A 72,089-nucleotide genomic window follows, 5' to 3' on the forward strand; every position below is an offset into this window, starting at 1 on the left:
GTAGCCCTTAGTCCTACAGCAATGGATGGTCCTTCTTCTCAGGCCCCCTGGCAGTCATATCAGAGATTGGGGGAGAGCAAGACAGCTAGATCCCCTGCAGCTCCTCCTTTATCAGCTGTTGTTAAAGGGCCAGTTTGGTCTCGGTCCCCTCTTCACTGATAAATGGGGTCATAATATGCTGTTCTTTGGCTCTCCAGGCCTTGGATGGCTAGTATTTGGAAATGTTAGAGCTTTCTGGCAGGGAAGGGCAAAGCAGCTTCTCAGCTGTTACTCTTCCTCTGACCACTGTAAGGGACATGCTGGCCTCTTCCTCACCAATGTCCTTTTCAGTGGAACCCAGGGTTGGAGCCATCCAATGGCTTCTGTCTGATAGAGGAAGGCAGAAGGTGGAGCTAAGAGTTACTTCAGGCACGGAGGATGAAAACAACCTTCTTGCAACTAGTTCTTCCCTGCCCAATGTATATGTGTGCATATGTGGGGGGGGAGTTGTGTCGTTTTGCCATGATATTCCAGGGACAGAGAGAATGCATTTCTCCTCTGTGGTCTTTGCATAGTGCCAGATGTGATCTTCTCCACTTCCTGCTGTCAGGAGTAGGTGACTTGCTGGTTGATTATTTATCTAAAGCAGGGATGGGCATCCTTGTAATGCCAAGAGTTGGACTTAATATTTTTGGAAGACGGGGGGGGGGTTGCAAAAAGGCAGGGCTAACTGTGAGGAGAGGTTTTGAGGGTCTCCTTGCTTTCTAGGAGCATATATTTCAGTTTTAATCTGTTTCCCAACTTAAAGTGGTAGAAAACATGGCATCAGTTTTCAGTGATAATAGTTCAAGGGGGATCCTGTATACCAGACAAAGTATGAAGCCATGGGCAGCTCTGAGCCTGCAGGTTACCTCCCTCTAATTTACAAGATTTTTAGCTACAAAGGATCTCCCTTGTTACCAGGCAGAATGACAAAAATGAGCAGGGATAATTTAGAAGGACCTGGGAGATTTCCTTTTAAGTTTATTCAACAGTGAAGACATAAATTAACCCTCTTCAGTTATTGTGGTAATACACATATAGCTCCAGCTCTACTTTCCTTTCAAACAATATCAGAGAAATGGCCTGCATTGTCCTGTTCAGCTCATCTATATATTTGTACATACTGTACTGTTCAAAGAGAAAAAAAAACTTTGTACACAACTTTTATGCTAATAATATAAAAGTGTCAGCAAGTAATCTGGTTTTATCCACCCTTCTGTACAATTACCTCCTTATGCAGCCATTTCTCTTGCCTTTCTCTGTTTTTTTTTTCTCTTGCCTTGTGAGTTAATTTCCTGCACTGCCTCAGTGAAGGTATTATTACCACCCACTTGGCCTATCTCTGCCTTTCCTTGTCCACAATGGGCAGCTTTCAGAACCATTTTTCTTGCTGTAGTATTACGAGGAAGAACACTTGTTTATTTGCACTACCCCAGTGAAGTACGAAGGATGTAATCCTTTAGGCTGTTATCCTTCTGTATTGCAATTTACAAAAGAGTTGCCAGATGTTCAACAGCTACACCAGGCTGTTGGATCCTAGATTGGCTGGCTCAAGTACTCTGATTTCCTGTGTCTAAAGCTGGAGATGGTTCTGGGCTCATTAATATTATAGATTCTAATCTATATGGCCAAACTGTAATCAGAAAATAATCTTGATGTTTTTCAAGGTGATGGGCTGGCTGTTAGGAACAGCAAAACTCACATTTTTTTCTCCATCATGGAACCCTTTTTCCATAGCTTCAAGTGGAGCTGGGCTGATCGGATCAGAGCTCTGGGATCAAACTACTTGTTCTTGCTGAATGATAGATGTCTAACTTGAGATACCTGTAAGCAATAGTGGAGGCCATGTTCCTTTTTTTCTAGCAAAGAACTTCATTTCTCAGAAGTGTGACTTTATTTCTTTCTGACTCAAATGTTGCCACCCTGGGGAAGATGCTTTTGCTGAATCTCCATCCATCCCCACCTTTTTCAGCCTTCTTTTTGGACTCCTTCCATTTTTTAATCCATCCTGTTCATTCCTGATATCCTCAATTTGCTGAAAGACTATTTTTAAGCACTCTTTGTGCTCCACTATTGATAATTCCAGACAAAAATAAACACAAATCTAAAACTTCAGACACTATTTAAATCCCAACCAGGTCATTCCACAGCAGCCAGACCTCATTTTCAAAAGCTGTGTTATGGAAACTTTTTTGTGTCTCTTTACTCAATATTTTATTTTTTATTTTTACATTTTCAATTGGACTACTAATCTGTAGCCACTGATTTTGTGGGCCTTACCTGTTTTGTCAATAAAATTCTTTAACTCAACGATATTGTTGTATGCATGAAGACTAGATTAATTTTTCAATACATTTGTGGCAACAATCCCTTAGTGCAGTGGTTCTCAACCACTGTAATACCACACTCCTGCAAAATGATAAGTAAATCTGTGTGAACTCTCCATGAATATAACTAATACTTCCTTTGGGGTTAGAGTTGGGCAAGAAATACATTACTACTTACCCTTAATATGTCAGTTTTAATCATTCTATCACATGGATTCTTGGGATGTGGAGGGTGTGGAATTGCTCACTGCGGCAAAATGAAGAGCAAGATCCAGAGCCAGTTTTGACTGTGCTCCCACTTTTCCTAGGCAAGCCTGCAGCCAGTGTCTTTGGGCAAGCGGGGAGAAAACCCCAGAGTCAGTTTTGACAGTGCACCTCTGTTGCTTGCACATGCCTGATTGGATTTAATAAAAATTAAACCCAAGTTGCTCACAAGAATCCCCCGCTGAGATCCTTTGTCTTAGAGAATATATATATTAGAAAGTGGTCTCGTGTTTAAATCACATTCTTGAGCACATCTGGTAACTGTGGTGGGGTGGGTCGTCTATTGAATCCACAGAGTTGCAGATCTGTACCAACAAAGATTCATCATTTTAATTTTCCCTGGCCCCAGTGACATTCAGTTCAAACCAAAGAATTTCCACATATGCACAGCCATCCTGCCAAATCTCTGAGCTTCATTATGAAGTGCTCAAGAGTGAGCTTTTGATGGCTGGCAAGGACCAAAGCCATTTACCCCAAAAACCTTGAGTGACTGAGGTCCCACTTTCCATTCCTCTTGAATTTGTTGTCTTGGCTCTTCCTGAGAGATGCCTGTGGGCTATAGCAGGGTGCTCAGTCCTTTTGGGCTGGTGGGCAGAGTTTCAGCTTTGTGAAAGGGTTGTGGGCACCATGACAGAATACCTGTCATCCCACTGATATGTTTACTATGAGGATATCAAGACACAACACACCTATTTCATAGAAGGCTGGTATTGCTAATGTATTGTGAGTTATACTAAAGGTCAATGCATGGGCTCAGTTCTAGCCCTAATCCTCAACATTACTCCTCTTGACCCACAGTGGTTCACCCCATTGTGACTTATCTCTTTCTCTTGTGCTGGACAAATACATTCATACACCTGCTCACCTAGACATGTGAAGGTTTTTGAAAGATTCCCAAAAGTTTTGAGAAGACTTATGAAACTCTGTGTAGGGAACTCATTTCTTGCCCCTACCTTTTACCTAAAGATAAACTGGAAGTAAGTGAGAGGGGACTTTGGAAGTGTGTGTGAAACATACAAGGACATTCAAGGGAAACAAGTTAAAGCAAAAGTAATTGGATATTTTATTGGCTATTTACTTATCCAAATTTTTAAACACTAAGATTATAGTAATATTATGTCAGTGTGAAAAAGGTGAAGGAAGGGGTGAAGAAAAAGGGAACAAGGAACCAAGGAAGAAGCTGGAATTCCTTTTTAAATTCACGCTAGGGTTTATTGGACTTGGATGATATCAACCAACTCCTAATATTTAAAGTTTTTAAAAGTAAGCTGTGAAATGGTGAGTTTGGAAAGAAGCACTGATAATCACTTCTGTATGTTAAGAAAAGTATTATTTCAGCACAGCTTTCCTTTAAGGAAAAGAAAAGTCTTAATAGAGTCTTATGCTCCTTAATTGCTGCCCTTCAATTTTAGAGCAGCATTTACCTCCTGTTTATCAAAGTAGGTTGAACTTATTTTTCAACCTAAGAGTTTGGAGCAATAGTTAGTTATGTGATGTTATTTCAAAGCAGTGTCTTTAAAAGAGGGAGAGAGCAAGAGATCATGCTGCCATATCTTTAAGGAAGAAATCTATACTGTCTTAAGGACTCTTCTACTTCTTCAGAGTAGTCTAAGTGGTTAGTCATTCCCACCCAGATCCAGCTAGTTAGATGGCTGAGTATGGAGGACATCTGGAGCTGGGAGACTCAGATTTATTTTATTTCTTAAAACATTTGCATATTACTTCCCATTTACAAAAAATATTGAAAGCAGTTTGCAATAAAAGATGGAAGTCTGGCCTTGGTCATAGAAGCTCATTGTGGTATCAGGGATAATTCCTCTCTCTCAGCCCAGCTTCTCTCAACACTGTTGCTGTGGAGAAAGAATTAGAAGTGGGAACACTGGGCTTCTACAAAGGCTCTGCCTGGAAAACTTAATACAGAGTTTTAACAAGCAATCTGAAGTCAGGGAAAGCCTTCAGCTGAAATGTAGCTCATCTTGCAAGTGCATGTTACCACTTAATCACCACTGTGTATACAACCATGCCATAAAAGAAAAATAAATAAGCAATTTGCTGCCAGTTGATTCTGTTCTTCTCTGACATATATATGCATAAATATAGTGCATTTTTGTACCTGATTTTTATGAATGTATGCGTCTGTGTCCAAACTTTTTTCAAATATATTTTTAAAAATACTGGTGAATTTCAGAGGGTAACTAAGTTTTGGTATGCTCAAAACTACTAAATTAGATGAACTCACATTTAAATGCCAACTAAATAAAATTATCTTTCATCCCTAATCTGTAGTAGATTCACTCTAATTCTAAATCGAGATGAGTTTCAACATGATTAAGTTGGCAATCATGTTCACTTGTATTTGGGTATAAACCTGACAAATAGCACACTCATTCACAGTATTAAAGAGGAAATGCTTGAAGATCTATGCCAGTTAAATGTCATCCTGCAAAGCAGTTCATTTTAAAATGGCAAAATATGAATTGTCTCTTGATTTATCTCCCAGACTTTTCTGTAGCTTCCTCAAAGCATTAAAATCCTTGCAAATCTTGTTGACGGATGCTGCTGACTTGGAGACATGGAGCCTTTATCAATGAGGATGTTATGTGACAGGGTCTAAAAAGCTGTTGGAATAATGTATCTCTGACTAATCTTAATCAGTGGCCAAGACAAGTACATAGCAGAGAGATAGCCAACTTAATGTCATACCATGATTCTTGGGTCATGACACATTGCAAAGTATCTTGGAATCAATTACAGCACATCTTCCAAATATAGTCTTCTTTGGAACTGAGGCAGTATCAGTACAAATGCAAACAATGGGGGATGCATACATCTAAGTCATTGCAAAACAAAAACAAAAACCCAACATCCTGGGTTTTAAGGTAGTCTACAGTATATCTGCTTAACAGCTGTTTAAAATAGCTGTTTTACCTCAGTATAGCAAAGCATTAAAAACAGACTGAAGATGGAAAAACTATTATACTGGGTGCCCGATGCAAAGCAAACAGGGAAATAAATTGCTGAAACAGATGTCTTATTGTGAATCTTTTTTTTTTTAAAGAAGACTCTTGAAGCAGTAGCCTTAAACCTCACTTATCTGAGTATGTGGCAATCAATCTCACCAGAGCTTATTTCTGAGTAGATACGCATAGGTTGGCATTGGTCAGATCAGATCTCCAGGTCTTTCAGAAAGTTACTGAATTAGCAGGGGAGGAAGAGGCTTTAAGACAGAGGCTGAATGATAGAGCTGCAGGGGTAACTTAGAGATTACATTTCAGAAATGGAGCAATCATAACAAATATTAAAATAATATTAGTAACAGTAAACAGTTGAGTTAATCATTATTTGATCTGATTAAAGTATATAATTGATCACACAAGTATAACATACAAAAATAGATACATGCTTTGATTTGCACACATATCCTAAATAAAGAGATACTGCCTCCTGTTTCACTCTGGTTTTCTTACCCCTCCTCTTAATTGTCATGAACTTGAATGAACCAATCTTCTTCCCATCCCATCACCCCATCTAAATCCATTAGCCAAAGGCAACTGTTGAAATTTATAATGGCTGCATTCACACAACATACCTAACCTGGTTACTGAATTAATATATTTTTCTGGGTTCACACAGTACATTGAACCATAACCTTCCAAATGGGTTGGGTTTGCATAACACACAACATCACAAAAAACTAGCCATGGTTAACACTGACCAAGCCTAGGATGTGTAGTGGAATCATGAAAGAAAGCCAAGGAGAAAGTGGAGGTCGCACCTATGTGCATTTTTTCCCCCTGTGATCAGTGCTTATAGGCTCTAAACCAGTAGTTGATGGATTAATATGGCTTTTACTTTTTTGGACATGAAATCAGCATAGCTGATGCGTTTATCTCGGACCCTCCATTTATGTTTTCAGCATAGCATGATCTCAGGCACTTGATCACAAGGTCAGCTGCTTGGTGTAGGGAGTTAGATTAGCATGATCAGGCCATGTATGATAGAATGTCTTTAGCAAGTATGCCAGTGCCTGTAGGGATATTTTCTCAAAACAACAGAAACGATTAATTAAAAAGGGAACATATTCTCTAAATCAACCCCAAGAAATGAGCCTTAGTGCAGTCCTGCCCAGGAAAAGTGCTATTTGCTAGCTGGGATAACGTGAGAAACATCCATAGCTGCTTTTGATGAGGAGGAGGGGTACCCATCTACCCAAAGGATGTGACATTCTGTCCTCTAATTTACACTCCTCTGCCGATTGTTTTAGTGCCTTGCCTGTGGGTATTTCCAGTCTATATTATGTATTGCAATTAAAATTACTCTTTTGCTATGCTTTGCTTATAAATCCTTTCAGCTTTTTATCTGGTGTGTTTTATTGCTTTTGAATCCAAAAACCTCCTGCCTACATTTTAATGAGGGAAAGCACCATGTTGAGCAAATGCATCAATTAGATCTTCAACAGACCTGGTCTTCCTCAAATAACTAAGCAGCTTTATTCTCTAATCCTGATTTTCCACTCTGTCTGGCATTGCTCAGGGAGGCTAGCACCCAGAGGACTTGCTGGCAGAAGCTACATCAACAGGTGCAAAGGAAAAGGAGAACAGGTAACGGCAAAGATACAGCCTTGTATCAAACTGAAAGGATTGCAAAAATGGGCCATCAAGAGAGAAGGGAATGCGAAAAGGCAAGAGATCGTGATGGCTAATGAGATTATTCCTAAACCCTATTCCCACAAAATGCCTGACTCAGGCAGCCATTCACCTAGTTAAGATTCTAAGAAACCTAAAAAACTCGTCAGAGTTCGAGTTAACGGAGCCTCCCGCGCGGCAGGAATGTCCTAGTATCCCATGAGCCCTTACAGCAGGAGACTACAATACAGGAAGGTTTCAGGGCGTGGCCGCTTATTTCACCTTGGCCGGGCGGGCGGGAATGGGAGGGGAACAGAAGGCGGAGGAGAGACAAAATGGACAGAAGGGGGAAAAAATAATGCCCCAGTGGCAGCAGAAATCCAAACGCTAATCACGGCCACGTTTAATCCTCTTCCGGGACTGTGCTGCAAAACTCGGAATGACCGCTAGATGGCGGCAAATACTCTCTTGAGGGGTGTAGCCTTCTAGCTCCTGTGTTGAGGAAGATTCTCAGTCATCCAGGTGGAACTGTCTTTTGGTTTGGAAAAGAAGTCCAGTTGCCATGACTCAGCCTCCAGACCTTCTAGCCTTTGCTCATTGCCCAATTTTTCAGACACCCTCCATTCAAGCAGCCAGACCCCCTGATCCCATTCACATCCCTCAACTTTGCCCAGCAGTACCCCTAACTCAGCTCTGATCAGGCCAGTGCACTAAAAATACTCTGAGAAAAAACAAATATAACCATGTGCCTTTCATGAAAAGCAAAGCCCGGGGGTGGGGGAGGAGCAGCAGATTAGATGAGAACAATTGGCAGCAAAGTATAAGGGAACCCAAGAGAATTTAAAAGTTGACTACAGTATAAGGAGTAGTGTTAAGTATCTTAGGGCACAGGGAACGAGGGAGAAGATATAAACCCACTCCCCCCACTCCACAATTACCTGACATACTCCTATACTCCTGAATCATCATCATCATCATCATCATCATCATCATCATCATCATCATCATCCTGAATGCATTCTGCCAGGCAGGGTGGATTTGCAGTCACCTCTTGGTGGCTGGTGCCATGACCTGGAGGATTCATGGGACACTCTCTCTTCCTTGTATTTGCAGTATCATTCAGTACAATGAAGTCCACATCCAGAGTTCATCCCACCTCAACTAGGATGTTTCTCAACCCAGTTCTGGGAGTTGAAGTCCACATTGCCAAGGCTGAGAAACACTGATGTACAGTGTAAAGAATGCGAAAGAACACAGTTGCCCTCAGATGGAGGAGAACCTCTTGCTCATTGGGGCATCATCTGGCATTTGTCCATAGCAGAAGGTTCCTGTCCTACTCTTCCTCCCTCTCAAATGTGGATTCCCCAGTGACAGTCCACTGCCTAGCTCAAGACGGCCATGGTTCATGGATAGCATAAGGGTAAGGGGGGCCATTAAGGTAGGATCCCACTGCCAGCCATATATTTCTGGATAACATCTCTCCACTCCAGAAAGATGGAATTTTTTTTTATTACAGAAGGTGATCTCTTTGAGCTGTTTCTTTATGGCTTTCTCCTTGTCTGTGCAATGTTGGAAGGTGCAGTAGAAGCGTCTCTCATCAGTTTTTTCTTCACCAATTTTTTTTATTTACCTCCTACAGTTGTTCACTGATCAGAAGATTGACAAAACAGGCAGTCTTTGTATTATTTATTCATTTATTTGTCAAATTTATATGGCCGCCCATCTCACATGAAGTGACTCTGGGTACAATAGAACTATCCTGATTCTTTCCCAGTTTCTTTTATACCATGGATAATAAGGAGTCCTTGGTGAACATTGGCTGTGAAGATTGGATACCCTGATCTGACATTCTGCACGTTGGGGCTGGAGGTCCTTTATAGCCAGTTGCTTGCTCCAGATACGTTTGGGTTGTGGGGGGAACTCCTAGAGGATTTGGTATGCAAACTGGAACAATTTAGGTTTGATGTTCCTACAACATGAATGGTTAGGTGGAATTAGTTTAAAACTCAGCATGACTGGGTTTGAATTGGGATAAATTTTAACCCCCTCCCTTTCCACGTTAGATCACTGGGTCAGTTAGCCAATTTTTGGTGTTCTCATGACACACTTAACCCCCCTTGACCCAGTTAAGTGTGTCATGGGAAAGGATCATACTCTTGTAACTAAGATGTGCTATTATTGGCAGAGCTTTGTGGGGCACAAAGATATTCTTGGATTTCTACAAGGAGAGAGAGTAGTTGTGTAGCTGCAAATAATTGTGCAATTAGAAGCAGCAATGAGATCTGATATATATTGACAGATTCTTTTAGAAAGCTGTTTCTACATACTTGACTACTGCATTCTGGAAGCAGAGTGATTCTTTGACAAGAGAATCTATGATTAGCTGTCAATCAGATTTTAGAAACAGCACCAGCTTCTGGGTATAAATCACAGCCCCTATAATTTAATTCACACAATGTACTAAAGCTTAATGTGGCTTGTTTTTTGCTCAGTGTGATGGCAAACCCAGCCAAGAATGGCTTATTTAACAACTTAAGTTTAGATAAATCATGGATTAGGAAGATGCTTAAATCTGGACTGTTTTCCAATTGCTTCTGCAGCTAGCACAGCAGATTAATGGGAAATGCATAATATTAAGTGCTTTGACTGGGGAAAAAAAGGCTATATATAATCAAGGAAAGTAGTTTGCATTATTTTCCTCAAAAAATAGGCTTTCTCCCCACTCCTTTAAACAGAGTGGGAATGCATCCTACGAAGAAAATTAAATAATAATGTATACATGAAAAAGAAATAGAAGAAAGAAGTCTTTTTGCCTCTTTCCTCAATTAAAACAACAACAACAAAAAACTATCTGAGTATTCCTGCTGCAACACTTAACAAAACCCGTCATTTTAACTGCACATGCCTATGGACCCGGAGATCATGTTCCCTGACATCAGTGGTGTCACAGACACTATTGAAGATGTTCTTGAAGCTGCAATCAGCTGTTGCAGTCAAGATGTGGCAGAGACATTGGTTTTCACTAGGAATGCAAACATACTCTTTAGATGCACATCAAGGGTACATAATTGAATGCAAGGATGTTTGTATGCTCCCCTACCACAACGTTGCCAATGTATTATAGTTGTTAAAAAAGACAGAAATGCTGATGTTCAGCTGCAGATCACACTTCCCATGCCCATCACAACTGAGCTTCAATGGAAGAATTGAATTCTGTTGTGAACTGAAGCAAGTAGCAAAAGGAGGTGGAAGCCAACCTCCACCAGAGGGTTTTAAAGAGAGTGCTCCATTTATATATATATGTGTGTGTGTGTGTATGTAAATGTATATATATAATTTTTATTGAAACTTAAACAAGAAGATAAAAACTAACACAAACTAATATAAAATAGGGAAGAAAAAGAAAAAGAAAGAAATCAGAGAAAAAAGCAAATAGTGCAAGAAAAGAAAAGAAAAGTTGAAGAAAAATAGAAAAGAAAGAAAAAAGATATAAAGATGTGGCTTCTGATATTCTTCACAGCAGTTCTGAGTACTAATTAATTAATTAATTAAATTTGCATGCCGCCCATCTCCCCCAGAGGGTGACTCTGGGCAGTTCACAATTAAAGTAAAACCTGAAAACAGTTAAAAATATAAATACCCACATTAATTAGTTAAAAAGTTAGACTATATATAAAAGATCCTATACATAAAAAGACTAAAAACATTCAAGATGACGGGGGGGGGGATAGAATCAATTACCCCACAAGCCAATTCCACTGGTGTGAGCCCCTATCCAGCCCTCAGGCCATCTGGCATTGCCAAGATTTTACATTCTTCCTGAAGGCCATGAGAGCGGGGGGCACACTGCACCTTGGGTGGTAAGTTGTTTCACAGAGTGGGGGCCATGGCAGAAAAGGCCCTCTTCCTAGACCCCACCAGTGGAAATTCCTTGACTGGTGGGGTCCACAACATGCCCCTTCTGCTGAACCGAGTGGGGTGGGCTGATGTAACAGGGGTGAGACAGATACCTTGGTCCTGTGCCATATTTTATATATTTATATTTATATATTTATATATATATATTTTAATAGATAATAGATAATGTCTTTTCTCTAATCAAAGAAGTCAATTTATCCATTTCTCCAAAATGTCAACTTCACCAACCATTCCTCCATAGAGAGTAATGTCAAATCTTTCCATCTCTGTGAATTTAGTAATCTTGCTGCCATAATCATATATTTAAATAATCTTCCATGGGTTCCCCCCCCCCCCAACTGTTTATCCATTAGTCCTAAAAGGAAAAGTTCTGGCTTCAACTGAATATTAATCTTTAAAATCCTCTGTATCAAAGTATTTGATATGTATTTGAATCCAAAATTGTTTAGCCTTTTTACATGTCCACCAAGCGTGATAAAATATCTCTTCATGTAGTTCACATTTCCAACATACATCTGAAGTACCTTTATACATTCTAGATAATTTCTCTGGCGTCGTCTACCAACAATACATCATTTTATAAAAATTCTCTTTGAGATCATAACAATTTCAACCCTTTTAACCACATATTTTCCCATTGATCCATCTGTATATTATAACCAAAATTCTTAGCCTACTTTATCATACATTCTTTAACATGTTCTTCCTCTGTTTCAGATTTCAACAAAAGTGTATACATTTTAGCAATTGCACATTCATTATCTGCCTTTTTGTCCTTTTTGAATCTTTCTGATAACCGTAAATGGGAAAACCATTGACAACTATATCCTTCTGCTATTGATTGCTCTCTTGATTTGATTTTAAATTCCCCTTGATGGTTTTCCAATAAATCCCGGTACGTAAACCATTTGACTTTGTCTGCTGTTTCTCTTCTATGATACGCTTTTTAAGCTGAGATCCATAAAGGTGTTTTCAGGCACAACCTGGGTTTATATCTATTCCATATTCTCAATATGGCACGTCTAATAAAATGATTTTTAAAGTCCACATTAATTTTAACTTTATTGTACCATAAATATCCATGTCATCCAAACCTCAGGTCATGATCTTCTAAGTGTAAAAGTCTCTTGTTTCTCAGCAACATCCATTCTTTCATCCAGACCAAACAACAAGCAGTGAAATACAATTTCAAATCTGGTAAACCCAGTCCTCCTATTTCCTTTGTGTCTTATAACACTTTATATTTAACTTGTGGTTTTTTCCCTTGCCATATAAATTTAGATGTATCTTTTTGCCATTGTTTAAATGGTACATCTGTTGTCAAAACAGGTATTATCTGAAACAAAAACATCATTCTTGGCAAAACATTCATTTTTATCACATAGATTCTCCCCAACAGTGACAATTTTAATTTCTCCCATTTTAACATGCCCTTCTTAATTTCGTTCCATGTCTTAACATAATTATTTTGAAATAACATACAATTCATATTTGTCATAGTAATACCCAAGTATTTCACTTTTTTCTCACTCTTAAAACCAGTTTTCTCCATCAGTTCTAGTTGAGCTAATTTCTTTGTCTTAATATCTTTGTCTTCTGATTATTAATCTGCAAACCTACTAACATACCAAAGTCCTTTAATTTTCCCATTAACGTTTCTACTCCCTCTAGTGGGTCTCCACACATGCCCTTAACTTGTAAGTTTCTTTTTAAATCTTAACTCCCATAATTCTCTTTATCTTCTTACATCTCTATTCAATACCACAAGAACCAAAATGAACAAAAGTGGAGACAGTGGACATCTTAGTCTTGTCCCTTTTTGAATCTCACAAGATTTTGTTAAGTCTCCATTAACAATTATTTGTGCTTTTTGAGAAGTACTGTATAAATCAATTTTACCCATTTAATAAAATTATCTCCAAGGTTTGTATGTTCCAGAACTCCAGCCATCTCCCTGGTTTATTTGCAAATTGAAAATTTCTTTGTTTTGCTTAGTTCATCTTTATTTCCATCTCTCTCACTGTTAACATAGATAATTGTCTCTGTAAAAGTTTAATTTGGTGAGTAATAGTTGTCAACCGTGGAGATTTTTTAAAATCTTCTTTCTTTTTTTTTTTATCTCATCCAAAATCATTTGTATTTTCTCTTGCCTTCTTTTTAAATTCACTATTGCGTTGTATAAAGTATCCTCTTATGAAAGCTTTACTTGCATCCCAAACCATCCTTACTTCTGTGCCTTTATTAAGATTATTCTCAAAAAACTCCTTTAACTTCTTTTTACAATCCTCCACCACCATTTCTCATTCAATCTCCACCTAAAAGATCCATTTTTCCTTTTAAAAGTTAAAGTCACTGGATTATGATCTGAAAATGTGCTTGATTTAAATGTCTCCACTTTATAGACATTATTAGCTAAAATCTTAGAAATCCAAATCATATCTATTCTTGAAAAAGATCTATGTCTTTCAGAAAAATAAGTATATTCTTTTGAATCACCATTTTATGTTTCCATGCATCAACAAGCTCCAAATTATCCATTAAATTAAAAAAACATATCTTTGGTAATTTACTCTGTGTTGTTTTAATGTTTTTCTCAGAAGTTCTGTCTTTTTGTGGAGAAACCATTCCATTCCAATCCCCCAGGAGACACCAATTTTCATAGGTAAAATCCAATAGCTTATCCCTAAGTCTTTTGTAAATTGCTGTTTTATCTTCATTTGGGGCATAAATTCCCAATTTCAAAGTCGTAGCCCCCTGTAGATTAACTTCCACCCCAACATGTCTACCATAATCATCAGTCAATATAAGTTTTGGATATAGTTGGGGATTTATATACAAAACAGCTCCATTTTTCTTTTTCAATCCTGCTGCAATAAATTCCTCTCCCAGATTTTTATGACTTAAATATTTTACATCTTTTTTCCTAATATGTGTTTCTTGTAGGCAAATCACATCTTGTTTTAACCTTTTCAAATAATGATTTTTTTTTCTCTTATGAGGGACATTTGCCCCATCTATATTCCATGTTAAGCATCTATAATCCCTATTTGGGCCAAGATTTTGGAAAAGTCAATACCAGTAGCGCCCAACATGGAATCCTCTTCCGTATCTTGTATCTGTTGTGGCATTTGTTTAATCTTATCTGTCATTGTCACTTCCCTTTGTGTCTTCTCCAATTTTTCTTTATTTTTTTTCAAAAAATCTCTTGCATTCTGTACAGAATTCAGCCTAAATCTTTGTTGTTTAAAAGTAAAAAATCACGCATTCCAACTTAGCCCATCTACCTGGAATTTTCTTCTGTTTATCTGTCAGGAAAAAAAAAAACCTCTTTTCTGTTGCATAATATTCTAATTGGAATTTCCTTAAGTACAATTACATCTGTATTATTAGGCCTCAGTCTAGTATTCAAATGTTGCTGTAGAACTTGGTCTCATGTCTTCTTCTTGACAAAGTGCACAAGGACCTCCCTTGGAACATTTCTTAATTTTGCAAATGTGTATTGATCCTATAGACCTTATCAAGCTCTGTATCCATGTCATCTTCCATCCAGGAAATCAGGCAGAGACTTAACAATCTTTTTTCTGATATCTTCTCCATGTTCTTCTGGAATTGCTCTAAATCTTAATCAGAATTCTTTTCTCTTAGTTCTAATAATGCCAAATTGTCCAAATCCTTCTCCATCTCTCTATTTAAAACTTCTGTCTTACTTTCCAAAACTTCCAATTTGTCAGTAATTTGTTTTATGTATGCAGCCAGTTTCCCTACAGATTCTTCAATTTTCTTAACTTTTTCTTTCAGATCTTTTTTTATTCCTGCAAATCCTTCTTCCATTTCCTTTTTAACTGTTGCAGGTATCTTTTTGCCAAATTCTTCAAATATTTTCTGCAATAAATCTTGTGAAATGCCCTTATCTATAATTTGTTCTAGTGAACCCCTGCATCCTTCTCCCAATTTGGCAGCTTTCCTTGTGGTTGCCATGGTGAGAAAGTGAAAGCGTGTCAATTACTATAGTGAGAATAAAAAGCAGGCTTCTTTTTTTTTCTATTTTGCTTCTCTCTGTTTTTAACACTTTAGTCCCAATTAGCTCTCCGTAGTTACAGTCTCACAGCTTAGCTCATATTATCCTTATCTTCCTATTTCGTAAAATCCACCAATTACTGCTGTCCTTAAAAATAAACATTCCCACAAATGTCCAGTCTGTTAGTTGTTAATTTTACTATTTTCAAAGGCACTTTCATCAGAAAGAATTATTTTGTCTGCTTTTTAAAGTCACTGTCTCCTTTTTCTGTTTAAAACTTTCTTAAATCACAATCTTGTTAAGCTATTTGCTTTTAAATTAAAATCCTTTAAAATAGCATTTCCCCCCTCTTCTTAATTTCAAAAAGAAGGCACTCACTGAGAGTTTTTAATCTTTACTGCCATTCAGAATATCTCTCTTAGGCTATAAAGTAATTACATCTTAAAGTGATGAAGAAGGTGAGTTTTTTGCTAGTCAAATGTCCATAAAGGCTGCACAGCAGTTTAGAACACGTTGTAAATCCCTTGACTCCCAAGCCTCTCAACCCATGATTGATCACAAGAAACCAAATTCCTGCGGCCTCTCATGAGGACCAGCTCTTCCAGAGCACAAGTAGGTAATTCCCCAATTTCTCCTTCCTCCAGAGAAAGGGTGAGATGTTATGGCTGGTGAGACGTCTCCACAAGTGGCTCTGCAAGCGGAGACGGCATAGTGGTGGAATCACCAGCCAGGAGAGAGTGCTCCTCTTTTTTGCCTCACTGAAAATTCACTGGGACATATAATTTCCAGAATGGGAAGAACAACTAACTTGTCTTTATCATTTTTACTTACTGCCAGGAAAGATAGAACATTCTTGCGTGAAGCTCCTGGAAAGATTTATTCCATAACCTGTGTGTCAAATTAAAGAGCTTTAATGTTTTAATGTAATAAACACAACTTGGTAGGGTTCTCTTTTCCTGCCCTCAGGATTACAGTCTAGATGTGACAATGATGGAAATTGATGAGGGGAGCTCTTCTTCAAATTGTCTTCTTCTGACAAACAGGTAAAACAAATATTTCAGGTAGCCTAATAAGGTGGCTATTCTCTCAGTACAGACAATGGTTATTAATTAACACACAAACCCACACTGCATTTCCTACTTATTTACATACCTACTTACTTGATGCATGTGTCACTTCAATCCAGAGGGACTTCTGAGTAGTTCACACTTCCTTCTTTCAGTAAGATTAAAGTAACAAAACAGTATGTCAAAAAGAAAACTAACAATAACAAAGAAAATTACAAAGAAAATTAAGGCCATCAAGGCCACACAGTAATATAGTATTTTTTGTTAGTTTCTTTCTCCAACTCTCAACCAACATTCCTTGGTTGTACCTTTGGCTTCACCTTCTTCAGCCTTAGGCTGTGATCCGAAAATCACTTACCTGGGCTGATTTCCATGGAACTCAGTGGGATTCACTTCTGAGCAGACATGGATATGATAGTCCTTTCAGCCTTTTAACTACTTGACTACAGTGGATTTTCCTTTTGTAAGGGAAAAATAAGAGAGTCTAATGGGGAATGAGTGCAGTAAGAATCCAGCAGACGAAAAGCCCAAATCTGAACTGAAATGGGCAATTCTGTCTTCACAGTTTCCATTTATGCACATGGCTTCTCTCTCATATATGCATCAAACTCTTAAAAAGCTACCTGTGCTAGCTGAGTATTTACAGAACAGTCTTACGAAAGCTATTTGCCATGGCAATAATAAGTTTTTGCCAGGCTGAGCCAACCCTATGTGCCATTGTTGCAGTGTCAGCTCTTCTCAGATGTGACAGTTCTGAATGTCAGGGAGAAAATCTATGCAGATCAGCTTGTGCTATTCCATTGAGACAGCAGCTTCAAAATCTATGCAATTATTAAAAGGTGGCAAACTCGCACGTAAGGATTCCTAGACTGCAATGCTTTCTAATTTTGATCTTTTGTTAATTTTGATTGTAATGCATAAAAACTCCAGTTTGGAGCAGTATGTAATGATCAGGGCTCTACATCTTCTATGGTTTTACTACTGCAACTGTGACAAACACTTCAGTTGGATGCAGTGAATGATCTAGCTCAGGGATGAGCAACCAATTTTTAGCTAGGGGGCATTTCGTCAAAGGAGAATTAACTAAGTGATCCACTACAGTAATTGTAAGAAAATCCACTAGTTGTTAGAATCTCAGTACCCCTTCTCACAGGCTGAAAATGAAATATATAATGGCAAACTTTAAAAAGAGAACTAGCTTAATTTGTAAAATTAGAGTGGTAACAACTTTTAACTTTAATTCGTTCAAAGGTTGGCTTATCATAGTATGATTTTCTTAGGCATGCTGCAGATAAAATCAAATTTTAATAAACCACTGAGTCATAAAATAATTTCCTCTATTCACCAAGCACTGTGCTGGATTCAACCAGAGAAACGTTCCTGTCTATAATGAGGAAGAAGTCTTTACAGGTACTTACTGACATTACAGATATAAGATAACTCTGTACAGGGAGCAACAAAATGTTTTGGCTGTGATAAAATACTTCCACCTAATGTACACAGAAGAGAAGTGCAAGAAAAAGCCACAATGCTTCTTAGACATAAGTGTTTATCCAAAGGTATTTTTTTCCATTCTGTCTGGAGAAAAGCAATTCCTTTCAATGTTCAACCCAGATGTTCCTAGCATTTATCAGCACAGAATAGGGTTCCCAACTAAGAGATAATTTTAATTACCTTTACTTACAGCATGGACTTCCTAGTTGTTTCCCCCCAACAATGTGTACAGGATTTCAGCATAAATCAGCTTTTCTTCAAGTTGCATGCAAATTCCAGTACTAGGGAGGTCCATGCTAGCCAATTCTTTCAGGCTTCTTACATCCCATCCTTATCCAATTCAGTTAATATTTTTCTTCCTGACATTTTCTGATCTACAGCTTTAGGCCCTGGTTTCCTAATAACAAATAATTGTATAGAATGTGAAGGATCAAAAGTATGACTGCATACTTTGAACTGTTTGAATTACCAGTGAAACTAATTCAGATGGATCGATTGATGGGAACAATCAATTGGTCAAGAAGAAAAAAATCAAATGGAAGGCTGAGACTGAACACCACTCTTCAGTTTTTTTAAAATAAAATTGAGGTTCTTTTGTACTACTTTCATATGTTCAAAGAAAATTGCTGTTGGAGAACATATATTAAATCCAAGTTACCAGTTTCAAGCCAAGATCAATCAACTCTCAAATGCATAGTTGAAGGCGTTAGAGTATAATTGCTGCTTGCCTCATGTTCTGCATGCTCTATCTCTTCAACAGCTGTTCTTATGTGTGTATATGTCTTTGTATGTATGCGAATACAGGTACACACACAGATAAAATACTCTTTTCTCAAGACTGTATTCCAGGCATCCGATAAAGTGGGTTCTGATCCACAAAAGCTTAGCAGTCGTACATTTGTTAGCTTTTCAAGTGCCACAAGTCTGTTGTTTCTGTTGCATGAGATAAACTGGTCCACCAGAAACTACCTTATACTAGTTTCCAAAAGTGATAGATGCATTAATACGATGCAGCAAAAATAAGGGGGGGAAATCTCATAGTGCCTTAAAGACAATTTCTAAGTCACTAAATTGTCACTGATGCAGGTGAGGTTTAATTCTTTTATCTGTTACACTAGAGTACTTGTCCAGGCTGCTCACCATTGTCTATTCTGACTCATAGCAGCTCTTCAGGGTTTCAAACAGAGATCTTTCCCTTTATTTCCTACTACACTTTTTTTTTCTTTAGTTGGAAAAGTTAGTAAGAAGCCAGGAAATAAACTTGGGGTCTTCTGATATTTTATCCCCCTGTTCATTAAGTTGGGCTCTAGGGATCAGTTGGGATTGTTGTTGTTGTACCAACGTCCCCGCTGCACAGCAACCTCCCTGCCTGAGCTCCTTGCCTGAGCTCCTTGACTCCATTTTCAGGTTGGCAGTGGAGTTCCCCAGATTTATGGTTTTGGGGGACTTCAATCTGCCTTCTCTAAGAGTAGGGTCTGAGGTGGCCTGGGAGTTCATGGCCACCATGATGGCCATAGGCCTATCCCAGATTATCCAGAGGCCAACATGGGACAGTGGGTCATACACCAGATCTGGTGTTCCTGTCGGAGCAGTGGCTTTGTGATCTGAAATTGGGAGAGCTCCTGGTGTCTCTCTTGTCATGGTCAGATCACACCCTGATTACCATGGGATTCTTTAGTGCCACTATCTACTTCAGGGAGGCTGGACCCATTAGATTAGTCTGCCCTCGGTGACTGATGGACCTGGATGGGTTTCAGAGGGAGCTGGGGGCTATTCCTGCTGCTCTGCATGGTCCATCTGAAGCCTTGGTCAACACTTGGAATGGGGGGTGGATGAGGCTTTTGATCACACTTGGGCAACCTCTCTCCTCTTGGGGATCCTATCACTTCCTGTGGTTTACGGAGGAGTTGAGGGAAATGAAACAAGAGATATCTAGTGTTGCTGGCACTCAACAAGGGACAAACTGAACTGAACATGGGTTAGAGCCACTATTAAGGCCTACCTTGTGGTGGTAAGGGTGGCGAAGTGTCAGTAATTCTCTGCCCTTATTGTGTCTGTAGATAGCTGTCCCAATGCCCTGTTTCGGGTGACATGAGCCTTCTTGGGTGGGGAGGCTCAGAGAACCTCTTGCAGGGTGTGTGAAAGAATTTGTTCAGCATCTGTTGGACAAAGCCACTCGGATTTGCAGTTGGACACTGGCCTTGTTGCAGGTCCGGAGGAGTTGCCTGGGGAAGAGTCTTGCCCAGTTATCTGGGAATGGTTTCAGACTGTTGGGCCTGAGGAAATGGACAGGGTCCTTAGGACTGTGAGCTCAGCCACCTCCTCTTTAGATCCATGCCTCCCCTGGCTTGTTAAAGCAGCCCAGGGGGTGTTGTGTGAGGGGGTTCTAGCAGTGATGAATTCTTCTTTGAGTGAGGGGGTTGTTCCTTTAAATCTTAAAGACGCCTTGGTGTGCCCCCTCCTCAAGAAGCCATAGATTGCTCCACTATGCTGGACAATTTTTGTCCAGTATCTAACCTCTCCTTTTTGGGGAAGGTAGTTGAGAAGGAGATTGTGCAGCAGCTTCCGAGGACCTTGAATGAAGCAGATTATCTGGATCCCTTTCAGTCGGGATTCAGACTTGTGTATGGGATGGAAATGGCATCGGTTACACTTTTGGATGATCTCTGGTAAGGGGGCATGGGGGTTTTGCACCCATCCTTGCCCTACGTGACCTCTCCGTGGCTTTCAATACCATCAACCATGGTGTCCTTTCTGGATCAGCTCAGAAGATTGGGGTGGGTGGCACTGTGTGGTGCTGGTTTGCTTCCTTTCTCTGGGGTCAATTCCAGTTGGTGGTGATCAGGGAGGAGAGATCCCACCCTTGGCCCCTATTATATGAGGTGCTGCAGGATTCGGTGCTCTCTGCCCTCCTAATTAACATCTACATGAGGCCGCTGGGTGAGCTCATCTGTCACCATGGGGCGAGATATCATCAGTATGCTGATGATACTCAATTATATATCTCTGCCCCTGGCGAATTAAGAGATGCTGTGAATGTCTTATTTCAGTGTCTGGACGCTGTGAGGGTCTGGATGGGGAACAATAGGCTTCAGCTGAACCCTGGCAGGACTATGTGGCTTTGGGACCTACCAGTTCTAGGACTATGCCATCTTTGGTGTTGGATGGGGTTGTATTGCCCCAGACAGAACTGGTGTGCAATCTGGGGATCCTCCTTGACTCACAACTCTTGCTTGAAGAGCAGGTGGCAGTCATGGCTAGGAGGGCCTTTGCATAGCTTCACGTTGTGCACCAGTTGCACCTGTTCCTAGATTGGGGGGGGGGCTCTGCTCACAGTCACTCATGCCCTAGTCACCTCCCATTTGGATTACTGTAATGCGCTCTACATGGGACTGCCCTTGAAGAGTATTCAGAAGCTTCAGCTGGTGCAGAATGCAGTGGTGCAGGCAGTTATGTGTGCCTCCACGAGCTGCATTGCTTGCCAGTTTGCTTCTGGGTCCAATTCAAGGTGCTGGTTTTAACTCTTAAAGCCCTTCATGGCATGGGGCTGGGTTATCTGAGGAACCACCTCTCCCCAATTATATCTGCAGATCTGGCAGAGAAGGCATGTTGTGAATCCCATTTGTTAGGGAACTACACTTGGAGTGTCCCAGGAGGCAGGGCTTCTCTGCTGTGGTGCCTGCCTCTGCTGTGGTGCCTCCCCCCCCCCTTCTGACAAAGTAAGGTTAGCTCCATCCCTGTTAATTTTCTGGAAGTCCCTCAAGACCTGGCTATATCAGGCCTGGGGGTCCCAGGGGACCAGTGAGATCTTGAGGTGGCTCCATTATTGTAGTTAACATCTAGTCTCTCTCGTGCCTTGTTTTTTAATTTTTTTTAAATAATGTCTGTTTTTTACATTTTGTTTTACCAATTGTTGTACAACGCCCAGTCACTTTTTGTGAGATGAGCAGCGATACAAATTTTATAAATATAAATTAAAAAAATGAATAGATTAAGATTGGCAGGCCTCTTATACCGTCACAATGGGGAAGCAATTGATGGCATCTGTTTCAGCTCTTTCTTTTGCAATAGTTTCATACCGTGTCTTTGCTATTAATGTTCCTCACTGATAAGAAATCATCTAGTGTGGTCTGACTGATCAAGAGGATCAGTATGTCTGGCTCATGGAAAGGAGCTCATAGCATCCAGGCACTATGCCCGACATTTACACAAGAAGTACAATGATCCCTGTGGAAGTAGCTAAGTGGGTGGCCAGTTTGGCTGCTCTGCTATCCTTTCACCATTAACTGAGGCATTCCTAGATATATTTTATTCAGTATCATGCTTTTCCAGTAAAATGCACAAGCATGAGCATTTGGGTCTTAAATCAAAACACCCTCAAAATCTTTTGCAATCCTAGAGAATCAATTCAAATCATCTTATGGTAAAGGGAGTTTCAATACATCATTTAAAATATATAAAAGGAGCAACACTTGCATTATTTGATTCTTTTTGCTTTCTTAGAACATTCATCTTGGGTATTTTAGCCACTTAACAGGTGTCAACCTATATATTTTATATGCGTAAAGAACTACATTCAAGCCCTGGCAGTGTCACAAAGAAATAGCAAAAGCTACCACACATTGAAATTAAGTTCACTATACCAATTTTGGATCTAAAAGTTGCTCATTGTTATTATAGTTTTGACTTTCATTACCAAATATACATGAAAAAAGCACTGAAGTAAAAACATTCATTACAAAACTTAATTCTGGTATAAATATGAAGTCTATTGAAACATCTTTACTTTCATTGTTGAATGATACAGATAATATGTGCATCGAAAAGTAAATTAAGTATTAATTCTAATGTTCTTGATCCTAAAATCAAGTACATTGATTTTGGCCATTAAGTAATTATACCAATGGAGTCAGGTAAAGTCTGATATTTGGAAGGTCACTTCTTTGCCTTTCTTATTTTTCAGAAAACACCCATTCTACTTTCTGAAGATGGTTGAAGAAAAAAGATGCAATGTTCAGTTATGAACTATTAACTATTAATTATCTTCTTCCAAAGCACACCAAGATCTTTATCACACCAACCTTACATGCTCCCCATTACACTGGTCCAAACCGCGCTTTCAAGTCTGATGGGAAAGACATTATTTATACACTTCAGAGAGATTGTGTTCAGGCAAAAAACACAACATTAGTCCACTCTGTACTGTGGCATACAAATCTTGAAATATTTGTCGATACGCCAAAATATTACTAGTATATGAAAGTCTCCATTCTGTGAACTTATTCCAATAGGTTTGGATGTTCAATCCATGTAATCATCCAGTCTGGTTTCACGCCCTGTGTAAATTCTCTTCGGAACCTTTAGAGAAAGCAAAACAAAACAATGAAGAGACAGTTGCATAAGCCAAGCAACAAACCTTTTGTTGAATGGTCTTAATAAAGCAGTTATTATGACTGCAATATTAATGTGGTGAACAAACTATAACACTAAAACTAGATTCAGATTTGGCTGCTAAATCCCACAGGTAGGGAACTGCAATCTGACTTAGATCGACAAAACAAGAAACATAGCACAAGATTTCAAGATCACCTTAATAGTTATATCTATGAATACTTTCATTACTAGATGAACTTACTGGAACACTAGAGAAATCTAGAGGTTCATGCAAGTCAATAATATCGTTATGGTTGAAGGCAGAACTCTGTGTTGAGCATACGAAGGAACTAGAAGCCCTTATGCTCTTCCACTAATTAATATCAGAATGTTTATGATACTGATGTAGGAAAAGGCTGTGGAATGGAGTCAACTAATTGTCCAAAGCACTTGTTCTTATTGTCAGCATTCCTAACTGATGCTTTTTATTCAGTACACCCCTTAAAATGAGGGGAAAAAAAAAAAGCAGAGATGACTAGATTAGAGAATGTTCATGTCATTCTGACATTTCTTTAGCGGCAGTACATATTTACATTGTCCTTCAAGAATCGTTCTCTGCCAGAGTTTCTATTAATCATTTAAACCAGTTAAGGGTTTCTGAACCAGCTGAGGGTTTATCTGTTTTGACTTTCTTTGATTATTGTTCTAAATACAATCTCTCATATTTTCAAAATTGTCTCTAAAACCATAAGAAAGCATAACTTGAAACTTTGATTTAAAAGAGGAATGCGAAATCTGGAACTAAGCATATGAATGCAAAGAAAAACACTAATTGTGATCAATATGAAAGTTTCCATGAGAATATTTTTAAAGTGAGAAGATTCTGGAGTTTTAGTGTTTTAGCTATACCCATAAGAAAATTGGTAGAGAAAATGGAGAGATGACATAGAGCCCTATTTTTTTTTCATTTTTCAATTCTTAGAACTGGAACTCTGTACAATCTTCTTACTGCTTAAGAGCAGTTCTCTCTAAACATCTGCTTTCATTTACAGCTAAAGAAAAAGCTACTCTAAACTGCCTTGCTAAAAACCATCCTCATATTAGGATTTATATGTGTATGAATGCTGCTCTGGCTTCTATCACACTCTTGAATAGGCATCCCAACCACATGTCCTCCAGATGTGTTGGACATTAATTCCCATAAATTATACCAAAAAAAAAAAAAAAAAAGTAAGAGGAATCCCCAAAAATATAATAACTAGAGCTGGTATAGCCTTACACCAATACAGTCCTTCAATATACAGGTAGTCCTTGCTTAATGACCACAATTGGGACCAGAATCTCGATTGTTGAGCGAATGCCCAGGTGACTGCTTCGCCCAATGACCACAATCTGGACACTCCTGGTTGTGGTTGTTAAGCGATCTCCCAGGTCATTAAGCAGATGGAGCAAAAGAGCTGCTGCTGAAGGATTTTAGCTCTGCGCAGAGCTGAAATCCTCCTCGCACACAGCTCTTTGAGAGCAAAAGGGCTGCCTGCTGGACTGTTTCAGCCCTATGTGGAGCTGAAATCCTCCCAGTAGGCAGCCCTTTCACTCCCAAATGTTCCTGCAGCTTGCTGAGGGTTTTCCCCTCCTCTCCGTGTATGGAGGGGAAATCCTTCATGGGGCTGTAGGAACGGAGCTCAAAACCTGAAGATTTCAGTTCCATTCCTGCTGCTCCACAAAGGATTTCAGCTCCTCTCCATCCCCTCCACTTGCTACCTTCCCTGCCAGCTTCCCCTTTGACTTTCTGGGGAAGCCAGCAGAGAAGATTGCAAATGGCAATCACATGATTATGGGGCACCTGGGAACCCATTGTAAATGCGAGCTGGTTGCCAAGTGCCTGAAATGAGGTCACGTGACCACAGGGAGGGAGCAACATTTTATGATGGCCAAAAGTTTCCTTTCCGAGGCTGTTGTAACTTTGAATGGTTGTTAAACGACTGGTCGTAAGTTGAGGACTACCTGTACTCATTTATTTTTTTCCTCTAGTGAATGGGAAAATGTGGAAAAGGTGTTCTGCACTTTGCAATTTGCTTATCAGACAATCAACTGATTCCAGTCCTGTTTCCCCTTTATAAGCTGATTATAAACCTTTGCCTTTTTGAAAGACCAACTTAATAATAGCTATTACTGGCTTCCTAGACCATTTCATTCATACTGTACTGCTTATGCTCCCTATTTCTCCACAACAAAGCTCAGAGCAGCTAACAAAACTTCAGCTTTTTCATCCTTGTGCTTGCTTATTACATGAACTAAGGAGAGAAATAAATAACTTGTCCAAGACTTACCAAGACAAGATTTTCTAAATAAGCTGTTGTCTGAGAAGCAATGTTAGTCTTCCAATAAATTCAGTATTTTTTCTTGGTTAGTCTATGTTACAGGCAGGCATATTGCTCAAGATGCAGCAACATCACTTATATGATACACCACAGGAGCTACCCTTGTTTAAAATACACTGATTCACTTGAAGTTTCACCATATGCAGAGAATAAAATCACAGGTAGAAAATCAATGACTGGCTTACTCATAATTTGCTAATAAGAGTCGTCTTGTTTTTGGTGTGTTTTCACCTCTAAGCGCAATCCGGAATACTTTGGCTCCTTCTGGAGTCTTGTCAGGGATGTCAGCACTACTCAGATACCAGAAGGACATCAGGATACTAACAAACTTTCTTCCTGTTTGCAGGGTGATATAGATTTTGAAATAGAGAAAGACATCTTACAACATATGGAGAGACACAACAGGACACATGGCACTCTCTTTCTCTCTCTCACACACAAACAACTGTTTGAAAAAACTACTTGTGAAGATAGCAGTGGAATCAGCCAAAGCCTCTTTCAGAGGAAAAATATTACCCCTGCTCAGTTCCTCCATTTTTAAAAATTGTCTTTCAAAGCATGAATTGCCATATACTTGGTTCATGTATCAGACTAATCCAAAATTTACTTATCCAGAGTTTGCTGAATACATAACAATTAGCTGGGTTCATACGACATAACAACTGAAATGTAGACCAACCATATTATGGCTTAACATAATGTAGAAAACCAGCCAGAGTTCCTTTCTTTGTTTTTCACATGTGACTCTTCAGCCATAACTGACCCATAGCTGAGCTTTGAATTATTGCAGCCAATCAGTTTCAGCTACCAGAGAACCTGTTAACTGCTCCCACATTCACCACAGGAAAGATGGCTCTCCTGTATCTTCCTGTCTTTCTCTTCCCAGCAAGAAGCTAGGAAGTAGTATAGCCACAAATCAGTGGTCTTACAAACTTCTCATCCTAAGACCAGCACAACATAATTTTATGTAGGTTTGCAGATACCAAGTGGGAAAATTCATGGCTCAGGTATGAATTAGAGTCATTATTTGTTTCTAATATTTGTCATTCAAGTTATTAATTTGACTTAAAAGGAAAATTAGGAAAGCTGTTTGTCCTACTGGCCATCCCTGAGGAGAGAGATTAGCTGTGGTAAGATTTTTTTAAAAAAATATTGAGTTTCTCATTATACTAGATCAAATCCCGTATTGATTACTTGGAGTATAGTTACTGGTCAAAAGTATCAAAGGCCTTTCTTACCAACCTCTGAATGAATGTTAGGAATGTATTCAGCTAGTAAACCATGGATCTTCCTAAAGGGCCAAGCAAACTGATTGAGCTACTAGAGAACATGTTGACATAAAGTCCATTCCATATAACAGGTTGCATTGTTTTAGAATAGCAGTTCTCAAATATTTTGGTCTCAGGACCCCTCTACATTCTTAAAAACGATTGAGGACCCTAAAGAGCTTTGGTTTGTGTGGGTTATACCTATCAATAGTTGCTGTATTAGAAATTAAAACTAAGAAATTTAAAACTATTTATTTATTTGACTTCACAGATCCCCTAAAAGGGTCTTGGGAACCCCCAGGGGTCCCTAGACCACACTTTGAGAATTGCTGTTTTAAAAAAGCTACTTGATTTTACTTTGGGCTGAAAGAATACAGGCAGAATGAAATTTATACAAAAACAGACACAAATCAAAGTAGCAGACAAGTGTTCAACATGTAACACTAATTAAATGGAAAGAAAAGAAATTTTAAGCACTATTTAAAAAGGCTGAAGAATGCTTCTGTGTTTTGTAAGGGGTTCTGAAATGGAATGGAGGCATACCGTTGTCATCATAGTAAATGCCAACATCTCCTGTTGCTGTGAACATAATTTCATCCATCTCAGCAGCCAGGGCTTTTCTGTGGTTTTCAGAGAGCGAAGAGAGCTTCTCCCTTAGCATCTGAATCATCTGGGTTGGAAGGGGAATTGTTAACATTAGTGCCTACTAGTCCCCTTATACCAATTCATTTAATCAGATGTGTAATGGTTATGTAAGATAGTTATGGAGAACTACAGTATGCTGCCAGTCCTTGCTGTCACTTCAAAAGTCAAGTATTTTTTAAACATCTCAATAGTCTTGCTTCAGATAATTAATAGATAAGTCTAGTTGTTGTTGATCTCCTTTGTGCATATTCTGAGACTCCCACTTAATGTTGAAACTAGTAATTTGGGAAGGGAAGGGAAGGAAGGAGTTCTGAGCACATCAGTGGGAGATAACGTCTTTCAATGAGTGGCTGTTGGTAGAGATTACTTACTAATGAAGGAAATAGTCTTCTATAGGCACCTTTAAAGGTACCCTTCTTAGAACTCTTACATGATTTATTAGACTTAGTCTTCCCAATGAAAGTCTTTCAAAGATGATGCTCTGGAAAACCCTGACTCCAGTAAGATCTGCTGAGGGTTCCACCACTAAGAGAATGTGATCTTCATGGATTTCATCCTGAGCTTTCTCAGTCATGCCCACACCTTTTTGGAAAACCTAATCCTTGGATATTCAGACCATCCCTTCTTTACTAAATTTTATTATATTAAAACAGTAAGCAGTTCAGAGTTTCTGGAAATGAAGTGGCATGAAAGTTGTAATAATAAATTATTTAATTAAGTCCTACTTCTAGAAATGACATCACAGCTGAAGTAGCTAAAGTGTGAGAAAACCCAAGTTAGAATAAAGGGAAGAAACAGTTATTGTGGTTAAATTACAAAGAAACACTAATGGGAAGACAGAACTTGGTTCTTGCTCTTTTTAGAAAGTCAAATGTGAGTTGTCAGTTTCTGGGAATAAAAAGTTGTCAGTTTAGACGCTATTTGCTTATCCTAGTTTAGGAACAGAATATAAATATAACCCAAACTGTTTCTTCCACTTTTAATTAACTTAGGGCAGCATTCTCCATTCTCATGCTCTCCAAATACATTGAACTTCAGTGCTTAAAACTTCTAGCAACATGGCCAAATTCATACTGTAAACTATAGGAGTTGAAATCCAACACATCTGGGAGCACCATATTGGGGAAGGCTGGCTTATGCTGTCCTCTGCAATAAAAAAAAAATTCAGATCAAGGAACAGTGAGAAGAATCTTATTTTTTGCATATGAGGGATATTAAATATTTTTACCTCTTTTGATACAAGCTCTTCCAATACATCATATTTACACTGAGAGATTAGCTTTGAAACAAGAGTAAAGGCCTAGAAAACACAGAAAAAAATTAAATTATTAAGACTCCTACAATTAAGCACAAGTTTATAGCTCAACTACATTAATGTGTTTATAGTGAAAACTTTCTCTCTAGTCTTTCAGTTGATGTACAGTATTCTCAACTTCAAATGTAGAATCCGTTAAAGTTGCAGGTTAAAGTGACCAGAATACAGTGTAATGTTGTCTTTGTGCATATTTAAAAAGTAAATAATTTAGGTTCAATTGATGCAAAATACAGGAGGGCAGGACATTGTGGTTTTATTAAGCTAAACACTGATGCAGCAGAAAGAAGACAACAGAAGAGTTTTCAGGCAACTGGGAAGTTGCAGTTAGAACTCTTTTTTCCCCCTAAGCTTGTCAAAAAACAGAATAACTATTACAGTATCTCCAACAAAGGGAAAAAGAGATCCTTCAGGGTCCTACTAGATTACTTCTCTCAAGATGTTGCTGGCCTAGCAGCACTTTTAGCTAGCTCCAGACAAGCTTTCCTTTTATTCGACTTCTGTTACTGTTTCCTTGTTGAAACTGCATTTTACCTTGTTTTACTTTCTCTTATTTTTTAAAATGAATATTTATTATTTATATCTTATATTTTTATAAGATTTATATTTTCTAATATTGTTGTGTACATACATATACATTAAGATATAATATTGTGTGTATATATATGTAGACATAGGTATATTATTTATATCAGATCTTAATATTTTTACCCATTTTATTAATTTAAACTCCCGACCTACTGGATCAGAGCGAAGCTGTCCTGTAATGCCAACCAACGCCTTCCAGCCCATAAGCAGGGCAAGAGGACAAGAGCCCTCCGCTACGGTGTGCCACGGTCATAAACACCACCTTGTTAAGCAGCCACTGCTAAACCAACCCAAAAGCTTTCCTCTGGAGCTGTGTTGAAACATAACAAAAACGAAAGAACAGCCAGGCTTCCCCCCCCACTTTTCTTTTATAGCAACCCAAACGACTCACGTGCTTCGCCCCCTGCGTGAACTCGTGAATGCTGAAGTCGCGGTCGAAATAGGTGCGGATGAGGAAGAAAAAGAGGCGAGTACGGAGCCATCTCAATGGGTTGGGGAACCCCAAGAACACCGTCCGCTCCTCCGACTTGGAGTCGCCGTCGCTGCTATAAAAGCGCGCGGGGGGCAGCGGCGGAGCGGTGCCGCGGCCAGAGGCGGGCAGCGGGAGCCCGGCTCCGCCGCGCTGCGCCGCTAAGGCGCAGGAGCCTCGCGGGAGGACGGGGAGCCCCCGCGGCTGCCTGCAGCGGCAGCAGCAGCGCCTGCAGAGAATCCCTCTGGGCAGCCTCATTATTCCCCGCCTCGGCGCTCCCGTCATGCCGCGGCGGCGGAAGAGACGCGGGGGATCGGCAGGCGGGGAGCGGGATCCCCTTTCGCCGGAAGAGCTGCCTCTGCAGCCCAGAAGGAGGGCGGCTGGTGCGCCGCCTCTCGGGGAGGGCCCCCGGCCTGCAGCTGTTGGGGGGGCTGCTCTCCTGGCGCCGCGTGGGGGGAGGTGCCGTCCCGTCGCCGCTCCCTTGAGGTGGAGCAGGAGCGAGACCCTCCTCACGCCCCATCCGGCGGCGTTGGACGCCTGCAGGGGCCGCCCGGGGGCGGGTCCCACTGGTTGGCGAGGCCTCGTGGCCAGCGGAGGGAAATCACCGCCGGACCCAAAGGAGGAAGTGAGTAGGCGTCGGCTTGCTTTTGAGCAGGGATCATGGAGACGCAGCGAGTGCTGCAGTACATCGGGGTCACTCGGCAGCGCTTTTTGCAGGACATCTATCCCCTGGTGGGTGAAACTCGGAGGCTCAAACGCTGTCTTTCGGATCGTTTGTAAACAACGTGGCAAAGACATGTAGGATAATTGGTTTAGTGGCGAAGGGGCTGGTCTAGAAACCAGGAGACTCTGAGTTCTGGGCCTGGTCGTAAGTCGAGGACTATTTTTCGTTACATCAAGTTTGTTTCTTAATAAATTAATATAACCTGTATGCATTTTTTTAAACAGTCAATTCTGTTTCGCCTTTAATACTTAGACTTGCTGCTAAGTTCTTCCAATACTTTGTTTGCTGTCTCTTTATTAGATGTATTGAAAAACAAACCTAATTAGAGTATTGATTTGAATTAACAAGGTTCAGCTGGACTGTAGCCTTAGATACATTTATTTAGAAGTTACAATCTTGGGGACTTGCTTCAAAGTAGTTGTGCTAAGAATTAGGTTGCATATAGCTCTGTAAACTGTAGACTAATCCAGTACTGTATTGTAGGTTGTTCATTATTGCTTATCCTGTCATTAGAATAAGGATGAGTATGATGTATTTCACTAAAGCATGCTCTGATAGAAAAATAATAAAAGTTACAAATATAGATGAAGTTCATTTTAATGGTTACACAATCAATATCTTAGTGGAAGATTCATTTAATTAAAATACTTATGTAAGAATAGGTATGTAATTTTATTTATTAGCTTGTTGTTTGGTTTCTCATAACTACTGGTAAGGTTTGGATGGTCAGTAGTATAAGATAGTTCATAGGCTTTTGTTTGTTTCTAACCATGATATAAACTGATGACATGTGCATTTTGAAGTAACAGCACAAGCTCCAGCCTTTTGGATTTGCATCATGATGTTACATGAAATCCTAAAGGATGGAGTTTTCATCACAACGCATGTTTTATCACTTGCCCTCTTCCCATGAGTGCCTTGAAAAAATAGCAAAATGCCAGCATGTTGTGCAGTAACTTTTTTTTTTTTTTTCATTCTCAGAGAAAGCCTGCAGTACTGAAAGGAATAGATCTGGGCCCTTGTATGACCAAATGGACAGTAGATTACCTCTGTCAAGCATCAGGGAATAAAGAAGTAAAGATTCATGTTTCCACTGTGCCACAGATGAACTTCCTTAGTAAGAACTTTGTATATAGGTATTCTGTTCCAAGCTTTACTCTGTTTCTGTAAGTGGGAACTCGTAGCACCCCAGATGTTGCTGTTCTGGTTAGACGTAGACTGCTGTCACATGCCATGCTTAGCTCAAAACAAACTACAGATGTGTCATTTGGGAAGAGGAACAAGCAGCTCTAGAACTATTTGCATTAAGAAGGCTTCTGGCTTGGTTTAGCCTTTCCCAATGTAGATAATACAGATTTCTGTACTGTCAATCCATTTACACATTTTCACAATGGCTGATTTGCAGGGTTTGTGTGTGTGTGAACTGTTGAAACTTTTTTTCTAAGACTTAATTTTTACATTCTCCCACCTGCCTCTTACACAAGCTTACTTGTTTTCCCATGGCAGTGAATAATTGTGCTGCCTTAACTAATGAACCAGAAAGGGTGGTGTAATCCCCAATGTTCAGTTCATCCAATTATTATTTGTCTATGAAATTCCTACACTATTTTCTATGGCTCTCTTTTTCATGCCTCATTCGGTCACCCATTCCAAGTACAACAGGTTCACAGTGTACTCTAACTTACAGTTTGGACTTATCCACATAAAGAATATGAAAGCAGTTCTGCATACTACTACAAATGTGAATGAAAATCACAAGATGATTTTGGATCAAGTATTTGCAATTGTATTGAAATTGGTGGGAGTAATAGCCAGTGTCTGTATGAGAAAGTCCTTGGAAATAAAGTAATCAGTTTCAATGTGAAATATATTTTGCTGAGATTACTGTGACAATTTTCTGACATGAGGGGAGAGGGGATCCAACTGTCTCTCCACATCTTTAGGAGCACTTCTTCAGTGCAGTTCCTTCTAGGAGTTTCCCGCTATTGAGATGGGGGAGGGAAAATGATTTTCCCTAGTTCCTGATTCCCTCTGCAGCCCCCAGCATCACCACCTGCATTTTTCTGGAGGTCCACCAGTCTTCTGGAATACATTTTGGGAGGCATGTAGGGCAGGAGACAGGAGGAGGAATTGTTGAAGATTCTATTCCTAATTCTGCCAATGGAAATGCTTCACTAGAATTAGAAGCCCTTAGTTGACTAGAAGGATTGAACCTATTTATATGGCAGTCAGCACAAATTTACCAATAATTGACCCATGGTAAATAATTTTCAAGCCTATCCTAAGTCTGTTTCTGGAAGTCAGTTTTATTGATATCAGTGGAATTTAAATTCTAGTAAGAATATTAGGGTATCAACCTTAAACAACTGTTCCTAATTGTATTTTTTCTTTCTTCATTCAATCAAAGTAAATGTTTTGAGGTAATTATTGTTAAAAGTCAGTCCCATCTATGTAAAACATTTTGATAATCTTATTTTTATTTTGAATTTCAGAACATTGCCTTTTGATGTATTTGTAAAGAGAGCAGCTGAAATCAAACATTCAGATTATTTTCTTTCTGAGGTAATGTATTTACTTACTAATACTTTAGCTGAGCTGATTTTTTTTTTGTTGTTTAGGTTCTTTTTCAGTTATGAGATTACATGGAACTTGACAAGCTAAATCAATTAAATACTCATGTACTTATTCAGTGCAATTTATTTTCCACATGTTTGTATTTTTAAGGATGAAAAGTATTATTTACGATCACTGGGAGAAGACCCCCGGAAGGTGAGTATATGGTATAAGATAAATGCTCATCTTAAAAATGTTAGTTCTCCTCTGAGAGCTATGCTAGATAACCCTTATATAAGTTCTGTCCTTAGCTTATGCTTTTTTACTATGTCCATTTAAAATAGAGGGAATGGAGGATCATAAAGCTGATAGAGAGAAGCATTGGCTGGTTCTTTTGAAGAGATTTGGAGAAGGTGATATCACTGTTAATTCCTGGGACAGACAAGGAAATGGATGCTCTTGCAAAAAGAGTTTTATTCTATCCTGCAACTCCCTGACTAGTGGTTTGGAGAGAGATTTGAAAAACAGTGTTAAACTGTACTGTTCATAGAGGTTCTGAGCCAAATGTTTCCTTTGTTTCCCCTTGTTAACTTCAGCAATTCTATACTAAAACTGTTCCTAACATATTCATACCTTTTCTGTTCCTTTGCTGAAACAAACTCCCAATTTCTTTAGATCTGGAACCAAAAGTAGGATTTGAAGTGTAATATAGCGATACTTATATGTATCACATTATGCCTTATTTGAACTCTCTCAATCCAAGTATGAATAAACCTGATGGATGGCCTGGAAACTTGGCTTGTTCTAAATGCCTTATTGACAGCCCGAGATAATCAACATCTCTTGAATGGAAGAGATTTTGCAATTCACAGGGGAGGAAATCTTAGCAGACCTACAACTATGGGCTAAGGTCTTCTGTCTTTCTGCAACATCCTAATAATGCTTTTCCTCTTCCGGAGGTTTTCAGTATAATTGGATTCCTACATCACACTAAGCCATAGTATCATTGGTTTACTTTTGGCTTCATGTGCTATATGAACCCAACTATTATGATTTCTAAATGCTGTTTTATGGGTTAGCATAATTTGCAACTCCAGCCAAGATAAATATTTTTGTTTCAGGATATTGCAGATTTGAGAAATCAGTTTCCTTTATTGGCAGATGACATTCAAATCCCAGAATACTTTGAAAAGGAGCAGTTCTTCTCCACTGTCTTCCGCATAAGTTCAGAAGGTCTACAGCTTTGGACACATTATGATGTAAATAATATATTCCTAAATATTTATTAATGAAGAGTATGCTAAGCTCATTTTGACCTTTATGAGAAGAGGATTTTGTGTTGTTTTCTTGAAGAATATTTAAAAGGAACACTCTAGGTGTTAGACTACGTCAGGACTTTCAGACTTCTTTTTCTAAATCAAGATTACATATGTATCTATATACATGTGTGTGTGTGTGTTTATATCTTTACAGAGGTAAAGATATAAAGACAGACAATGAGAGATGGTTATTTTACTCTTATAATATGAAAAATTGTCTTAATTTAATGTGCATGCATTTTCTTTTATTAACAGAGAATCTCCTATTCACATAGGAAAAGGGCAAGAGAGTGAAGGTTCATGATCTGACATGGTTTTCAGAGTCATTGTAAATGACTATTACTGCTAATTTGATAGCTCTAATTTATTATAGCTGCAACAGTATTGAAATTCTTATCTGGTCACACACTCAGTAATACTTATTGTTTCCACATTTGTAGGTAATGGATAACTTCTTAATTCAGGTGACAGGAAAGAAACGAATTGTACTGTTCAGCCCCCGTGATGCACCATATTTATATTTATCAGGTGTGTTTGTGTATGCTACCTAGTTTAAAAGCAGATACCTTACTACATAAGGACTGAAGAACACTCCTGGTACATGAGATCACATTTCCATTAGTTGTAGTGTTTCAGTTCCCACTTTGGTTGCTCAGATATCTTTAGGATGCCCTTGGACAATTTCTCTCCTGTTCTTTGATCCAAAGTGACAGACAAACTCAGTTTTGTACTGCTTTTGAAACCTGGATCATATTTAGTAGTAGTCACTAGACTGTCTTTCATACATTTGGCATAAACCCTTTTTACAATCACCTCATCTATAACATTTACCTTACATTGTATACAATGGGTTTTTTTTTTTGTCTCCAGTGTATTGTTAATAACATTGGATAATCCCAAATTCTGTTGTTGAATATAAATACATTCTATTTTGTCTGCTGTGCCTGTTTTTTTTAGAAACCTTTATTGAGACTTCCCTTAATCTGTTTGTCATTTTTCCTCATGTGGAAACTTTAAAGTTCTTTCATAATCTTGGTTATCCTTTTGTCTTCCAGCATAACCTTGATTTTTGACCAGGATACATACATCGTAAATTTGTACACAGACATTCCATTACTGGAACTTTTACTTTTAGTCCCTTTCCTATAATCTTGGGCATGTAATTTGCCTTTCTTATAGCTCCAACATCACCTTAAGATCATCTTCTTGATTAAGCACAGTCTCATTGTGACTACATAACAATTAATAAAATAAAATATTAAACATTAAAACTGCAGGACATTTTTCATAATCTATGTGGGTTTTCTATCATCCTGAATAACATAAGTGTCATTGATCATGTCACTACTCATTCCTAGCACCAGATATGATATGAAAAATAATAGCCCCAATACATTCTTGGGTAGAATCTTATTTTCCAGTATTGTAAAACCGTTCATTTTATCCTTATTGCTCACTTTAATAGATTATTGACCTGTGAAGTTAGCTGCCTTGTAATTTCCTGGATGCCATTTGAAAAATAGCATTGCTGATTTATTGTGGTGTATAATATTCTTTTTAAATAAAGCCATCCTGTGGTGTTGCCTATAACCTTTAAATAAACACAAAATAAAAAGGAAAAATGAAGCAAATGAAACAAATGAAACAAAACACAGCCCTTTTCACCCACTAAACTAGCTAACTAGAGTAGGCAGTTGCTAATGAGATGCAAATTGCTAAAGATCAGTTGACAGTTGCTCTGGACTATCTGCATTCTAGATGAGACTGAAGAGCAGACTTGTTGTTTGCTTATATATGTGGTTTATTTCCAAACTTGATAATCACTGAATAAAGAAGAGCTATTGTGGGATGAAATAGTATGGTTAATGCCTGTGAACAATTAAACACTAGTGTTTCTGAGATTACAGGGAAAGAATATCCCATTTGGTTTAATAAAGACTTACACTTAAATTGCACCATACTGTAGTTAAATTTGATGTAGTAGCATTTGATAGCTTGAAAGAGTACAGAAATGGAAAAACATTGTTTTGGCAGCCCAATACCCAATTCGAGACACATAGTATTTTATGTGTGTATATACACTCATTCAAGCAGTTTTTTTCTCTTGCATGTCTCCCAAATGGGAGGCCTAAATATTATGCTGGTAGCTTTAAAACTAATCCAGTTTAGTAGAAGCATTGTCATTGATTGTTCATTGAAATCTTCATTAGGCACAAAATCAGAGGTGCTAGATGTGGATAAACCAGACATGAAGAAATACCCTCTCTTTATTAAGGCCAGACGTTATGAATGTCAGCTGGAAGCAGGAGATGTCTTATTCATTCCTGGTAAGAAAACACAACAAATTCAGCTATTTTCTTTCTTGTTTTAAAGGACTGTAGGAAGGCTGTCTACTCTGCATAACCAAATACTTAATGGGGTCCACATTAATTTAAGACCAAGCTCTAACTAATAAAACCTCTAATATTTAACGGTATCATAGGTTGTGGTTTTTTTTAAATAAGTGAAAAAACTAAAAAAAATGAATGTGTCTTTAAATGCTGAACAGTCTTAGCACAAAATTATGTTACCTTAGTCTTTATCTAGTGCAAAATTAACTGATGGTGTCTATAACAAACAAATTAATTCTGACATGTGTAAGAAAAAGCAGTAGAAATTGGGAAAAGACAGGCAATACTGACATATTAAACGATTACAACAAATTTAGCCCATGAATCTGATTACATTTATGGGACTGCATTACTATTTTAAAAATGAATGTAGTAACATAATTAATATATGTCCTAGTCAATGTTAATATACTCCATTTATTTTAGGAATATGATCCCCTGCTTGTAACATTCTATGCAGGATGAGGGTGAGACTCTACTTGGCTTGTGTCATAATCCAATATAAGATTAAATGTCAAAGAGGGGACATTTAATCTTATATAGCCAACCAAGATACAATTGGGAGGTGATTCAAATCAGGGGAAGCATCCCTTTGGGCCCTGGCAGAGAGAGGAGTAAAAGCAGCTTTTATATGGATAGGCTGAACCATACCCTCATTCTTAGTTACACTGTTCTGGACCCTGTAAGAGGAAAGCTGTGTTAGTCTATGGTAGCCAAAATCATGAGCCGAAAAGTGTATATCTTTTAACAAAACGTTAGTCTGAAAAGACGCCACCAGACTCCTCATTTTTTACTCTGCACATTTAAATTCCTGTCAGACCCATTACATGATTGAGCTAGATCCAAAGGAGACTGCAAGTTTATCACATCCATTTTATATATTAAAATCTTCCAGATAATGTAAGAATTTGGGTTTCTTCCAAACCTACATGGCTGTTCCTTCATCTGAAGCTATTTTTAGCAACTTGGCTTGGGTACTAAGTATACCAGCTGGATTGGTCCGTGGTCCTTTGGAGAGCAGATGTAATCTCTTCTTTATCAAATTTAGATTTAATCAAATGAGTTGATTACTGTAGTTCAGAGGAATGCTGTTTGAATTAGAATAAAGTGCCTCATACATAAAAAGTAACAGTTCATACTAGCTCTCTGCTCATTTGAAAGCTCTTGGCATAACCACCATTGACAGGTCAATTTTTAGTTCTTTCAAGGAATCAATATATGACCAGGTTGGACACTAACTAGATCTGCACATCTAGTACAGCTAATGACAGCATTTGTAGTTGCTAGATGTCTGCTCCTTAGAGGTATAAGTCTCCTCAAACCTCAAAAGTGGTAAGCGTACATGAGGCAGGAAATAAAGAGGGAAAGCAAACACAATGTTAGGGGTAGATTCTTGAAGCTGTATTCTGGATGCCACTTGAATCTAAATTAGTTGTTCCTTTAGGTGAAATGGGATAGTGATGATTTTCATGGATTACAGGTAGTCCCCAGTTTAAGAATAAGTTCTGTTCCTAAAGCCTGTCCTTAAGTTGATTTGTATGTAAGCTGGAACAGTATTATTGCATAACACTGTATAAATAGTATTGTGTAATTAACTTGAACATTGTGTATTTAATTCAAATTTCGCTACAGTAGGCTCTGTTCTTAACTATGGGTCGTCTGTAAACTAGGCATTCTTATCCCGGGGACTACCTGTACCCTTACTTTCTCTGCCTCTCTTCCCAATTGTTTTTAACTATAAGGGACTTTCAGAACAGTTTGGCATGTGCAGCTGAAGAATCAGCAAAACTGGCTTCAACTTCCATTGACTGGAATGCCTGGTTAGTACAGGGGGTCTTCCACCAGCTATAACTCACTACTTCAAATTTCTTATGTTTGTAGAACAGTGGTCCAAATTTAACCTAAAGGACCTATAGTCCCAAGTATATCTTAAGAAAAATCTTCCAATCTTCAATTTACAGAAACATATGTACACAAGACTGAACGATCTTGCTTTCTTTGCCAAGCTGTCACTGCAAAACAATTACTCTTGGAAACTGGAAATCAAAGAATCTTTCAGTAAATATTGTAGTATGTGTAAAATATGTTTTAAGACTTTCTCTCCTCTCAGCTTTGTGGTTCCATAATGTGACTTCTGAGGAATTTGGAGTTGGAGTCAATGTTTTCTGGAAGCAGCTTCCTTCTGAATGCTATGATAAAACAGACCCCTATGGAAACAAAGATCTCACTGCAGCCTCAAGAGCAATACAGATTTTGGATAGAGCACTGAAAACCCTGGAAGAACTTCCTGAGGAATACAGAGACTTCTATGGTCGGAGAATGGTATTACGCATCCAAGAAAAAACTTATAGCAGTAATTATGAATAAAGAACATTTTTGAATACTAACAGTTGTTCTTACAAACATGCATTAAAATGTCTCTTGTGAACCAATGAATAGGGTGGCCACTAGTATATATACCATTTAAGCCAGAGAACACAAGCCATTTTTGAAAACATACTGCTAAAATGTCAGTATTGTTTATGAACAGAATGTAAGGGGATGCTAAGGAGATATAAACCATAGGATTATACATCAATCTGGATTTGAAGGAGTGATGTGCACACCTAACGCTATTGGCACATCCTTTAATTAAATGTGTTTTCCAAGAAGCCCAGAAAAGACATAATTTTTAAGGAGTTGCAGACAGGTCTATTGAGTTTGGAGTTAACAAACTGTGAAGGTGGTATAACAATCTCTTCAGTGCTTATTTTTTAATTTACTCTGTAGTTATACCTTGAACAGGTGTAAAAAACTTCACATAAGAAACTTTTCTTATAGAAATGGCAGGATATGGTTTTGACTAGTTTGCAGCATACTGCTTTTCAGCAGAGTACATATTTAAGTTGTCTGCAAAGAGTTGTGCTGTTATCTGAAACTTTCACGTAAATATGTAACAATCTAATGAATAAAAAGTATGTAATATTGGCTGTGCAAAACATTTCATAATAGTCACTGTTAATTGGTCTGTGTCCAGATCAAAATATACTTGTTTGGTCTGGGAAGAGACCTAGAACTTGTGTGTTCCAGATGTGTTTCATGATGAGTAGAGAGAGAGAAGCAAGGCCATTGGTGGCAGCGCATGGCAACTAAGGAGAGATAGGAAAAAGGTGGCACTGGGAAGATTAAGGATAGGGACAAGTGTATCAATCAATTGGATACAGCACTTTAATACAAGGGAATATTTATTTTTGTTTGTTTGAATTATAGAGCTGGCCATCTTACACAGCAGATGGGAACTTTCCCTTAGCCACTGCCCTTGAATTTAAGTATGGCATATCCAGCCAAACTGCCTGCCCCTTTGTGATTCTTCCTGGTGCCTAGCACTTGAACTCAAGGTTGATGGCTGTATGGAGAGTATGAAAGGAAGGATGAAAGAAAGGATCACAGATAATGTGGAGGAGGGGGCAGAGGGGCAAACACACTATATGTATTATGTCAGGAAAACACATCTATTTCAAACACATCCCTAACCTTAACTGCTTTTTATCCAAAGGGATGCTGGGGAAACGTTTTATTATGGAGGTTTGGAGACATATTGATTATAACCAAACATATTCTATCTAGATAGTCTTTTCTAAAATCTGAACTGTAAAGATGTGCCAAGTATCAATACAACCTAGGCTACTGACTGGAAGAAAAATGTGCAACCATAAAAGTTACTTATTTCTTCACACTTAGCTAGAAAAATAATTTAGAGTTTAAAAATAGATGCTTACTCTAAATTACTTGACCTCAAAGATTAGTACTGAACAATGTACACTTTGCAGTTTAACAAATATCAAAACATTTTATTGAACTGAATACTTTTTTTAAAAAAAGTTAATCTGTCTTTGATACTATACTACTTTCATTTTTCTTATCCAATAGTCTTCCAATTCTCTGTAGAAACCAGAGTAACTAGCTTAGTTCCATTCAGGAAAATTATTTAAACATCTACTGTAAGAACAACAAAATGGTTATTCATAAAACCAGCTTTGAAAGGTAAGCAAGAGTTTGTCATACTGAAAACATTTATTGGCACAGAAAATTTATACTATGACACAGTTAATGAGCTGTATTGAAGGCATGCAATATACTATTCCCCTCATTTCAGTCCCAAATCTTTCTCAGTCCCCAAGAACAAATTTGGGAAACAGGGAAGAACTTTACTGCTAGATGTGATTCCATCAGTAAATAGACATAATGTCCTAGGTGCAGATGGAATAAAATTATTTTTCTCCAGAATACTGTAAGACTCACCTACTCTGCTGGCATCTTCTAACTTCTGTTGTGAAGCGATATGTCAATAGTACTTATTAAAAGCTGGATATTTTGGTTGTAGACTACTAATTTTGGGATGACTGAATTACCAGCAGTTCATTATTTTTTAAAGCGTGGACTAAAAAGTAAAAACCTTGCTTAAAAATGTATCTCAAAGTGCAACAAAAAAATCTGACTGGAATGTGTGAAAAGCAAAAATGCCTGCATTTTGGCCTTACCTAACACCTTGGCTTTCCCACTTACTTCTATGTGTACATCCCTTTGTAAAATACTCCTGAAGCGAGGTGATTAAATAAAGGGTCAGTGTACAACACCTCAAGTGCCCAGAGTGAATGATTGGATCAGGACAAATGTCCATTTCACATTCATACTGATGTATCAAACTTGCATCCTCTCTGTACAGAAGATGAGATAGCATCCAAGCCTATGCTAAAGGACTATTGCTAACAAAACACGACTTTCTTTTCCTCACAGCTCTCGTGACACTCAAATCTGCTTCAGAGGGTTTATAGACACTAGAGGAGCAAAAATGGCTTCCATGATGCAAGCTTACCATTAAATTCCACCCATTATAACTATTATAGTAGTTCTATAACTTACTCATGCTCAAAAACTGTAGCCTACACAATGGATAGTAAGCAGGCAGTGCTTGCACTCTTGCAAATAAGGATCTCCATTTGTATTGATTCTCCCACCTTAACTTTCTGTCCCACTTAAAATAATTACTCTTGAAAGGTGCCTCCTTGCAAAACACAGGATGGAATGATGGTATGGAGAATTGAGAGGGATATTCAGTGAAAATTAGATTATCAAACTCTTTTCTGTTAAAGCAAAAAATTGGACACAGCCTGTGATTCTTAACAAAGAAAGTAAAAAGGCTTTCTAGCAATTGTTCTAGTTTTCTATCTCAACAATATTAATTTTGTTCATTAAAGTTTTAAAGAATCCTATTGTGTTACAATTCCTTTGAAATTCAGCTGAATTCTGTATCTTCCAAATTCCATTTTCAGATAGTGTTCTGGTTTGTAGTTAAGTTCCAAACAATGTATAAAAATGCTGATCAATTGCACTGCTGCCTTAGCAACTGCTTTAAATTAATTTTTAACTACAGAAACACCAAAATGGTTTACACTGTAGTGATCCTTCTCTCACAGAATTGCTGTTTTATAGAGAATGCTACTTAATGTTCCTATTACAAATAATGAATAACTGTATTATGACCATTACTAAAATAGATGTACTACCATTTTTCCAAAATGTATAGTATTAGCATCATGTAGATACATGGGTTGATGTTCAGCAAAGTAACGATCACAGTTGTTATAAAAGTTCTAACAGTCTCAAGATATAAAAGCTCAAAACTGTATTAAGAGTTAGTCAAGCTTCACCATTAATATGGAATGTTGAACCAGAGTGAGATTATACATTTTTGGTCTCACACACAAAAAGATGTTTAATACTCTTTCAATCCCCCCCAGAAATAAAATAAACACATTTGTAGATGCTTGCAATGGTTAGAAACTGCAGGGCACCTCTGATACAACAGTATAGTAGTTATTCACCTTATTCCCAAGGTTAATATATACTCATTGCAATAAAGATAAATAGTGTCAAAATAACCATTGTACTGCATTGCTAGTGCTAAAGTACTAAATAATGTTTAGAATAGCTTTGATATTCTAATTACTATCCCATCTAATTATTCAAAAACACTTAAAACTTCAATTTCATCTAATTAGAACAATTTGAAGATGCTGTTTTTATACCTGGACTTGAAAGTTTTAGTCATTATGATTCTAACTAAATAAACTTTCCCTCTAACATTAATCTGAATTAGTTTTTGTTTTGCTCTGAAACTGGTGTTCCTCAGGAATAGTACTGCCTTGTTCAGATCAAAAGCTGGAGCTTCCTGGTGACTTCAGTTACAAGCAGTAGGCTCTAATCAACATTCATCTTAGAAAGCATATATTGTATTTCCTCTTCCAAGTGTTAAGAAAACATATTCTTAAACTTGAAGTTTAAGATCTATTTTGCAACTACAGTATACTGGTATATTAAAATGTCAAAATACTTCATGCACTTTGAAGTGATTGTCCAAAGAAGGTGCTTCATCAGCAAAATGAAGCTGGCTATTTATATTTGCACCAAACTCTTCAAGAAGTTGTACAAATCTCTTGTGCTCTTTTCCAATCCATGTTCTCATTGTATCAAATACCTGATATGGTGTGACATGAGCATTAACTGAAATTCCAGTCTGTGAAAAATCATTCAGCACATGAGGGTAGGTTACCCAAGTATTACTTCCTCCAGAATGACCACCATCCAACCAGTACATAGCTCTTATATTTTGTATAAAAGCATCTATATCCTTGTCCTTTTTTGCTTCTTTCAGTTCATGAAGTAATTGATTCAAGACAACACAGCCTTTACTGAATCCTATTAATGTGAATGAAGCTCCACCAATAGCAGAAGGCTCATTAAAGCTCATAGTAGAATTGCTAAAATATTCACAGTGTCTCTCTGCTGCTGGGCAACCGTTACTAGTAGCAACAGTAGGTAATTCACAAACTGCTTTTGCATCATCGCTGAAATCATACATGCTTCTCTGAGACAGCAAAAATTTTTGAGCAAGTTTAAATGCATTAATTAGCAGGGCATGAAGGTGTCTGAAGGCTCCAAAGTCAGTACTATGTTCAGGTGCTCCAAACAAATTGCTTGCCACAAAATTGTCATAGCAGCTAAACTTGTGCAAATGCATACGGGAACATTTTATAATCCAAATGTAACTGCCTGGAAAACGATGACCAAGAATAATTGCAACATTTTCTAAGCACCATTGTTTCCACTGGAAGTTCTCTGGATGGCAAGCCATAATTTCATGATAGTTCTGAAATGAAATAGATAAAGAATCACTATTTTATAAGAAACTTAGGAAAAATGCAGGTCACATGCACTTATAAAACAAGCACTTATTAACAGAGTAGAAAGAACATATATTTGTTCCTAATAAAACTACAGGAACGCATGCATTTGAAAAGAATACAGCTCCCCGTTCAAGATATTCCAGCCAACTGTAACTTATCTGATTTTCCTGAATATTTTAAACGCCATCAATCCCTTTAAAGCTAAAATGACTTAGGATATGTTCCAACAGTGCTTGAATTTGTTACAAAGTACTCTGGAGTTTGGGTGGATATACAGCATCCCTGCCTCAACACCGACTTAAAAAGTGGGGACAAATACCCTCTATTTCAATTTTCATCTTAGGAAGCGGAAATTCTCATTAATTTCTCTACAATGATTGATATGAAGATTCTTAGACCTTCCATTATGTCTTAGCCTTTTCTGAACTAGGTTTTGCCTACTCTTGATTTCAGTTGACTTAATTAAGCCTGATTAATTTTGCTGAGCTGTAACTATGGTAGCTGTATGGTCTTTTTTCCTGCCACCCGTTTACACACAGAGAAAATCCCACAACCAGCACAGGGATAAGAGCCTCACTCCTTTTACCATGGAACAAGAACAAATAAAGGACACCATGGGAAAGCTCTTTTGGTCCATAAATGACACTAACAACCTAGAGGATCAGTCAAGATCCCTGGTGCTTACAGCTCTACTTCTATTTATGTAAGATTTGCATAAGATATCTATGGACTCCATTAAAAAAACCCAAATAAACCCTAAGATATGCATCCAATATATATCTTAAGATTTTCACTTTCAGGAGCATCTACAGAGGTATATCTATAAAGCTGTGGAATGGTAGAAAACGATAAAAAAAAAAAGTGCCAGTCATGGCCTAAAAAAGAGGCCATGGCTTCTTCTGATGACACCCCCCGATTTAACACCGGGCAATTCATTCATGAATTCCTCTCCCTTTGGAGCTTTGAATTTCCATTCCAAATTCTGAATTTTACCCACTAAAGCACAAGTCACGCTGCAACAGGGAAGTCCTAGGGAGCAACCCCGCGTCTGTCTACCCAAAAGCAGCTCCCTCCCGTTGCATTTCCTGGGTCGCCTTACTCCTCCGCATCTTTGCTCAGAATCGGGACTGCGGCGTTCACGGCTCAGGCACCCCCATCGCCGTTCTCCGAGCCCTGCTTTACTCCACCCATGCTCTGCGTCCGCACGCCCCGCTGAACCACAAACTAGCCAGCCACACGGGCTGGAGTCACCCACCCCGCGAGCCCAGGATGCGGCGGACTCCCCTGCGTCGCGTTTGCTCGCGTGCTTTGCACGTCCGAAGAAAAGCCGCTCGCGGGCGCCCGCCTCCTACCTGCACGTCCCCCGGGAAGTAAAGGACGTGATGCTGAGACGGCTCCGGCGCCGGGGCAGAGAGGGGCAGGTGCAGCAGCACGTCATTGGCTTTGAAGGGCTCGGCGCCTGGCACCTCCGACAGCCGCAGCAGCTTCGGTCGGGGCGAGGAAGTCGAGGGCAGAGAGAAGGCGCTGCCTCCGCTGCCTCCTTCTTCAGAGCCCGTCCTGCCGCTGCCCGAGGGCCCCGACAGGTAGGCAGCCGGACTGCCACGGAGGCTCATAGTCCGCGTCAGGCAGAGGAAAACGGAGCCGAGAAGTCCCCTCACGACCGAGGCGGCAGGTAGACAACACCTGCTCATGGAGGCTCTAACGTTCTGCCCCCCGCGCGCTCAGCCAGGCCCCCAAGGTCTCCCTCGGCCCAAACAAACCCGCCAACCAATCGACGGGCCCGGCCTGCCCACACCTCCGAGGCGGCGTACGGACGAGTGCGCACGCGCCTTTGGGCGGCGAGAGGCGGGGCTTTCCCTGGCGGAGAGGCGGCAAGAGAGTTCTGATTGGTCGGTCCGACTCGCTTCTGCTGGTTGGCTGCAAGGAGGAGAGCGGGAAACTGAAAAAGAAAAGGCGGAGCTTGAAGAGAGGCAGAGTGTTACTAACGGAGGAGCGTGGGTGAAAATGTTTCAATAGGTCATTATAGTATAAATGTGATTGATTAATGCCTTCCTTACCATAAAGCAGGGTTCTCCAAAGTGGTCAATATTGTTATTGTTTTATTATTTGTAGTACTATTAGTTAAAGTAAGTATGAAATAATTTTCATATGGGGGTTGATGAACAATCCAAAACTTAATGAAGGGGTGGATGAGTGAAAGAGTTTAGGGGCCCCTCCTATAAAGGTATAAGAATCATACTTGCTAATGAAATTTGTAATTGTCACTCACTTTTATAAGTGATAGATTATTTTTCATTTTGCCACTCAGATCCTTCAAATACTAACCTGGTTCACACATTTTATCAAGCCATGGTTGATTCATTTTTTTCAATGATGGCTTCCTAAATTACAATGGTTGTGTTCACCTAACACTCAAGTCAAACAGATTATATTGTGGCTGGCTTTGTAACAAATTTGTAGCCTGGTGTGTTATTCATAATGTTTATGATTCATTGTGTTGTATGAGCTTAACAAATTGAGTTTATTCAGGAAACTAAGATTAAGTAAACCAATAGCAAATGTGTGATGGGTGAACACAGCCTTTATGAGTTGTGCGTTCAACTGTTTCAGACTTGTTTAACTGGTCTACCAATTGCTGATCTAGAAACGAGGCATTGGCCTTGATTGCTGGACTTGCAAACCATGATTTGCTCAATGAACTTTTCTGGATTTACAGTTTGTATTGAATCCTAAACCAACATTTTGGGCTGGTTTTGTCCAACACACTAGTCTAAAATGTGTTTGGCTTGTTTGTGGTTTATTATTTTATATGCAGTATGACAAGGACTTCTGGGCCACTGCATTTTTTTAAGTGTTTGAGAGGAGAGAAATAGAGGTTGTTTAAGATCCAGGCCTTAAATCATGGGCTCTCCCATCTGGGTCCTTCCTGCATTTTCCTCTCTAGTGATCTTTACTGACTTCAGCAGGAGTCTTTTAGGTCACTTATTTTGCAGGTCTAATGTTATTCTGCTAGCATGAATTGAAGTTCTAGTGGGCTTAAAGCAGGTAACCATGAAGTTTTCTGAGTTACTAAAAATAAGTAAAACCTGAGTTCAGTGCCCTCATTGAACTCCATTCCAGGTGTCTTCTGAGCAAGGCTGCCCTTTAATTAAGAATAGAATCACCCCTCTAATACTTAACTGAAGAGGTGAGTGCTAACAGCTAAGTATTTAAAACAAACTATTGAGAAAGACATACTGTTATGTTCAAAGAAACCTGCCTATCACAACCCACCCATATAAGTCATCATAAACAAAATCTGAAGGGCATAAACTACACAAAATAATGCATTGGGAAATAACACAGTAGGCCCCAAAGTTACAGGAAGCTGAATGTTCATCGATTTTTTAAAAATTGGGGATGGAAGGAAAGGATGTATCCTAGAGGGAATGACTGTCTAGAATGGGAGCACTTTGGCTGATAAGTGAGGATAGATGGTACTATTTTAAACATTTTCTTCCAGAACAATTTCAACCCCATTTTTGCCCTTTGTGATAGCAATATTCTGTTGAAATAAGCATGCTATTTTGTTTGCATGCAACGAAGCTGGTGCAATGAAGCTTAAACTTAACCTTCCTTAACTGCCAAAAAGTGTTAATTTTTACCATGAAAAGGCACATTAATAATATATTTTACTGGAATTTCTAAACTGATCACCACAAGATGGTGCTGTATGTTCTAGCCTGAATGACAAATTCACCGTTTACCATCTGGTTATTATACATTTAACATTCATAATTTCAGTGGTGGTGTAAATCAGCAAACTCTTTTGATATTTACTATAAGATTGATTTACAAAGTAAAACTGGAAAAAATTAAATCTTTTATTTTGACAACAGTTGTTTCTGTGCTGGCTCCATTTTGAGATTTCAAGTTTAGTTTCTTTAAAAAGTCTCACAATAAATATAAAAATGAGCTGCAAAAGAGGTTGATGGAAAAAGCAGTTGATTCTTCTGGGGAAAAGTGGACTGAGGTCTGGTAGTAGCAAGAATACATTTTGTGATATTGTAGGAATTCATTTGCAGATATATTGCTGTCTGTCTCTGTCTGTCTGTCTGTCTGTCTGTCTATCTATCTATCTATCTATCTATCTATCTATCTATCTATCTATCTATCTATCTATCTATCTATCTATCTATCTGAAAGATATTGGGCCCACTAAGATAATAGTTAGCACCAGAATCCATTTTCAGCTCCAGTAAACCATACATCCATTTATCTGAGAATAAAGGATGAGGAATGGTTTTTGTTTGTTTTTAGTATAGATATACTGTATTTTATCAGAATACATAGAATGAATACATAGAATACCTGAACCCTGACTAGAAAGGGTCCATATAATGTGCTTCCTTCAGGGTGCTTTGTAGCTGTGAATCAACCACCCTAAAAAGGGAAAGTTGGAGACTGGACGGAAATAATTCAGAACTGTTGGATCCAAGGATGGCTTCTTGAGGAGAGGACAGACCACCGCTTCTTTCAAAGCAGATGGGACTATCTCCTCCTGGAAAGAAACTTCACCACAGCTTGGATCCAAGCACACATCACTTCCCAAGAGGCCTTCACCAGCTAGAAGAGACATGGATCTAAAGCATAGATGGCAGAACTCACAGCCCCAAGGACCTTTGTCCACTTTCTCAGGACCAACCAGGTGAAACTCTTCCCAGATAACCGAGCAAGACCATGACTCAATCAGTTCCATAGGATCTGCCCAGTCAGTCCAGCTCTAACTGGATCTGAGCAACTTTATCAATAGATGCTTATGAGAGTCCTCACAGCCTGTTTCGTCATTCTTATTGACACAAGGTAAGTCTTAATAAAGGTTCTTACCTGTGCTTGATCAGATTTGCTTTTTGTCTTTCCCCCGGTGGTGCTTTACTCATCTCTTGTGTCTTCATCTTGCAGAATTCCTTTGAAAGCTAGGGGGCTCTCCAGGATCACAGAGAGGTTGCACAGGCATGATCCACTTGGCTATTCTGGAAGAACTTTTCTATGTTCTTTTTCATCCTTATTCACATGTTGTTATTAGGAGCATGTTCTGTTAGAAAAATACTAGTTAGAACCTTAAGAAAATTATGTCTGTCACTGGATCAGATCATGCATCAGAATCTCTATATAAGCCAATAAAGAAATACAATTTATATACCCTTTTTTTGGCTTCATGTTACCTTAAAGAAAACATGATTAGCTTTATTTGTGGTAAGTAATAGCACACATATAATGCTAATATTACTGACGACCATGGAAGAGAACTTTGTCTCAGAGAGGTTAAGGAGAGGAGATAATTTTTGTATCCTTGAGATTGGCTATCAGTTTGCAAATAGCGTGAAAATCATATCTTGCCCTTGAAACACAACTTTAACTTTATAAAGTTAAATTTTCAAGGACAGGGTGTAGTTAATTTGGTCAGGAACTGCATTCTGCACATTCTTGGTAGTATTTGTATGTTTTATATTCCACCATGGTGCTGGAAATCAACTCTGGAGACCAGAGCCTTCATGAAGCTTTGATTTGGAAGTTTTGGGCTGATCTGAACAGTATAAGCCATTTTTTATAAGACCTGGTGTCTTCCTGACATTTTGGTTTTCTGTTGTGATTTGTCATTATTTATTTTGTATTCAATTTTATAATGTATAATCTTTGCCAATGTTTTGCATGGAGACAATATATTTAAAAATACAGGTGGTCCTCGGGTTATGATTACTCATTCAGCGACTATTCAAACTTGTGATGGTGCTGAACAAGGGGGACTTATGATGGGTCCTTGGAGTTCCAGCTATTGCAGCATCCTCACGGTCACGTGATCATGATTTCTGACATTCCCTGCTGGCTTCCCACAAGCAAAGTCAATGGGGAAGCCAGCAGGAAGGCGAAAGTCGTCATGTGAGGTCCTCACTTAATGATGGCAACTGGGACTGCCGGACCTGCTGTCACTAATTGATGTAGTCACGCGACATTGTGCTTTACAACCACGTTGCTTAGTGACAGAAATTTCAGTCCTGATTGCTGTTTTAATCTGAGGACTACCTGTATTCTGTTTTTTGTGGCTGTCTGCAATTCCTTAAACCAAATGCATTTTGTCCCATGTTTATGCTATAGCCATGTGATCTCAGAAAAAGATGCAGCTGCTTTAAGAAGTTGCAGAGAGGTGCTGCATTCACAAAATACCTTTTCCCTCCAAAGTATTGTACAGTGATACCTCGGGATACGAACGCCTCTGCTTGCGAATTTTTCGGGTTACGACCAGCTCTGGCCCCAAAATTTTACCTCGGTTTGCGAACTCCGCCTCGGGGTACGAGCCATTTTCCGCCCGTGCCACGTGGTCCGCGGCCATTTTCTGCCCGTGCCACGTGGTCCGCGGCCATTTTTCCGCCCGTGCCACGTGGTCCACGGCTGTTTTTCCGGCCCTGCCGCGTGGTCCGCGGCCGTTTTCGCGCCGCGCCGGGCTGTTTTCGCGCCGGGCCGGGCCGTTTTCGCGCCGCGCCGGGCCGGGCCGTTTTCACGCCGCGCCGGGCCGTTTTCACACCGCGCCGCGCCGGGCCGTTTTCACGCCGCGCTGCGCTGCACCCGGCCATTTTCGCGCCGCACCACGCTGCGCCCGGCCGCTTTCCGTGTGGTCCGTGGACGCCAGAACGGATTAACGGTAATTACATTGAACCTTATGGGAAATTGCGTCGGGTTGCGACCAAATTCGGGCGGAGGGCGGAACGGATTAACCGGATTTACATTGAACCCTATGGGGAAATTTGCCTCGGGGTGCGACCAACTCGGGATACGCCCAGAGTCACGGAACGGATTAAGTTCGTATCCCGAGGTACCACTGTATACCCCCAATTACCAGCAGTTGATTTCTGAGAAGGACCCTGAAGAGAGAAGGAAGGAAATCAATGATTACCTCAGAACCTCCAGATAGATTTTCTGTTCACCCCATAGGATCATCTTCCCTATGGAAAGGACAACAGGTAGCATCTCTCTGTGTGTACGAGTGTATTTTGCTGTGATTTTAGTGACAAGTGTTGATGCTACCTATTCCTTTATATTAGGAAAGTGGGAAATAAATAATTGTAATCAACACATACTGTGCACTGAATTATTTCTCTGTCTAGAAGGAATGTAGGATCTGGCCTACCAGATGTTGCTGAATTAGAACTCTTGGCAACCCCAGCCAACATGGCCAATAGTGAGGGAGTCTGGGAGTTGCATTTCAGCAGCATCTGGAGGACCTCAGATTCCCCACCCTTGAAGTAAATGATACCCTGTGTCCCATCCAGCTCTCTGATTTTATGTTAGCTATATTTTTGTCAGCAGTTTTGTGCTGTGTGTTTGTGAAGTTGCACTAAATTGCAGCCTTCTAGTTTGGGGAGAATTTTTGAATGTGGTTTGAATTATCAGTTACACAAGTGAAAGCCATTAATCTGTGAGTCACTAACTAGCATGTTTTAATACTTCAAGGCAGTGGTGGTGTCTATGTATTTTTTTTTCTAGTGTTTCTGTGAGGTTGGGTCTGAAGTTCACTATGTAAGTAAATATTTTTTGTAAAAGGGAAGTCCTGATGCCTTTGAGCTTTATGAGTTGTCCTCTGGGCCTCATTTATGCTGGTGTGAAGTTAAATGAGAGACCAGCAATAATTGTATTAGTTTCTTAGATAGAAGCCATACAGTGTAAGATAATGGCATTTCCTTAAAGACTGATGCTGCAAAATCCCAGTTCTTGATATAATAGCTCTTTCTGCTATTTGCAGCAAATAAAACCTCTTTTATCCTTGTGCTCATAGAGCTATCCAGTTGTCCCAGTAAAATGAGCACCAATATCTCACCTTCTAGGATTCTGGCTAATAGTCACAATGATTCAGGTATGGCTGTTGAGTAAGGGAAACAGCTGTGTTCTTTCTGAAAGTCCTCCATTGCATGTCTTTATCAATGAAGGAAAGTGGACAGAGAGTATGTAAGGATTTCCACGCCCTCCACCCCCAGTGAATTTCTGACCACCTTCTTATTTAGAAAATACCTTTTAAAAGACTGCCATGACAAAGGTCCTCTTATGTGATCCATAAATGCATTTATATGTATCACCCAATATCTCAAAACCAAGTGACTTTACCTTGTGATTTGCATTAAATTGTCTGACCTACTCCATAAAAAAGAAAAAGAAAAAAATCCTTTTGGTAAGCTTGACAATATTTTTGTTTTAAGTGATGTGTTATATTAATCTTTTTATTGAGTGCATTTATATCCTACAATTCTCCCACTATGGAACTCAAGATAGTGTACCTGTGGGTTTTCCCACATAGTTTCTACTCCTGATCAGATTCAGGCCTGCTGACCTTCAACCAGGTGTCCTCAGACCAAGCATTTCAAACATCTAATCAAAGGTTTGTAAAAGCTCACCCACGGATGTGTAGCATCCATGAAAAAACAATTTACTCAAAGTCAAGAAAGTTGTGCAGAAACCTGATCTACCTAGAAAACCTCAGGACTACCTGCATTCTTACAAAGTTTATTTCATATATTTACAATCCCCATAACTGTATATCCTAAAATAATACTTGTTTTATGTTGCTTAACTTGTCCTTGTAGCTTTCTATAAAGAATTCTGGGAATTATATTTTGGCAAGTTGTGGAAAACAACTTTTTTTTTTTTGACAGCCAGTTTGGTCTAGTGGTTAAGACACCAGGCTAGAACCCAGGAGATGGTGAGTTCTAGTCCCATCTTAAGCATGAAAGCCGGCTGGGCGACTTTGGGCCAGTCACTCTCTCTCAGCCCAGCCCACCTCAGAGGGTGGTGGTTGTGGGGAAAATAGGAGGAAGGAATACTAGGTTTGTTTGCCACCTTGAGTTGTCTACAAAAAAAAAAAAAAGTGGGATTAAAAAATTTTTTTAAAACCCCTCACCATGAGAATTACCTAATATCTTTCTTTGCTTGTGAACTACAGTTTCCTGGTGCAAGGAAATGTCTGCTAATTAGATTTAGGCCCCAGTCTTAACTAATTTTACCCGGAAATAAAACTGAATTGAATTTGATAGAACTTATTTCTGAGTAAAGATAGTATTACTACGTATGTCTGCAGTTTAGTTATGCTGTAAATCTATACACTAATTGCACTGGTAGGATTCAGCAACACTGTTCATTTTTCATAACATAAACGTAGGGAATTTCTTGAGCTAAATTATGTTTCTTATGCTTCTTTGAAAGAAGTTCTATTAGCCTCAAGATAATTCATTTTAAAATTAAGACCAGGTACAATTCTTCAACAGGTAGTCTATGTTTAAGCTGAACTGGATGCTCTTACTTGGCATCTGAGCCAGAAAACCAGAAAATCTTTTTCTCCCTGCAGATCTTGATTGATCGCAAGCAACGGTGCTTAATACAGTTTCTGACTGTGACTATAACATCAAAGCAATAGCTGCTCCAACTGACATGTCTGGAAACAAATATGAAATGTTCTGAAGTACTTTTTTTTTCTTCCTTTGTAGGGGGTGTTTTGAGAAATTCTGGCTGCCATCTTATTTATGCTTTTCTGAGAGTAAGGATCTTTCCCTGCTGCTGAGTTAAAGTGCTTTCCAACCTTACTTGAGTAAGCAGAAAGCTCTGCTGATGTGAAATTTGCTGCCCCCATTGGCAATACCTCTCCTGCCTCTGTTCTGACTCACTGCCAAATAGTGGTGTCCTGGTTACGTGGGTGCAGCATGTAATAAGCAAAGTGGGTGGTTGAATCCTTCAGCCTTGCTATCTTCCCTTTTCAGCATCACCAGCTAGCGTGAGAAGGATCCCCCAAATGTAGCCCCGCAGAAGGAAGTGAGGGTAAGGCTGTCTGAACAAAGGACTCTCTCATCCCTAATTTCTATGTTCTTATACCTCATCCTATCATAACCTGACTTGAATAAAAATTAAATCAGAATTATGAAGGAAACTAAGTCAATGCAGTACTGTACTTTTTTTTTTTTTAGATTTCTCTTTCCTTTCTTTAAATAGGCAGCAAATGCCAACTTTGTATTTGGATTTGAAGGAAAAGTGGATATGGTGGCGTCATTCTACAATTCCAGTATTTCAGCCTTGCACTAAACCTCCAGGAGACATATAGTTCAAGCACTTAGAGTATTCTGGCTGAGCAGTCTAATGCTACTGCATAGTATTACTGCATCCAGCTCTTTAAGGAGGCAGCAGATGAGTTGGCTAGTCTGAACAGTCAGTAAGCACTCCTTTGATCCCAGCCACTACTAGGGTTAAGTACTCTGACCACTTCCAACTTACTTGGGGGAATTAGCGTAACAGGCACATCAAGTGAGGGTTCTTGTAGGCTGTCACCTTAACAGGAACTAATCTCATCTGAGTATTGAAGCTAAGCAGGGTTGGGACTGGTGAGTGCTGGACTGGGAGACCACCACCATCAAAGAACACTCTTGCTGAGAAAACTATGTGGATGTATCCATGAAGTCACCATGAGGTGAACTCAACTAAAATGAGACATATCCTTTTAATACATTGTGAAAATTATTTACAAAGATCTGTGTTTTCCTTTCAGACTTAGATAATGAAGCATATTATTCCCTTTTTTTCTTTTGTTAGACAACTACAGTATGTTATTGCTATCTGCAAGGATGATTTGCCTCTGTAAACATGGCTGCATATATTGGAATCCATCCATGCTTGGGTGTAGTGCCCATCCTCCCACTGATAGATGTTGATTTGGAAGAATATGGAACAATGGCTTAAAGTAAGCAAACATTGAACATCACAGTTTTCACCCCTCACATAAGGCAATCAACCTATGTCAATTAAAATGTTGCTGAATTACAGCCTATAGCAGCCCCAGGAAGCATGGCCAGTAGGGAGGGAAACATCTGGAGCATCAACAGATTCCCTATTCTTGTAAAACTCTATTATTAACCTTAATATAATTGTTAATATAGTGCCTGCAATTCTGTCACTGAGGGAGGAGAAGATTGCAGGGGCTGGGGAACCAAGGAATGGAGGCAGCTATCCTTTCAGCCAGAAGCATAAGATGCCAGGAGGGGTCAATGAAGAGTCTTTGCTCATTCTTTTCATTTGCTTAAGCCAGGCTTGCCTATCTCATGCTGTGAAAACTACTGCTCGGGGAACGTGTGAATCCTGATCTTTTATTTCGAAGGATACTTTTGTTTCCTTGCAGGTTGGCATCACGTGTCCAGGGCACTTGGGTTGCAGTACCTATTTACTTGGGAGTAGATTCAGATTTGTTTATTTGGATCTAGTCAACAGACCATCACAAAGCAAGGGTTTAACAAAGGGAATTACTTATCTGTATAAAAGTAGCATAAACAAAATTAACAAACTGAATTACATAAACTTAAAATTCTGAATATCTTTGACAAAACACAGCATTATTCTTTTAAAAATTGACTTAGGCATAAATCCTGTGACATTTGATGGGACTTGCTTCTAAGTAGTTCCGTATAGGCCTGTGCTGTATGTCACAAAGCTGAGTATGCAGGCTCAGCATTGTAGATCTAGATCAAGACGGAACCTGATAATTTCAACAGACTTGTTTTGAGAACACTGGTATTTATTTTCAATAATATAATGCAGATCTTATTCATTATATGTAATGGGATTGCATGTCATCCTTGGTAACCTTTGCCTGTCTGCCTCTTATAGTATTCCAACTCCTACTACACCTGCTTTGCTCATGAGTAAGTGCCATCAGGTTGGTGTTGACTCTTAGTGATCACACAGATTTTCTCCAGGATGATCTGTCCCCAACCTGCTCCTTCAGATCTTCCAACAAGTGTAACTATTGCTGCTGTGATTGAATCCATCCACTACGCTGCTAGTCCTCTTTTTCTCCTTTCTTCCACCTTTCTCAGCATATACTTGCTCTACAGCAACAAATATAGGCTTTCCACTTCAGTAGGCAGAAAGATTGCTGATTGTTTTTACAGATGGCTCTTAGATCCTATGCAACTACTTCAGATTTCCCTCCTTAATTGTGGGAGGGTAACAAATGGAAGACGATCCCCATATAATGAGACAGAATAATTGCAGAATAAAGCAATCCAAAATTAGATATTTATTGACTGCAATGGAAATGCAGAATAACCCCCACAAACAATTCCTACCAACGGGGGGGATTTTCCAATGACCGTAACTGGTGCCCTTGCTAAGCCCTAGCCTCACTATGGAATAGGAAGTTGGCTTGGGCAGTTGGCTTGATAGCATCAGAGTATCCTCTCTACTCATATAAAGCTCATAGGACTCTTTGGTTTAGTGATGAGCACAGAATAATGAAACACAGGAAATAATGTGCACATTTCAGCATAGGTGAGAACACAATACAGGCCTGCCATGTGTAAGAAGGGAGGCAAAAAGGGTATTTTGCCTCTGGTACGGCACCCAGGGAACTGCTGGGGAGAGCTTTGTTAGGAAGGATCTGTCCAGTGCCAGTTTGATAGATTGGTTGGGTCCCAGATCAGAGAAGCAATGCACTGAGTTTGTGCTGCACTTCATGGGCAAACTTGCTCTGATGCTCAATGATATGGATGTCAAAACTGAAACATTGGGTAAAGATTTTAGGGCACAGCATCAGTTTCAGCCACTGAAAGCAGAAGAGATGGACGCTCTTATTCCTTGCCTTTCTTTGCTGTAAAAAGGCTCTAGTCAATGCTATTGGGATGGGTTGAAAGAGTAATGAATACCATATTAAGGGAGAAGCTGACATGTGAAGATGTCAATGACCCAACCCTTCTTGAAGAAGACCTCTCTGCACCAGAGTTACTGTCAAACTGCTGCTCTGAAACCTTCAGCCCTTTTGGAGGCAATTTTTTTTGAGTGAGTAGGAGTTGGATAACTATGGTAACTTCTGGACAAACCTAATTTTTGGGATTTGTCACAATCTGATTTTGAGATTTCAGCACAGAAACTTCCTTGGTCATCACAGGATTTAATGTTGATTGCTTGTGCTGTTTAATATGAGAGTGAAGCTACTGGGAGACGTCATCAATATGCAGATGTCACTCATCTCTGTCTCTCAACCAAACAGTGGAACTGCTGGATCTGAGCTGATAGACTGGATGAGGGCCAACAGACTGAAGCTAAATCCCAGGAAAACAGAAAATCTCTGGCTGGTCAGTTCTTATATCCAGGAATTGTCCTCTGCCCTGTTTTGGATACCATGGTACTCCCCCTAAAGATAAAGTACAGGTTACTCTTGATTACCGGATTGTCACTGGAGCTGCATGTGATCTCAGGGACCAGACGTTCTGCATAGCTTTGGCTGGTGAGTCAGTTCTGCAAGTTTCTGGATGGCAATAGCCTGATCTCAGTAGTCCATTTGCTAAGAACCTTTCAACTGGATTATTGTTGTGTACTTAATATAGGGCTGCCCTTGAAGACAGTCCAGAGATTACAGCTGGTGCAGAACATAGCAGCTGGGGTAGTACATGGGCTCAGAATATGGGTGCACATTAGCCTTGCTCTGCGACCCCTGCACTGGGCCTAGAGGGCTCCAGACCTGGTTGTCCAAGAGATCACTTCACCCGGTAATAATCACACCACAGTCTGAGTTCCCTGGGGAGAGGTTGCTGACAATCACCCTTTTGTGAGAGGTGCGTAGAGCATGTGTCCCCTGGTGAGTCTTCCCCATAGCAGCCCCAGACCTTTGGTATAAAGTTTCAATGGACCTGATTCACTCCAGATTTGGGAAACAGCTAAAAATCTATGTGTTTATTCTGCTATCCCCTGAAACTTGAATAGCCCTATCAAATTATTAGCATGTTTCTATTTTTGATAATAACTTGTTAACATATTGGGGCTATTTTAATGTTTGAAATCATAACACTATTCTGATTGCTATTTTATTGTGGGAGCTATAAATACATATTAGTTGCTTAAGTCAGAATATTTGTTTTAGAGAAATGGACTAAATGAAGTCTGTTCTGCAAGGCTAGCAACTTTTCTGAGTTTTTGTGTAAATACTTGTGATTAAAACTTTAATTAATTTTTATAGACCTATTAGATGATATAATGAAATTCTGTACTTAGATGTTAATGCATGTTAAACTGTTAATGGCAATTCAATTTCTATCTTAAGTATCCAAATGCTTTGCCCAATATCCTCTCACCCATAGTATGTTTGTCTTGCATTCATCCAATTGTATTATTTTCTATGTCAGTGTGATCTCAGATTGTGCATGGATTATTGTCATGTACTGTGTGTTGTAACTGCAAAAAAAAAAAAAAACAGCAAATGCAGGTTGCATTAACAGAACAATAGTGTGACAGTCTAAAATACCAATTGTTCTGCTCTAATCGGCATTAGTCAGACTTTACCTAGAATCTTGTCTCCAGTTCTTGGCACTGCCTATAGGAAGAAGATGGACCAATGTGAACATGTTCAGGGGAGAGCAATCAATATGATAAGAGTCCTGGAACAAAAAACCTATTAAGAATGGTTGGGTATCTGCAACCTGATGAAGGGCAGACTGCAGTGAGACACGATAGCTGTTCAGTAGAAAGTGAGGCAAAGTTATTCAGAATTGTTTCAGAAAACAAGGACAAGAAACAATGGATTTAAATTAAAAGAAGTAGGTTTGGCTTGGACTTCAGAAAAAACATTCTTAAAATAGGAATTATTTTTCAACGATAGAACAGACCACCTTGGGAGGTGGTGGACTGTCCTTTGCTGGAGATGTTTAAACAACGGCCATCTGTCAGGAATGTGATATGAGTGGATTCCTGCCCTGGCCAGGGGGTTGGACTTGGTGATCTCTAAGGTCCCTCCCAACCCTTATATACTGTGATTCTTCCTTCAGCCATAGCAGAGAGCTTGTTTCTACCCCTGGATATAGCCAGTTTCTTCTGGGGCAAGCTGACTTTCCAGAGAAAGAAAGTCTTGTTCAAAGAAGCAACACAGCTGGGATGTTTTAACCATGCAGCTTTCAAAGCAGCCAATATTATATCTGATGTGGGATTGGCAGTACCTTAAGGTATGGCTTAACAGGTTTGAAATGCAACCACGGATGATGATAATTCTTATGGGATTGTTGCTGTTCTGCATATGAGTTCTGGAACATTGGAATTATATTTAATTATCTGTGGGTTATATTTTTAGTTTTTGTTTGGCTTAATGTGTACATTACTTAGAGGGTTGACTAATAAATGTCAATAGAAATATATATAATTAACTAGAGAACTATTTTCAGGTCCAGTCCTTTGCTTAAAAACAGTATACCCAAATTAGAAATGTTCTGCATAAAGCTGTTTGCATATTTCTGTTTAATAAAAATACTTGTTTAAATCCATTTTTAAATTCCTCTTGCTTCAGGCGCAAGCCTGCCACAAAAATTATTTAACCAGAGTTTAACAATACAGTTCACAGTCATTTCTTGAAGCACTGTCACACATATTCTGCATTTGTGCTTGCAAAAAAAGGAATAAATACCAGATGTTAATTAGTACATTTGTTTTTATTTTGCTTCTACCTCAGTAATCTGGCCTTAAGAGCTGGAATTATTTTTTTCTTCTCTCTCTTTGTTTCTGCCAAGGTCTGGGTCATAAACTATAAAGACAATGAGTCAGAATTTCAAGGATGATGGAACAAAACCCTGAAACCATAGAATAGTATTAAATGTTTTAGACTAACTTTGAGTGAGCTGGCTGTGCTCAGCTTTCTACATTGACAGGAACCAAGCTCTACTTGCCATCTTACCTCCATGTTTTTGGAAATTATAAAGTAAATGTAAACAAAGTCGTCTTGGAGCTGAGCTCTGGTCTTATTGAATCCATGGGCACATCCATATTATTTCTGTAGCTGTTTGCCATTTCTGCCTTGTGGGATAGTTTTTGATTTCTCAGTCTAGCCTTGGATTTTTTGGTGATTTCCCATTATGATACTTCATAATGGGAATTATAATTAGGTTATAATTTAAATTAACATCTATCAAAACAGCAGCATTATAGTAAGTCAGCAGATAGTATTGGAGCAGTCAATTATCATAAGAACACCAAGAAGCCTTACCTCTCTAATAATTTAACTCACCCAAATAGTCCGTGTCAAGATAGGTTCATGTACCATGGATGACAGCTCAGCTTTTTCCTGCCCCACCACTATCATCCACCACTCACCTAAAGGACATATTCTACTCCTTGCCATGAAGAAGTGAAGTCGTGTAAAGCAGGTTGAAGGAGCTGGTTAGTCAGATTCTCCCACCACATAACACAGTTTTCCTGATATTTTCTAGATTCTCTGGACTTGACTCCTATAATCCCTGTTATATTGACCATTAGAAGGCACAACGTGACCGGTTTCATCCTCTTTGGGATTTCTCAGATGTGGGTTACCAGATATTATTCTATGGGGTTCAACCCCTCTACAGGGAATTGAACCCCCTGACCTTTGTATTTATGTAGTCATTTAACTTTAGGAGTTATGTAGGTCCTGATGCTCAGTGGTTACAGAAAGGGATATATAGAAGCTCTCAGAATGGTATATACTGTCCACCTTTCCTTAAGCTCTCAGAGCAGAGATGCGGATGTGGGGAATGAAATAACATCTGTATCTCTGCTCTGAGAACATAACTGAAGGCGGGTTCAGTCTGAGAGCTGCTGTAACCCAGAGCAACTTTTCTGATATGAATAAGTATGGAATTAGATTCAAAAATATGTGCGACATGGCTTTCCAAATCCATGTAATGAATCTATGGTAGACATAGAATTTTAACTTAAATCATCACACTAGTTAATGCTTTCTATCAGGAATATAATTCAAGTTCTCACTTTGCATAATGCAGAATCAGAAAAATTGTCAAAAACATTAAAAGGCTTAGAATTTACTCTTAAATATTTTAAGGACACATATCAATCTAAAGTGATCGATTTCTGTTTGCATCAGTGGTTGGTTTTTTGATTGTTGCAGGCAATTGGGGCCAGCCCACGTGAGAAATTACAGTGTGATTGTAGACACTCAGGATTTAGCTACTGCAAAGAAGATAAGCCAATTATACTAGGACAATGAGCCAGAAGGCTGCATCATAGCACTGGCAAATCAAATTTGCTTGTAACATGGAAAGTTTGGACAATTGCAACCACTGTTCATTTAGTTTTGAGGAACAACATTCATGGGAAAATGTACTGTTTTATAAGGCTCTGTGATTCAGAAGAGATACTTCAGAACACACAGGAGCTTTGTACTTAGAATTCTTTCCTGTGCCAACTAAATATACAAGCTAGAACCCTTAACAAGTGTTTCTTGTTTTGTTTCTCATATAGCTAGTGTTATAAAGAAGGTCCTCTAGATCTCAATTCTGATTTGTCCAAAATTTTATTTTGACCATTTTTGTCTGCATGTATTATCTAGCTCTACATTTCTTTGAGAGCAGTGGAATTGCTATTATAGGCAATCCACAACTTTCCAAGCCGATTTTAAGTAATTGCAGTTATAAGAAACAAAACAAGAAGCTGTTATTAGGTGTTCTACTTTCCACATTCCTTGAGAATTGAGAACTCAGTTCTTTTGCATATATCTCTCAATAGCCCTCAACACAAGATTTGTGAAGATTTATTACGTTATCATCTCCAACAGAGTAAGCTTGCTCCAACAGAGTTATCATTTCCAACAAAGATAATGACTGCCATTTTATAACCAAAAAGAAAAAAAAGAAAATGCATTCATCCAGTGCTTCCCTTGCTTCTCCACGTGGCAGTGGTGTAGCAGACCAGTTAAGCCTGTAGAGTAGAAGTTGGAGGTCTTAGATCTCCTTTTCCAGAAGCTTTCTGGATCTTCACACCTTCATCCTACTTTAGGGTAGCAGCTTGGCAGTTCCTACTGGCATTACCATCTTCCAGGGGGTGCCGCCTCTGGTGTCTTCCTAAACCTGCTGTGTGTGTGAGAGAGATTGCTCCCATACCCTGTGCTGCTGTTCTGGTGCTTAAAAGGTAAGAATGAAGAAAGGGGAAAAAATCTGTGGTTAACCTCCTGGCTGTGTATCCGAGAGGCAGGTGGCTAGAGGATTCAGTCTTTCCTTTGGAGACAGACCACTCTCACATGAGATTAAAATTAAACTTTATTTTTTAAAAAAGAGAAGGTAAAATGTAATACCCAGTGTAACTTCAAGTATTAAAATGAAAATAGTATTAGATAAGATAAATGATCTCTGTCCCACCAGAGACAGCAACTTAAAAAGGGGATTACAGAAAACCCAGTGCTCCAAGCAGACCATAAGACGGGGCTGGTTTGCTCTAAATGGCTTATTTTCAGCAAAAACCTTCGTATGAAAGGGACTGGAGAGAATTCAAAAAATAATTACAGATCAAGAGAAGATTATAGAGAAAACAATAGATCTGCTTGTACACAGCCTGAGGTTTGATTCAAGACTGACCTAATTTTCTAACTATTACAAACAAATAAAGAGAATTAGACTTAACTTATGACCCAGGAAAAGAAAAGATCTATTGCAGATTCTTGGCTTGACACCTGTTTCTTCAAAGATAACATCACCTGAAGCATCTATTCCTCTGCTGTACTTTTTGTGGGCTCCCTTCTTCCTGGGGATTTCCATAAATGAATTCTGAAGGCTGCCGGATGAATCCTCAGCATTTCCTAGCCTTGCTTCACAGCTTCAGCAGTTCTGTCTCTAGTTAAGAAACAAAAAAACACTTTTTTTCTGTTTTAAACAGAGGGAGGGGCTGGAGTAGTTTAACTTTCTGTATCTGTGACAAAAGTCATCTCTCCCTCATCTGAATGTATATTCTGACTTTCAAGGGGATATCTACTCTGTCTGAGCCTGTTCAACATGAAAGCTACATCCATTAGGCTTCAACCTAACCCCCGCAAGATGAGGTGGCTGTGGGTTTTGGGCCCTTCTGATTTCAGGACTGGAGACTTTCCATCCCTGGCTCTCGAAGGTGGAAGGTAGGGTGCACCATCCTACTTGAAGCTAGCACACAATTTGGGGGTTCTGCTGCTTGAAGAGGAGGTAGCTGCTGTGGCCAGGACAGCCTTTGCACAACTTTGTCTTGCATGCCAATTGCACCTGTTCTGAGATCAAGAGGGTCTGCTTACTGTCACTTCTACCTTGGTTACCACCACCTGGTTGGAATACTGCAGTGTGCTCTATATGGGGCTGCCCTTAGAGACCGCCTGGGCCAGAATGCAGTGGTGCAGATAGTTATGACCACACCTCACTCTCTCTGTGTATCACCACTCCTCTGCGAGCTGCACTGGCTCCCAATAGGCTTCCCAGGTGCAATTCAAGAAGCTGGTTACTACCAATTGGGCCCTATACGGCACAGCACCAGGTTATTTGTGAGACCGTCTCTCTCCAATGGTATCTGCCTATCCTACTCATTCTAGTAGGAAGGGCATCCCTTTTCCATTGTGATATTTGCTCTCTCCTCCAACATATGTTTGGCTCTGATTCTGCGGGTCTTTAGAAAGGGACTAAAAATCCCACTCTTTCCTTGGGTATTGCGGCTAGGATGGTGGGAGTCCCTGTCTGGAGGAGAATAATAATTGCAAATTCCTGATCGCCTGTTAAAGGTTTGTCTTTATTTTAGTGCAGGTGATCTATTTTTATTTATTTTGGGGCTTTTTGTAAGTCACCCAGAGTTGTTGTGTTCAAGTTCAGTGGCCATATAAATTTCATCAATAAATAAAATCCACAATAATTGGGAATGGGGAGAGTCTTTTAAATTGCAGTTTGGTCTTATAAACCAGGTGGGAAGGCTTTGTACCCTAAAAGGTATGATATAAATAATCATGAAAAGGTTTTTGAAAGAGAAAGCAATAAAGCTTACACAAGTTTCCACTTTCAACACCTTTTTGTTTTGGTTATCAGGAAGTAGAGGATGTCCAGAAACCATTAGCCACCATCTTTCACTGCATCTTATATCAACAAATTCAACATTATCTACACAGGATATGTATGTAGAAGAAAAGCTTATCTTCTCTCTGCATCATTACTTGTAGAAATTGTTACTGGAAGTTCTAGCAATGACTACTGGTTTGTATGATTAGAAATGTCTGGAGGACAAAGTTTAGCAACAACTGCTAGCTAGAGAGGCAAATTATATCTCCATGTTCTTAAGTGGCATGGGCCAGATTACAGGGCCTAAACATGCCAAAGGTTTTAGCTTGCCAGTGGAGGACACACCACAATGGCCTGGATCAGCTTACACAAGCTTGTGTAAGCTTCTTCACCTAGGCCCTCCAGATATGCTGGTTCATAATCCTCAGCCACATGACCATTTGAATTTTAATCGAATCCACAGAGCTCTGGTGTTATACTATGCGTTTTTGATGAGTGGCAAAAAGATAATGGGAGAAAAGAACAAAAGGATATGATCAGGCTGTGTATCAGGAGGCTAAATAATTCATAAGGTATCACTGACCACCTAAGCATATCTTTCTTTTGACTTCAGAGAGGGATGCTGGCTCACTGACAGGGTGTGCACAATATTTCCTTGTTACACATATATATATTTTTCTTTCAACATTTTTTTTCAAGATCCCAATCCTTGATTGGAAATCAACTGAACATCACTGTGAACTTTGCATCTCTAATACTTTTGGCAGCCTCTATCTTTACTGGTAGCTTTTGTGTGGTAGACAGGCAAACAAATCACATTGATTTATGTCTGTGTGCATATCCGTCTGGCATCTCATAATTTTCTGCCTAGTCGTAAGGATACAAAGCAATGAGTCTGCCCCCTCTAAACATCACTATTATAGAACACATGTGTAAAGGGCTTGATATTATGTGCATATTATGATACTGTTTATTGGAGATAATACATAATCATCAAGATTAAATGTGTACGGCAGAATGTGGGTAAAATGTTCCTTAAGATGGAGTGTGCAATCTTTTTCATCCTGCAGGGGCTCTATACTTTCTGCCATAACTGGGGGCTGCAGGAAGTGTGATTGGTGGTTTTATAACTAATATTAATTGGGGTAGCCTTTTTAACAGCCCCTTCCCCTCTGGAAATTGATTTGATTTTTTAGGATTTTCAAGATTTTTTAGCACACTTTCATGTTTTAAACACATCCCAGCCCTCCAAAAGAAATAAAGTAGAGTCTAGCAGAAACAAGTGGAGAGTTGGTGTGCCAGATGCAGTCCACAGATTGCCCCCACCTTGCTTTAAGATACCCTGCTCAATCTGCTGCATGTCTAGCAGCCGTGTAGCATGTTGCAAGTTAAGGGTTCCAGAGAAGTCTGTTGGATGATTGCTTTTAGCTACTTCAAAGACTGATGTGGGGCTGAACATAGAACAGGCAGATGTCCTTCCCTTTTTTCCTTCTATGGTCCAGAATCTTGCAATACGTTAAGACAGCATGAGAGGCGTTCCACTCCTAGTTCTCTATGACCATTAATAATGCTTTCCTTGCAATCTCTTTGAACATGGTCACTACTGCTGAGTTGATCTTCACTTCTTCATTTCCTCCTCCCCCAGTTTATGAAGGAATGAAGGAGTAAATCAGGCAAGGGTGGGAAGGCAAGAAGTAGCCATGAAGGCATGCAATCACATAGTACATTTCATTCATGAGTTCATCCACCTTAATTTCTGGATTTACAGAACAAATGAAACTATAAACTGACCAAATGGGCTGGGTTTGCCAAGCTACTCAAACCAAAGTTAATCTAACCAAATTGATCAGGCTTTCAAGATTTTGTAATTAAGCCTTGCAACAATAGAGTTCTGTAGTCCTTCTGGAGTCTGTTTTCCTGGCCTGGCCTATTTTGAAGGGCTGACATCAATCTTTAAAGCCTCACAGAGTTTCTTTCTTCCCTCTCCTATACCCCAAAGAACCAAGGAGGGGCAATCATGAATTTCTTTCACACCCCCTCTTTTAGGACTGGCAGATGTGTATATAACTGACCATACATCCTTTCTTAGCCTTGAAGAGGCTCCTCTCTGTACTCCTCTACAGTGTGCAAAATTAATTTACTTCATTCTTTTTATTTTTCTTCCTTATCCCAGCACTCATTTCATCTCTTAAACCCCAACAAAACAAAACATTAGTAACATTTGTAGCGGCAAATGCTTGTCTCAGAGATTAAGCCATGCTTGCATAAGTGCACATAGAGGATCTGAAGCCCTCATTAAATGCGTTACAGCTCCTTTGGTTGCACCCACCAAAATTAAAAGGGCCCAAAACAATGTTTACCAGTCTTCTCCTAAGTCCAAACCAAAAAAATCCATCCAACTAATGAATGAGCTAACTGGATATGCAGCAGTACTTCAAAATCAAAGTTCTCTGTCATTTATAAACCAATGTTTTGTTTTGAAATGACAAGTGTCTGCCACTTAAAACAGTCTTTGTTATGAAATCCAACTCTCTCTCCATTTCTTCAGCATAAAATCACCCAAATCCACCCAGACCATCAACTGCTTCTTCAGTGGAGTGCCTTTTCTAGATATTAGAGCTGGGAATGACTTTTCCTATTCCTTATAACACTGTATACTGTACCATTGTGGCTGTTCCACAAATCCTGACTGAAAGTCACTGTGATGCAAACAGAATCTATCCAGGAAAAGCCGTGGTAAACTGCAGAACCAAATGGGTCTTTTAATGCATTAAATTAAACATTTCACATCCAATTCAGAAAAGCATTTTTATAAATATTGGCAAGATATCCTCCTTTAGATATTAAATATCTACTATTGCATCTTACAGTTTAGGCAGCTGTTCTAGCTAATATTCTCTGGCTGCTGCACTTGTGATGTATTTTTCAGCTGAAAGGTGCCATAACCTTTTGAATCAGTCTTATGGAAAGATATTTGTATCAGTATAACAAACATAGAGCAGGATGGTACATAAATAAGGAATACAAATATGTTTGAAATCTTATGGTTGATGGATTCCCGATTGATCGTTTTTTGGCACTGGGATATGTGGGACATGTGCCAATTAATTAAGTTAAGAGTGTGACTGAAAATTGTCAATTGATTGACTGGGTCATTGGCTGAAAATGATATGTGTGTCAGTATGTGGTTCAAAGCCAGAATTGGAGGTCATTCTTTGTCAAAGACTTGTGGTGTAAGTCATCCACTGTATAAATGAGGAAAGTCAGAGATAAGGTCAGTCCATGTATAAATGGAAGGAAATTGCTTTCGATATCTAAGATGACTGTGGTCATGTTGTTATTGTTCTTTCAATTCCATTAATTGTACATCACAGCTGATGCTGGCTGGTTTTCTTCTTCATGACTTAAGCCCTACTCACGTATTTGGGAATCATGAAGCTCATGTTTAATTACATATGAGATACCCAACAGTGCTGTCGTTTGTAGTTGAGCTGTTATAGGTTGTTCCAATTGTAGGCAATCTAAATTCTTTTTAAGCCCTTGTGGAATTGCACCTATGCCCCAATAACAATTAGTTCCACAGCTGATGATTTCTTACAAATATTTGTGATCTGTATTTGCAAATTTCAGTATTTTGAAAATCTTTCTGTATGAATGTAATTTTTATTACAAATTTTAATTACAATAGTAAAAAGAAATACAAACATCAACTTTTCAATCCGGGTGTCAGCAAAAAGTCCATAAAGGGTTGCCAGAACATTGTGGCAACAACAACAATAATAATGATGTTGATGATGAGGTCTTATTTTAAGCTTGATCAAATAAACCAACTGTGTATTCCTTCCTTTTACTTCTAACAATCTTAATCTTTAATTCAGTCAAATATTGTCGTAGGATTTGATTTCTCTTCAATTCTTCTTTATCCCATCACACAGTTCTTCAAGGCTTTAACAAATCTCTTTTGTAGATCCAATAAGAAAGCATTTTCCAGGTCATTCTCTTGGTTTATCATTTGTATTTCCCTTTTAATTTTTAAAACTTCCGCCAGTTTCTTTTGTATATCCCGTAAAGTGTCCTTTTCTGAATCATTCTCTTAGCCTGTCATTTTAGTTCCATTTTCAATACTTTCTCTGTCTTGTCAGATAACATTTGTTCCACATCTGTCATTCCTTCATTAACATATTTTAGACATAGTTTATCCATGGAAGTAGACATCATTAATGACAGTGTTGTTATTGTAGTTACTAATTTCTGGTTCCATTCTTCAAAGATCTCCTTTAATATTTGCAATGTGATAACGTTTTGTGTCATTTTTAAGTCCCAGTATTAACTGACATCAAGAACAGGCTTGTATTTTTTTTCTTCTACTTAAAATCTTTAGTCCCCTCTAGTGTCCAGTTCCTAAAATCATCATTTATCGTTTGTTGTGACTTGCAATAGCCAGGATAGATAAAATAAGTCTGTTTCCCATGAGAAGCTGTTTATTTTTTATAGTTAATTCCAAACTCTTATAGTAAAAGTCACTATTTCAAATTTATCTGGACCCTTAATCTATTTATAACTTTCTTAGATCAAAATCTTATTTAGCTTTTTGTTGTTTATTTTAAATTCTTTAAGTTCTTAAGCTTATAATTAATTGTTCTTTTCTTCAAAGTTGAAGATGAACTCACCCGATAAAGACTTTTCAAACTTGTCATTCTGAAGGTCTCTAATAGCTTAAAGATGGTTAATAGGCAATTTCTGAAAGTGATTAGAAAGTGAGGTTTGCGAACTTAATGTCCTTTAAAAGGCTCCACCATGATTGTGAGCAAGATGGCTGATCCCGTTGTCTCCCAGTGCTCAAACCTGCGGAAAATTGCTGTCCTGCAGTCTCCTTGTGAGAAGCAGACATCTGGAGCATATGTGGGTGATCTCCCATCCTCTCCTTATCTGGAGATGTTTCAAGGAACTGGTCTACTCACTGGTTTCTTGGTTGCCACAGCTGTAGGCTCCACTTTCGTAGAGCCATCCTCAGATCGCCATACCTCCCCCAGAAGTCTCCACTATTTTGAAAATCTTTCCAAATTCCTTATCTTCAACATTATTGTCTCTTGAGATAACTACATCAGTAAACCAAAAATGGTTCTTTTCAATTTTAAACATGTCTGGTGTGTTATGTTCCATGCATTGATCAGTCTGAATTTTAAAATCCCATAAAATTTTTGCTCTGTCATTTTCAATGACTTCATTTATGATTTTATGTTTCTACGAATTTTTATTCACTGTGAATGCATACTTTTTACATGAATGCCAATGTAACATATTCCCCAATTATACTTTTTTTTTTGTAATCAGTCTGTGCAATTTTACTGCATTCAGGTATTATATGGTCAACTGTTTCATCCTTATGATGGCACAATCAACATTTACTATCCAAATTGGTCTTTTCTATTTTGCCTTATGACATTTGTGCTTTAATGCTGGTTGGGCAGCAAAAAGTATCCCTTCTGTTTTCTTTTTTAATGTACCATCTTAAGCCATTGCCATGTTCTTCTGCTGTCTGATTCCCTTTCAGTATCTTTCAAAAATGTCCATGGAGTGCTTTAGTTTTCCAATTTTCTAATCTCCTTTCAACTGGTACTTTTTATAGTCATGTTTTAGGTTCTATTTCTGCAAATGGTCCTTCCTTTCAATAAACATTCTTTGTTTGTCTTGATGCAAACATTTTTCCTCTTCAGTTTGTTTTACTTATAAAAGTCCTCACTCACCAGTTGAAGTCCACGCATCTTAAATAGCTTGTCTTACCCACACTCCATGCTTGCTCTGCAAGCTAAGCTCTCTAAGCTATTAACAATCTTCAGTAATGTCTGAGTGTGGGTAAGGCAGTGTCTCTCAACCGTGTCAACTTTAAGATGTGTGGACTTCAACTCCCAGAATCCCCCAGCCAGCCAGAATTCTGGGAGTTGAAGTCTACACATCTTAAAGTTGACAAGGTTGAAAAACACTGGGTTAAAGTGTTGGACTAGGAGTGGGGAGACCCAGGTTCTAGTCCACCCTCAGCCATGGAGGCTTGGTGGGTGACTGTGGACCAGTCATTCTCTCCCAGCCCAATCTAATCCAAGGGCTGCTGTTGTGGGGAAAAATAGCAGGGAACACTAGGTAGGCCTCCTATAAAAAAGGCAGGCTATAAATCTAATAAATACATAATAAACAGCCCAGGAAAGACTATTTGAAAAGCTCTTGTTACTTGCACTCTGAGGTCTTTCAGAGGTGAGAGCATTTTTTGGAGCTGCTGAGAGTCATAGCATTTTCTTGCTTAGAGAAAAGGGAGAGGCCCTAGTACTTCCCCAAACAAGTTTCAAAGTCCAAGGGGCTAGCCCAAGCTCTTGCACTTTTTCCTTTATTTCATTGTTGTGTAAGCCACTCAGAGTCCTCTGAAGTCCGGCGGGCTCTAAATTTAATTGATTACATGAAGAAAATCTATCAATATGATCACTAAGAGTCGACAATGACTTGATGGCATGTAATCAATCAATCAATACTAAGTTATTTATTTAACAGCAGAATGCTTTTTACTGTATTAACATAATCTTATATTGGCCTACTCAGATATCAGCACCTACTAAGTTTAATAGGGCTACTCCCTGGAGGGTGCATAGGATGTTTGCCTACTTGTTAAAAAGAGGGGGCTAAAGATGTGACTTCATGGGAAGAAAATCCCACGATCTTGGCCCTGGTCTTGGGCCTTGGCCCTGGTGGCCACTTGACTTCAACAAGGAGGAGAACCACAAGCAAAGCCTCCAGTGCTGATGTCAGAGACAAGCTGACCCAGAGGCACATTTTAGAGGACTGGGAATCATTTGAGAGAAGACATTCATAAAATAGCATCAAGATCTGGGTATCCCTAAAAAAGAATCTGATTTTTTGAGGGTAACATTTCTTTTAGATAACGGGAAACCATTCATTAATATCAAAGTATCAGTGGCACACTCTTTCAGTGCCTTGAACATAACTTCAACCATTCCTTATCATTATGCTCTCACCGCGTCAGTAGAGGAAAGTCAGGGACAGCACGGAGGCACTGAGATTTGTTTCAATACTCTCTGTGATGGAAAGGATTTTCAATAGAGCTGTGCACTAGAGTGGGCAGGATTTGGTTCCAAATCACCTTTTCCCACTTTGCACCTGCCAACTGCACACCTGGCCTGTGCCAGCTTTCTGAATGATTCAGGTGAAGGACTATACATACTTTGCATGAATGTAGCCCTGGTCATGAAGCAGCCTTCTTTCTTCAGGCCTCTTCCTGCATCTGGAAAAAAAGGTATGGCTGCTTGAATGAAGAGCAGAAAGGTACCATGTTTGTGCAAAATAGAATCATAGAATTGTACAGCTGGAAGGGACCACAAGGATCATTTACTCCAACCCTCTGCAAAGTGCAAGGAAACCAACTAGGTCCAAGAGAGATGGCTGTCCAAGCTCTTCTTAAAATCCTCCAGAGATAGAGAACCCGCATTCTCCACAGGTACTTACCATGAGGAAGTTTTTCCTTATGTTTAATCAAAATCTAGTTTTGCTGCAACTTATGTCCCTTATTTCTGGCCCTAGTTTCTGTGGCCATGAAAAATAGTTTTTGACCACCTTCTCCTTATATACCTGAGTATGGTTATCATGTCTCCCCTCAATCTTCTTTCCTCCAGGTTGGTCTGAAGCACTTATTCCAAATCATTTTGCAGGTATGCACAGCCCTCATTTTCTCCCATTTTCTCAAACTTTATGATTGGGTTGACCTATTAACAGGAGCGGCTCTCCCTCTCTTAGACATCAGGATTTCTTGAATTATTTAGCCAATTAAAAATAAAGACTAAAAAGAAAAAAGAAAAATTGGTAATCCCCTCATATAGAGCAACAAGTGTATCTCAAAACTTGTGAGAAATTTACTTCCAGTTCAGCTTGATGTCAAAAGATCTGTGTGTGCCTTTCATCTGAAGTGGAAGTGACCTTACTGTAATTCACAAGCCAGCATACTTTATATTAGGATAATAATAAATACATGCAAAGATTTACGATGCTAATGATGTAAGTGTGTATGTGTATGAAATCTGATCTCAGCACCAATTAGGAACACCATGGCAATGCCTTTACAAAGAACTTTAAACTAGCTGTTCAAGCAATTTCAAGGGCTTACGTTATGAACACGCTTATCTGTAACATGTGTCTTGGTAGGTCCAATCTGTTTTCCCAGGCTTTTTCTGGGAGGGGGTCAGCCAATAGTGGGATGCTGGAGCTGATAGCATAGAAGAATCTTTTTCTGGAA

General features: G+C 39.1%; 3 protein-coding genes across 4 annotated transcripts; 1 reads left to right on the plus strand and 2 right to left on the minus strand.

The window, feature by feature from the left end:
* Window positions 1-21,717: 21,717 nt before the first annotated feature.
* MAIP1 (matrix AAA peptidase interacting protein 1) lies at window positions 21,718-30,311 on the minus strand. Its single transcript, XM_007432321.3, has 5 exons — window positions 29,693-30,311; window positions 28,630-28,701; window positions 27,300-27,426; window positions 25,674-25,824; window positions 21,718-23,092 (listed from the first exon to the last, which is right to left on the minus strand). Exons 1-5 carry the CDS (start codon window positions 30,053-30,055, stop codon window positions 23,014-23,016), a joined length of 792 nt encoding a protein of 263 aa, XP_007432383.2. The 5' UTR covers window positions 30,056-30,311; the 3' UTR covers window positions 21,718-23,013.
* A 57-nt stretch (window positions 30,312-30,368) lies between these two features.
* TYW5 (tRNA-yW synthesizing protein 5) lies at window positions 30,369-41,541 on the plus strand. Of its 2 annotated transcripts, none has more exons than XM_007432319.4 (8): window positions 30,369-30,502; window positions 31,476-31,630; window positions 32,987-33,056; window positions 33,219-33,263; window positions 34,169-34,306; window positions 34,807-34,894; window positions 36,577-36,693; window positions 38,867-41,541. In XM_007432319.4, the coding sequence occupies exons 1-8, from the start codon at window positions 30,431-30,433 to the stop codon at window positions 39,121-39,123; spliced, it is 942 nt and encodes a 313-aa protein (XP_007432381.1). In that variant the 5' UTR covers window positions 30,369-30,430; the 3' UTR covers window positions 39,124-41,541. The 2 variants fall into 2 exon arrangements, with proteins under 2 accessions (XP_007432381.1, XP_087991797.1); XM_088135671.1 differs by lacking the exon at window positions 30,369-30,502 and adding an exon at window positions 30,618-30,638 and having other exon boundaries at window positions 38,867-41,519.
* Window positions 41,542-41,743: 202 nt separating this feature from the next.
* On the minus strand, window positions 41,744-45,825 carry CUNH2orf69 (chromosome unknown C2orf69 homolog). The gene is made up of 2 exons (XM_007432320.4): window positions 45,335-45,825; window positions 41,744-43,945 (listed from the first exon to the last, which is right to left on the minus strand). Exons 1-2 carry the CDS (start codon window positions 45,671-45,673, stop codon window positions 43,121-43,123), a joined length of 1,164 nt encoding a protein of 387 aa, XP_007432382.1. The 5' UTR covers window positions 45,674-45,825; the 3' UTR covers window positions 41,744-43,120.
* Between the last annotated feature and the right edge of the window lie 26,264 nt (window positions 45,826-72,089).

Source organism: Python bivittatus, unplaced genomic scaffold (assembly GCF_059951505.1).
Source record: "Python bivittatus isolate LINGU-HERP-01145 unplaced genomic scaffold, Pbiv_v1 ctg000200_np1212, whole genome shotgun sequence".
NCBI lineage: Eukaryota > Metazoa > Chordata > Lepidosauria > Squamata > Pythonidae > Python > Python bivittatus.

Coding starts and splice junctions, on each gene's coding strand:
- CUNH2orf69 (XM_007432320.4), bottom strand. CDS start 45,673: ATGAGCAGGTGTTGTCTACCTGCCGCCTCGGTCGTGAGGGGACTTCTC. Junction 43,946..45,334: donor ACTTCCCGGGGGACGTGCAG/GTAGGAGGCGGG, acceptor ATTTCATTTCAG/AACTATCATGAAATTATGGC.
- MAIP1 (XM_007432321.3), bottom strand. CDS start 30,055: ATGACGGGAGCGCCGAGGCGGGGAATAATGAGGCTGCCCAGAGGGATT. Junction 27,427..28,629: donor AAGAGCTTGTATCAAAAGAG/GTAAAAATATTT, acceptor CTTCCAACCCAG/ATGATTCAGATGCTAAGGGA. Junction 25,825..27,299: donor CATTTACTATGATGACAACG/GTATGCCTCCAT, acceptor CCCTGCAAACAG/GAAGAAAGTTTGTTAGTATC.
- TYW5 (XM_007432319.4), top strand. CDS start 30,431: ATGGAGACGCAGCGAGTGCTGCAGTACATCGGGGTCACTCGGCAGCGC. Junction 31,631..32,986: donor AGTAAGAACTTTGTATATAG/GTATTCTGTTCC, acceptor TTTGAATTTCAG/AACATTGCCTTTTGATGTAT. Junction 34,307..34,806: donor AGCTTTGGACACATTATGAT/GTAAATAATATA, acceptor CCACATTTGTAG/GTAATGGATAACTTCTTAAT.